At 46.7% G+C, this 71,279-nt stretch overlaps 2 protein-coding genes across 2 annotated transcripts; one reads left to right on the top strand and one right to left on the bottom strand.

The window, feature by feature from the left end:
• Positions 1-16,883: 16,883 nt before the first annotated feature.
• Positions 16,884-45,974, top strand: LTF (lactotransferrin). Its single transcript, XM_017855657.1, has 17 exons — positions 16,884-17,220; positions 22,165-22,328; positions 25,555-25,663; positions 25,975-26,157; positions 26,493-26,640; positions 27,576-27,631; positions 31,339-31,517; positions 31,985-32,159; positions 32,998-33,152; positions 34,618-34,708; positions 35,530-35,583; positions 36,587-36,742; positions 38,463-38,604; positions 40,480-40,547; positions 42,471-42,655; positions 43,822-44,011; positions 45,749-45,974. The coding sequence occupies exons 1-17, from the start codon at positions 17,178-17,180 to the stop codon at positions 45,781-45,783; spliced, it is 2,133 nt and encodes a 710-aa protein (XP_017711146.1). The 5' UTR covers positions 16,884-17,177; the 3' UTR covers positions 45,784-45,974.
• Positions 45,975-65,589: 19,615 nt separating this feature from the next.
• CCRL2 (C-C motif chemokine receptor like 2) lies at positions 65,590-67,565 on the bottom strand. Its single transcript, XM_017855658.1, is given in 3 exon segments — positions 65,590-66,637; positions 66,639-67,048; positions 67,335-67,565. Coding segments are annotated over 2 exon segments (1,032 nt in total). The 5' UTR covers positions 67,037-67,048; positions 67,335-67,565; the 3' UTR covers positions 65,590-66,003.
• Positions 67,566-71,279: the final 3,714 nt, after the last annotated feature.

Here is a 71,279-nt window from a genome sequence, read left to right on the forward strand (position 1 = left end):
CTACAGGTGTGAGTCACTGTGTCCAGCCTGAGGAAATGTTAATAATGCAGACTAAACTTACGTGTGTGTCATCTCTATAGCTGTGACATTGTGGGTAGCATAACAATTGAAAAAATATTTCTCCAGTATAAAAAAACTATTATGTGATTCATGAAAAAATTGCTTATGTCATTGATGAATGGGTGACGTTCTGAGACATGTGCAGTTTTTTTCTCTTTCTTCTTACTCTTTAACACAAACACCTCAATATTTTCTATTTTTTCAATAATTCAATGTTTTTCCAATATTCTTGTTGGAACTCTATTTTCAGAGATGGTTATTAAGCACTTGCCAGCCCACATTAGTCATTAGGCATATCCTGCTTTAACTGATGCTGCCAAATATTTTTCCAAAGTGATCACAGTAATTTCTACGTCTGTTGGTTTGTTTGGTTTTTTTTTTTAATTTGACAGAGTCTTGCTCTGTCTCCTAGGCTGGAGTGCAATGGCGCAATCTCGGCTCACTGCAACCTCCGCCTTCCAAATTCAAGGGATCCTCCTGCCTCAGCCTCCTGAGTAGCTGGGATTACAGGCGCCTGCCACCATGCCCAGCTAATTTTTGTATCTTTAGTAGAGACGGGGTTTCACCATGGTGGCCAGGCTGGTCCCAAACTCCTGACCTCAGATGATCCACCTCCCAAAGTGCTGGGATTACAGGCATAAGCCACCATGCCTGGCCCTGTTGGTGGATTTTTAAGTAAAGTTCATTTGTACTTTATCCTCCTGTCTTGGGACAAGCAGTTTCCTGAACACTAAAGCTATGGCTAAGGGAACAAGCTGGCAGAACCTAGTTGATAATTATCCTAGGAAAGGATTCCATAAGCAATTGCTAAATTCTACAGGACCACTTGCTCAGGGGTGATCCAGGCAGGGCAGTGAGTTGCAGGAAGGAAGAGGTCACAAGGGTGCAGGTACTGAGCTTCCTGGAGGGGGGCTGCACTCAAATGGCCCTGAGAGTTGGAGTGGCCAAGGAGAGACATCAGGCACCAGGGCAGGGACAGCCTGTGAGTGCTGTGGGCAAGGAGTGTGGCTGGGCCATGATGCCCATCAGCAGTGGAGGAGTATGGAGGCTGGGGCACTTCCATTGACAGGTGCATCCCTGCTGTCAAGGGCTCCTGGCTTTTATGTGTCAGCCCCCATGGCCCACCTGGAGGGGAAACTGCATGGCTGTCCCTGGGGCAGATGCTTAGTTTGAGGAAGCTGTGCTTCCTTCTCGAGACTTCTCTCCTAGGTTTAATTCTCACGTCTTGTATTTAACTGCTCAGATCTAGTCTCAATACATTCTTTTGTGCACTGACAATGGTGGGGAATGCAGAGTGACCCGTAAAATAACAAATCAACATTGTCCAAAGCTGCACGCAAACCTTTTTGAAGCCCGTGAATGTGCCATTGTCTTTTTTGTAGCTGGGACACACATTTCCTGCTCTTACTCTCATGGAAAGGCCGTGATGCGGTCAACAATCGACCACAAACAGATTTTAATTTGAAATTCCCAGAGCCAGGCCCAGCACCAGACAGGGACCATGCAGAGAAAAATTCAGCCCCTCTCTGGGTCCACGAGCAAGGAAGGAACCAATGTGCATGAAATAAGGCAGGAGAGCAGCAGGTCCCCGCAGTCAAGGGTATGACAATCCATCGCCACAGGCACAATGGGCATGGTGCGGAAAGGTCAGAGTGGGGCTTCAAGGGTGGTTAGGAAGGTCGAGGAGTCCAAACTCTGGAAATGTGAGAACAATCCAGGGACATGATACAGAGCATTCTACAAACCCTAGGAGCCGGACACAGCAATTTGTGTGAATAGGCATCTGCATTGTCCTTGGGAGAAAATGTGCCCAGGGTCCAAAAATTAGTTTTAAATAAAGTTCAAGGCCTCTACCTTTGGCTTCTATAGCAGCAATGCCATTCTGAGTGGCAACGAGTCAGGGAGCTGGCTTCTCCACGATTCACCTGGATGTCCGGGGTCTGCCAGTCTCACCATGATTAGAATGGAGCTTCTGATCCACCTCCTCCTCAATCTGCTTTATTCCCAGTCTTCCCCATCTCAGTTAATGCAACTCCATCCTTTTAGTTTCTCAGGCCAAACACCTTGGTGCCATCATCCACCTCTTTCCTTCATATCCCACATCCCCTTGTAATGTAAGCAAATCCCATAACCTCCTCTTTTAAAATATGTCAAGAATCCAACCATCTCACTGTTTCTCCACTGCCACATCCTAATCAAAACCACTTCTGGCTGGGTGTGGTGGCTCACGCCTGTAATCCCGGCACTTTGGGAGGCCAAAGTGGGTGGATCACTTAAGGTCAGGAGTTCGAGACCAGCCTAGAAACCAGCCATAGGGGAAACCCCGTCTCTACTAAAAATACAAAACTTAGCCAGCGGTGGTGGCATGTGCCTGTGGTCCCAGCTACTCAGGAGGCTGAGGCAGGAGAATCACTTGAAACCAGGAGGCAGAGGTTGCAGTGAGTCGAGATCGTGCCACTGCACTCCAAACTGGACGACAGAGCGAGACTCTGTCTCAAACAACCAAACAGACAAACAAACAGAAAAGCCACTTCATCTCTCTCCCAGGTCACTGATGGAGCCTTCCCAATCATCTTTCTGCTCCCCACTTGTTTCCCCTCTCAGTCCATTCTCAGCCTTCTGCCTTGGCTCCTACATCCTCAGAGTAAAAGCAGATGGTCTTCTAGGTACCCATAGGACCCCACAATTCCTGGGCCCTGTAATCTCTCCCTCAATCACTTGGTTCCTGCCAAACCCACTTTGTGGAGGTTGCTGGAAGATGCCAGGGTGGGAGACAGGGGGCTACGGGGTTTCCCTGCGTGTCACAGGGTCAGGCTCCCCCTCCTCCAGAGCTGCCACAGGTGGGAGGCAGATTCCCCACCACAGGGCCTTGGGGACATCCTTCTTCTGTTACTGTGGTCCATGGACATTGTCATCTCCTACGGTGGTAACTGCCTATTCCCTTGTCTGTTGCCCTTGGGGGCAGAACTAACTCAGTTTGGTGACCCAGTACCTAACAAGGACCTGGTCCAGGGTAAATGCTCTGTGAGGATGGTTTTAGTTGAGGGGAACCCCTCTAAGTGCAAGGAGTCAGGAAACTGGTTTCTACCTGGTCACACCATGTCAGGTCTGAGCAGGCCACATGCCCCCTCTGGGCTTAGAGACCTCATTTGTAAAATGGCATAAAAAATGTTATTTTCTGAAAAGTGTCTGATTTTCTTGGTCAAATTGTTTCATGGTAGTAACCTCAATTTCCAAATATCCTGGAAATTGCTTACTTTTGTGACTCTTTCCTCCATTTCCAAATAGCCATCAGGTTCTGCTTCATCTACCAGGTCCCCAGGCCCACCCACTAGTTCCTCATTCTGCCAGTCATCTTCTGCTCTCTGTCCTCCCCTTGGCCCTCTAGCATCCACGTTGCATCCTGCGGCTGCTTCCTCATCCAGCTGCACTGTCCAGGAAGATGGGGAGTGATGATTAAGAGCAGGGTGGACCTGGCCTCACCCCTTGGTCCCTGGCACTCTCTAGGGCCCCTACCCATGCCTGCTGATAGCACTGTGGAGAGCAAAGTGTGTCACCTGCCCTTTGTCAACAACATAGCAACACTCAACTTCTGGGGAAGTGACCAAGTGGCCATATGGGTTCTGGGAAAGCTTCCCTTGTAGACCAGGGACCCTTGGAGGGGAAGAGATAAGATGTGTGGAGTAAAGCCAGGACTGAGAATTGGGATGCAGCTGGGTGACTGGTGAGTGGAAATTCAAGGAGGCCGCCCAGGCTGCTGAGAGGGACCATTAGGAAAAGTCTCAGGGCAGTGGGGCGGGAAGAGGGCATGATGGTGAGAGAGACGGAGAACTGGAGAGAGAGGATGAGACCTGGAGACTGAGAAAGAGGGGGACGTCATAAAAGAGAGAGGAGTGAAAGAGCTACAAAGAGTTACAGATAACAGGACAGAATGCGAGCATAAGGAGTGTGGGTGTGGAGAGGAGCCCAAGGAATCACAAAGACAGATGTCTGGAAAAGGGCTGGGGCGCGCTGCTGGGTTCAGCTTCAGGAGGGAGGCTGGGGAAAGTGGCTCCCCATTGGCCCTCTGTCCTCCCTATAGGGTGGACTTGCCTTTGCCAACACCTTCTGTTGGATTGTGATTCATCTGGAGCCTGTGGAAAGGGACCTCCTTGCAGATCCCCAGGATTCTGCATAGGGTCTGGCTCACAGCGGGGCCCAGAAATGCCTGGAAATAATAACAATAATAGTTAATGTTGACTGAGTTTTCACGGTATGGTTTGGCCTTGTACTGAAATCTTACATCCATTCACTTATTAATTCACACACCCATTCCTTCATTCAAAAAATATCGATTGAGCAGCCCCCATGTGCTGGCATTGTTCTAAGCATCTTTATAAGTTACTGCATTAAGTTCTCACAGTTTTATGAGGCAGATGCTTTTAGTATTCCTATTTTCACATGGGGACGCTGAAGCTGAGACAGGCTGAATGATGTGGCTAGATCTGGGGACTGGAGAAGAGGTAGAGCTGGTTTCAAACTCCCCTGCCTGTGATGTTTAACTACTCTCATCACTGACCCTGCCTTTCAGGCACCAGACTACCCAGTGAATCAAAGAAGGGACAAGGAAGTCAGCTAGAATGCAGATGCTGCCTTGGGATGTGCCCAGAAGGGCCAGGCCTCATGTGGGCTTAGAAGAGCTGAGGGAGGAGGAGCACTGGGCTCCCTCAAGGAGGCAAGTGGAGGGAAATGGTGACTCTGAAGAATATTGAAAGAACTATCAGCCAATAAGAAAAAGCCTTACCAAACAATCAAAAAATGGACAAAAGACATTCCCAAACAGAGTGGCTGAAATGAAAAAGACAGACAATGCCAAGTGTTGCCAAAGATGTCAAGCAGCTGGAACTCTCATATACATTGGTGGGAATATGAATTGTTATGATTAACTTTGGAAAACTGGCAGAATTTTCTAAAGCAGAACATAGGCATATGCTGTAAAACTCCATTCCTAAGTACATGACCAACAGAAAAGAATACAGATGTTCACTTCAGCACCACTGTAATAACCCCAAGTTAGAAACGATCAAAATATCTATCACCAATAGAATACGCATGTTAACTGTGGTACACTCATATATATAAAGACTATAGAAGTGAGCATGTAAGAGCTATTTCTTTATGGAACAACATTGGAGAATCTAATAAACACATTTTTAAACAAAAAGCCTCAGGCACCTTCTGTACAATTCCATTTATAAAAACTTCATACACAGTCATAATGAATACATTGTGTTAGGTGTCAGGGGAGTGATTACCTCTGGGATAGTGATTGGAAAGAGGCATGTACAGAGTTTTTGTGGGCTGGTGATCTTCTCTTTATTTGAGAGCTGTTTTATAGCTCTCAAACAGAGTTCAAATTTTAAAAATTCATCCAACTCTACATTTATGATTTGTGCATCTGCTGTTATATATGCATATGTATGCTACACTTTAATAAAAGTATATTTTAAAAGACAAATATTACCATTTACAGACTGCATGAGAAATTTAAGTTTGGCTTGGTATTTGAAAATAAGTTGGTAAGATTCATCACCAAAGAGAAAAATCAAATGATTATCTCAGTTGATGTTGAAATTCAGCATCCATTTATGTTTATAGCTAACTATCTAAAGGGACTTCCTTAACCTACAAAGGTTGCTATACAATCTACTTATCTATAAAAAAACCAACAACAAATGGATAACATATTTAATGGGGAGAATGTTGAAAGCTTGCATCTGAGATCAGGAACAAGACCCGGATGCTGTTATCTCCATATCTATTCAACATTGTACGGAAAGTCCTATCCAGTGCAAAATCGTTGGAAAGAAAATATAAAGCTCTCATTATTATGTTAGCAGAAAATCCCAAGTAATTAGATTTTATAAGTGAATTTAACAAGCTTGCCAGACAGAAGGATAAATACAAAAATAGATTGTATTTCTAATACTAGCAATTATTACCAAATTAAATAAAAATTAGAAACTGAATTGAAGGATGATCTCACAAGCAGAATGTTGAATGAAGGAAATCAGATACAAAAGAACACATATTATATGTTTCTATGTATATAAAATTCAGAAGTAGGCAGATCTAAGGTGTAGTGTAGAAATTAGAATAGTAGCTAGATTTAGGGGTTGGGAGAGGGTGTGGGGTTGAGTGGAGGCATAAGGGAGTTTTGAATGTTGGCAGTTTTCTTTGACCTGGGTGGTGGTTACATGAGTGTTCTTTGGGGTAATTTGCTCAATTGTACATTTATGTTTTTATATTTCTCTTATCAGAGTTTTTTTTTAAGTTAAAAAAGATTACTTGGCCAACTTGAGTTGGGTGGTCTCTAATGGTCAATTGGCTGCAGCCAGGTCAAAGGAGCCACGTGGTTACATGGTAATACCTTGCAGGGTCATAGAGTTGGAGAGTAGATGAAGACGGTGTGTGTGTTTGTGTGTGTGTTTGTGTGTATGTGTGTGTAGGGGGAGAGCAAATAAAAGTCATTGACATCTCATAGGGAGTTTCCCCCAAGAATAACAGAGATGACCCTCTCCTTTTTCTCTCTTGGTAACAAATGGGCCTCATGGAATGTATTGGGGAGTATTTCCTCTTCTTGGTTTTGGAAGAGGTTGTGTGGAATCGGTGGTAATTATTTAAACGTTTAGTAGAATTTGACAGTGAAACCATTTGAGTCTGAAGATGTCTTTTTTGAGAGTTTTAAAATCATGAACTCTGTTTCTTAATTCAGATGATCTGTTTCATATTGTGAGTTGCGATAGTTTTTTTTTGGAGAAATTGGTCAATTTCATATCACTTGTCAAATGTATATGTGTAGAGACCTTATAGTAGTCCTTGAGTTATCCTTCCATTGTCTTTAGGATCTGTCGTGATAGCTTCTGCTTTATTTCTTTTGCTTGCTTTAGGTTTATTTTTCTCTCCCTTTTCTGGTTCCTTCAGGTGGCAGTTTAGATTACTGATGTGAGGCTTTTCCTCCTCTAATGTTATCATTTGGTGCTACAAGTTTCCCTCTGAGTACTGCTTTAGCAGCATCCCACACATTTTGATATGTTGTATTTTCAGTCTCATTAGGTTCAGTGTATTTAAAAAAATGTTTACTTGAGGTTTTCTCTTTGACCCACTGATGATTTAGAAGTGTGATATTTAGTTTCTAACTGTTTGAAGATTTCTCTGCTATCTTTTTGCTAGTGATTTCTAGTTTGATTTCATTGTGACCAAAGAATAAATTTTTATGATTTCAATTTTTAAAAAGTTGTTGAGGTTTGTTTTATATCCCAGCAAATGGTCTATCTTGGTAAGTATTCTGTGGGGACTTGGAAAGAATGCGTATTCTGCCGTTGTTGGGTAAAGGGCTCTATAAATGTTAGTTCAGTGCTGCTGGTTGATGGTGGTGTTGAATTCTTCTACACCCTTGTTGATTTGCTCACTGTTTGTTCTATCAGTTGTTGGCAGAGGAGTTTAAAGTCTTCAACTAGAATTGTGGAATCTATTTCTCTTTCTAGTTGTATCATATTTTTCTTCACGTATTTTGCAGCTCTGCTTTTTGGTGGGTACATTTAGGATTGTTATGACTTCTAGGTGTATTGACTCTTTTATTATTACATGTTTCTTTCTGCCCCTAATAATTTTCTTTGCCCTGAATTCAACTTTATCTAATATTAATGTAGCTCTTCCTGCTTTCTTTTTGCATGGTTTATGTTTTTCTATCATTTTACTTTCACTCTACCTACATTGTTATTGTTTTTAATGAGTTTCTTGTGGGCAGTTTAGAGCTGGGTTATGTTTTTAATTCACTCTTCCAATCCATTCTTTTAATTGGAGTATTTAGACTATTATGTAATTATTGATATGTTAGTGTTAAGCCTGCCATTTCATTTTATTTTTTCTCTCTGTTTTTAGATTTTACTGTTTTCTTTTTCTTACTGTCCTGTGGGTTACTTAAACATTTTTTAGAATTCCATTTTGATGTACCTATAGTAACTTTGAGTATATATCTTTGTATAGATTACTTAGTGGTTACTGTAGGTATTACTTAGTACACACATGATTTATTACAGTCTACTGGAGTGGTATGCTGAATAATGGACCCCAAAGATGTCCATGTCCTAGTTCCTGGAACCTGTAAATATGTTAGCTTAAATGGCAAAAGGTACTTTGCGGATGTTATTAAGATCTTGAGATGGGGACATTGTATGGCCACAATGTAATTGAATGGCCACAATGTAATCATGACAGTTCTTACAGGCGGGAGGCAGGTAGGTCAGAGTGTGAGTTGGAGATGTGATAAGAGCCACAGAGGTGAGAATGATGTACAGCCCAGATCCAAGGAATGGGGTCAACCTCTAGAAGCTGAAAAACAATAAGGAAATGGATTCCGCCCGGAGCCTCCAGAGGGAAAACAGTCCTGCATTCTTTACTTCACTGCTGATTTTGAAACTCTGATCTTTAGCATTGTAAGATAATACATTTGTGTTGTTTTAAGCCACTACATCTATAATCTTTAGCATTTTAATCTGTACTTAGAGGGAGGAATAGAGAGCGATGTGCCTACTCCATCTTGATCCAGAACTGGAAGTTGGACATGCTGTTTTGAGGTGCTGGTGGGACTTCTAGGCTGAGCTGTTCTGTTCACAGTTGAGTACACATCGCCAGAGTAGAGTAAAATAAAGTAGTTTTTAGCGCAGATAAGGTATTAATCTAAAGGAGGAAGGAGAATGAGGTTCTTCAGGAGCAGATTATGGGAGAAGAGAGGAAGGGCAAGAAAAGATTCCTTGGAACCATGGTTAGCTCTGTGGTTCTGAAAGCTTCCCTCGGGGATGGGTGCATTTGGAGAGATGAGGGTCAGGAGAGCAGTCAGAAGCTGAGGCAGGAATCCAGGGTCATCTCCGGACCATGGAATGGAAAGGAATAGGCAGGCACAAGAGGCAGGATGGAGGAAGAATTGAGTGCACCTGGGCACAGATGACATGTAGTAACTGAAAGAGAAAGGAGAATCAGTAAGGACACACAAGTATTGACCTAGAGACATGGAGAGTCTGACTTCTGCCTTGCCAGATGGAGTGAGGAGAAGGCCACCTGGAGGGGTTCCAGAGAGGGACGAAGAAGACAAGAGGAAGAAACAGAAAGGATTGGTTCAAGCAGAGAGAAGTTCTTTGATTGCTGAGTTTCCTTTACAAATGGGGCAACATTTGGCAACAACATTTTTGGTTCAGAGGCATTGCTGTCCTGGACCTTAGCCCCATACCCACAGCTTCCCCCTAATTCCTCCAACAACACACGTTCTGGAGAGGTCAGCTTTTACTCAAGAGAGCTGACTAGGTGGCTGAACCTCAAGAGGATCACTTGAGCCTGGGAGTTCGAGGCTGCAGTGAGCTATTCTGCTACACTGTGCCATTGCACTCTAGCCTGGGCAACAGAGCAAGACCCTGTCTCTCTGTCTCTCACGCGCACACACACATGCACACACACACACACACACACACACACACACACACACGAGTCTTTTCCAAAATCGATTTTCTGGAAATTAATACCCTCTGGAGGAAGACTGCTCAGGATGAAGTTTTGCTAGGTTGATCACAAAAAAGGGGCGTCTTGCCCCTTGTCTCTGCTCCTTCTCTGTCCTTCAACAGGACCCCACAGGAGGCTAAGGATGAATGGACAGGATGCCCCGGAGAGGACCCTGGATGAGAACTCTCTGTAGCTTGCCTGCCACATGTCCTTGGGAGGGTGTAATTTCAGTAAAAACACACACTATAAATGCCACAGCTCATGGTAGGCACCTCCTAAAGTCATATGAGTTTGTGCTAGCTTTACTTGTGGTTTTAGCTGAATAAGAGTAGAGGGAGGAATGGGGAGGGTAGAATCTAGAGCTGGGAGGGAGAGGGGAGGGAAGAGTGAGAAGGGAGGGGTGTCACTGGAAAAGACTCATGCCCAGAAAGAGCGACAGAGGGAGGCCCTGGGCTGCTAAGGACCCTCTGGAGGCTCCAACAAGCCTCCGACTACAAACACAATTGGTTAAGATGACAGTATCTATGGCCTTGAAAGGGATGTGTGTTAAAAATTTGGGAAACTGTCCCCATGGCCCACAGCCCCTATATTTCTTTTTGCTCTTTTTGTCATCATTGGCACTGCCTTGATTCTCTACCAGTGCCCTTGCTTCTTATCCTTGGAAGCTGATGGGGCTGTAGAAGAGGAAGCCTTTCAGTAGGAGAAGTAGGTCCCAGCTTCCCTGCAGGCAGGTGCTGGGTGCTGGGGATGATGGAGATATATCTTTAGCCTCTGCATCCTCAAGACATACACAGGTAGGTACTGCACAGGGCGAGGAAGGGGCACTGGGTGGCCCGCTCCCTGCTCCTTTCTCCATGTGCCTTAATGCAGGGCTTCTCCTCCGCTGCTCCACACAGTCACCTGGTCAACAGCCCTGAGGGAGACTCTCTGCTGGGCCAAGTCTGGAGGTGGGCCCTGGGGATACAGAACTGGTCAACCATAGTCCCTTCCCTCCTGGAGCTCAGAGTGAGGGCATGGGTGCAGGGACAGGTGTCAGTAGTTACAAGTACTATGTTAGAGGAAGCTCAGCCAGGGTCAGATCCCCTCCCTATGGCAGGCATCCATAACACCTATAAACGTAGGTGTTTAAGAGAGAGAGGGAAATAGAGACAGGGAGATAGAGAGGGAGAAGGTAAGCCAAGGGGAGAGAGAGAAACAGACAGAGAAACAGAGGAGGCAGGGATTAGGAGAGAGACACAGATGGAGAGTAGGCCGGCCAGATTGTGAACACTCTAGAAAAGGCAGGCAGCTGGGGGCAGTGTGTGCTCTCCTAGGAGGGCCATGCTGGAGAACGGACTCTGCCACTCTCTCTTCCACTCTCAAAGCTCCCTGCAGCCTCTGTTAACATTCTCTGCAAGTAGGATGGTGACTCTCTGGGTTCATGCAGCCCCTCTTGCTGACCAGGCGTCGCGGGAGGCTGGGCTCCTTCCTGCTCAACCCTGAACCTCTGTGCCCAGCTGAGGTTTTCGCACACAGTGGGGGCTCATGAGTGTCTGCAAATATCAATGACAACTTGCCTGTACCAAGCACTGCACAAGCATCTCAACATCAGGTTTTAATTCTACCCACCTCATATGGTGGATATTATTTGTATCTCTTTTTTACATATGGAGAAACTGAGGCTTAGATAGGTTAAAAGACTGACCTAGGTCCAGGGAGCTGTTTAGGGTGGAACTGGTTCAAACCTAGCCAGCCAATCCCATCTCTGAGCTTCTAACCACACCTCTCCCCATGCCGTCCCGTCTGCCCAGCTGTCAGGTGAATAAAGGAATGGTGGGATGAGGAAGTCCGCTACCAGAGCGGTAGTGAGGCTTGAGGACTGGTCAGAGAGCTGGGCATCTCTAGCCTGGAAGAGCTGGGGATAAGCAGCCTCACCCAGAGAAATGGAGGAAAATCAAGCCTCTTCACTCCTCCACTCACCCATCTCAGGCTCCTACTGAGTGAAGGATCCAGCTAATCTTGTCCTTGCAGGACACAGACAGCAGACACAGAGGCCTCCAGCACAGTGAAGCCTGTGGAGCAGCCCCCTCCAGAATGCAGCCTTGTAGGAGGAAGCACCATGGGTCAGCAACTTAGGTGCTTCATGCCTGGGCTTTCCCTGGGCCAGGGCCTCATTCCTTCTGGGAAGAAATTTGCATGACTCGCCTTGGGCCACCCACATGCTCCCTCTGGGCCAGCACCTTCCCAGAAGGCTCTCCCGCGGGGCCTGACCTGCTGTACATTCTCAATGGATGTGGTGATTAGGTGCTCAGTTCAGATGTCTACCAGGAACTTGGGGTGCTATCCTGGCCAGGAGAATTGAAAGCTCAGAAGTAGGGTGGGACTGGAAGCTTGAGCTGTTTCCACTGCTCCTTGGCCACTGGGGAGCATGCTCAGCAGGTCTTTGGAGCAGCCAATCCCAGGAGGGCTGTCCCTGTGAGGAGAGGGCCCAGAGGGCAGAGGGTTCTGCAGAGGAGAAGGGTCAGGTGAGGGGAGGGAAGAGGAAGAGGAAGAAGAGAGCTCATCCAAGCAGACAGAAGCTCCTTGTCTCTGTGGGACCTTTGTAAATTGGGCAATATTTGGCAATCATACATGTTGGTTAATGAAGCCACTGTTTTCCTGCCTGGTGCCCTTCAGCAGCTCTTCCCTCCTGAAGGAAGCTTCCAGGAGCCCACAAGCGTTCCCAGACTCTCAGGGCCTTTGGCTGTCTTCAAAGGGGCCAATGTGGGGCCAAATGTGAGGGCCTTTCTCTCGAGATCATTGTGTTGGGATTTTGTGGGGACTTGGGTGGGTAGAGACACAGGCAGCTCTCCATCCCTCTCTTTCTCCTTCTTGCCCATTCTCTGCCCCTCTCTTCAGGGTGACCAGCAAATAAATGATCATTACTAAGGCACCAAGGCCCTAAGGAGTCACCGGATGGGGTCCTGGGTGGATTTCTGGCTCTACTCTCCACTGCCTGTGAGACCATGAACAAAGTGCCTTGCCCAAGTCCACTCAACTGGAAACAGGTGTAACAAGCACCTTATGATATTTCCAGAGCATCAGAAGACAGCTGATGTGTGGAAGGGGCCAGGCAGGGCCTGCTTCATGGAAGGGTTCAATTCTTTCCAGGTTCCCTTTCTGCTGAGATCCCTGGGCCTCAGTCCCTGCATCCTGAGCTCTCAGAGGGTTCTTGGCCTGTAAAGGAGAAAGCCCCTGGCCGTGGGCCTAATGGGAGACTCAGGGATAGCAGTTGTATCTTATTCAGTGTGTGACCTCAGGCAACACTCAGAGTACCTGTTTTTAGAATGGAAACAGTGACTGTCTTAACTCACAGAGCTGTTGTTAAAGCCACACGAGACAAAGTCACTGACAGCACTATTTGGATTTTAAAATGCCGTCCAAATATTAAAGATTATTATCCTATTTCTCTGCTAGGGATGGCACAGCCACCCACACACAAACACACCCGCACGAACGTGGACATTGCATGACACCAAACAGTGATGAACGTAGGCAGCTGTGTGCTGGTCACCGGTCCTCCAGGGGCATGGAGGGAGGAAGCCCTGATTTAGAGCATTTGCTAATTCCGTGGCATAAATACATACCTGGAATCTACTATGCCTGACATCAAGCTGCCATCAGTTAACCCACCCCAAATCCCTAAATATTTAATTAAGTGGCTCTCAAGTCAGCAATCTCACACCACTGGCAGGGAAAAGAAATGGCCGGAGTTCTCCCGTCTGCCAGGCTATTGTCCAAGTGTGAATAGATGTCTCAGGAAGGCCTTTTCTGCTTTATTCCACGTGGAGCCAGTTCTACCCAGATCTCACACTTCCTTCCCAACACTCTTCTTGGGGTTTGAAGCTAGAGGCTCATAGAGGGCAGGGTGTGAGGTTTACTGGCTTGCAGGGAGCACTTAGGTTGGCCAGAGACTATTGCCTGCTGGTGGGGCTTGGGCCTGCAATTCTGTAAAGGCTCCCTGGGGGAGTTTTGAGGGTGGGAGTAGAGCAGAGTTGGGGGAAGGGAGTCAGCCTCCCACATCTGCCTGTTGAACACTAACTCTTGCCACTGCATGGTGGTTCCCACAGCAGCTACCTTCTTTGTGCTCCTTAAACTCATGCTACCGTCTCAGCATTTGGAAACCTGCATTCTGCTTCCCTGCAGGCTTTTCGAGATCTGACCCAACTCCTGGCACATTGGAGATGTCCCATAGACCAGTGTTGAATGAATGGATAGATTAATGAGTCCATGTACACAGGCTTTGGCGTGGCCTGGCTTAGCCAGCCCTGACCCTCACTGTCCTTCAGACCCAACACATTACATACAGGATCCTTTGTCCCTTTCTTAGCCTGTTCCTCCTCTTCATTTATTCATTCCTTCAACCGATATTGATCTTCAAGTGCCTATAACATGCACAGAGCTAGCTGGCCAAAGGATTTGAGGGTGCCTCTGTGGCTCTTTGGTGGGTTTGGTGGAAAGTGGTAAGAAATATAAAAGAAGGTGCAGGGTTGGAGGGACTACGTGAGTTGCATTTTTGATATTAAATTTAGGTGCCTTCAGGACCTGCAAGAGTAGCTATCCAGAGGCAGGTAAACACATGATGTGGAACTCAGGATAGAGGAGGAGGATTTTGTTAATCCTTCTTCCAACAAGAGTTCCAAGCCATGGCTGGCTGCAGTGGCTTATGCCTGTAATCCCAGCACTTTGGGAGGCAGAGGTGGGAGGATCGCTTGAGCCCAGGAGGTCAAGGCTGCAGTGAGCTGTGATTGTACCACCACTGCATACCAGCCTAGGTGACAGAGGGAGACCCTGTCTGTAAAAAAAAAAAAGAGAAGAATTCCTGGCCAGAAAGCCAGAGTGAACTTTTGTTGTCCCTGGTGCTCAGGTAATTGGTCACTGGGTTCATGGCTCCCACGCCTTTACTTGTTTGGTTGTTTACTTTACAGAATGCTCTACCTGTAGAAATCCCACTTCCCTTCAGGTACCCAGGCCAAATCTTCCTTGAGTTCCTCTGGAGCCCTCATGATGGGTGCTGGTCATTCCTCCTCTGGGCCCTCACACTCTCTTGGTTTATGCTGCTTGGCCTCTTCTTAGGGAGCTTCTGTGACAGAAGTGCATTCCTGTGCCCATCCCTCTCTCATGGTCCTGTGAGCTCTTGAGGGCAAGGACAGACCCCTCTTCTCTGTCTCTCATGGCATCTACCAGTTCTGGCATGAATGAATGAATGAATGCTGTTAATAGATCAGTTAAACTTCATTGTTTTGGGGGCAGACTCATCCCCTACATCAACCCGCTCTGCAAATGGCCTTGGGGGCTGCTCTGCCTGTGTCCAGATGCGCACATCCCTGCCCTGGGGCTAGGCTGTTCCAACAGGCGCAGCAGGAAAACAATCTGCCCTGCTGCCTACCCATCCTGCCTTCAGGACCCTCCTTAAGCTGAGCCTCTTGGTGGTGCCCCCAGGTTCTCTGTGTTCTTGCCAACACTGTAACATACTTAAGAGGGTCCAGGGCCCTCTGACCTCCCAGTCATCCTTTTTTAAATTTGCACTCAGAAAAAGAGACATGGGTTATGATGTTTCTTAATTCTTTTATAATGACGCAAAGGCAAAGTGTAGTTGCCAATTTAGGTACAAAGATGCTTCAGCATTCCTGGGAATTAGTCAATTTTGTATTTCTTCAGTATTTTTGAAAGAACTTACTGCAATTATTGATGAAGGCAACTTTTAATGGTGCAATATCATGTTTCCAAACAATGAGAGACCTTGGATCTGTCACCACAAAACCCAGCTGGTGATTCTAGCACCAAATCGCAGACCCCAGTCTCATGGCAGGCAAGCAGGATCCCTGATTAGCCTCCACCCTGTGCCTTGGCAGGATCATGCCCAGAGATAGAGGGGCTCCCCAGCCTCCTTAATGGCCTCTCCACCTTGGGCTGCGCCTGCTTCTCCATGGCTGGATGCCCACTGCATGCTCACTCTTGGCAGAGCTGGCTCCCTGGGGCATTGCCCATCCGCTCCAGGAAATGCTTTTTAGTACCAAGTAGTCTACGCAGAGTCAAGACCAGCTTTTCAGAATAAGCAGATTTCAGAGTCACATATTGGCCAGACTCACCTGCCAAGAAAGGTGTTCAGGTGACTTACTATTTCCCTCACTGTTGGTACCTTTTTTCTTCACTTAGTTACCTCTTTTTTTTTTTTTTGGTGGGGGTTACAGAATCTTACTCTGTTGCCCAGGCTGGAGTGCAGTGACACGATCATGGCTCACTGCCACCTCCATCTCCCAGGCTCAAATGGTCCTCCCACTTTAGCCTCCCAAGTAGCTGGGACCACAGGTACACACCACCATGCCGGTCTAATTGTTGTATTTTTTTGTAGAGATGGGGGTTTCCCTGTGTTGCCCAGGCTAGTCTTGAACTCCTGGGCTCAAGCAATCCTCCCATCTTGGCCTCCTAAAATGCTGGGATTACAGGCATGAGCCGCTGTGCCCTGCCTAGTTACTCTTGGGCTAAGTTCACATCCATACATACAGGATGTTCTTTCTGAGGCCCCCAATGTGTCCCACAGGCACCATGCTGTGTGTGACACTGCCCTAGAGATGGATGTTTAGTTTGCTTCCAACTGATTAATAGCATGCAGTGGTGTCTTGGAGACATTTGTACCTGGGCTGTTGTGTGTCATGGGACTGTGTTTATGAGATGTATTCTTAAAAGCAGTATTCTAGCTTTTGAATTTTAAAATCTGACATTTATGGCAATTGTTAAAATGAGGTTACCGTTTCCTACTGAATACTATCAACACCAAAAAAGAAGGAGGAGGAGGTGGAGAAAAAAAAAAAAAAAAAAAAAGAAGAAACAAATGGTAGGGCATCCTAGCCATAGGGCATCTTTCTTGTTGGCAAATAAGAACTTGGAGCCAGCCTTGGGTGGTGGCCATTTGCCTCTGAGGTCCCTGTCTGTTTTCTGGGAGCTGTACTGTGGGTCTCAGCAGGGCAGGGAGACACCCCCTGGGCAGCTTGCCTGGGACTCTGGGCAGCCTCTATTTTCTCTGTCAGCTGTCCCTAGGCTGCTGCTGGGGGCGGTTGGGTCATCTTTTCAACTCACCGCTCACTGCTGAGCCAAGGTGAAAGCAAACCCACCTGCCCTAACTGGCTCCTAGGCACCTTCAAGGTCATCTGCTGAAGAAGACAGCAGTCTCACAGGTCAAGGCGATCTTCCAGTAAAGACCCTCTGCTCTGTGTCCTGCCCTCTAGAAGGCACTGAGACCAGAGCCGGGGGAAGGCTCAGGGGGCTGCGACTCCTAGGGACTTGCAGACTAGTGAGAAAGAACATCGCAGTAGCCAGGCAGAACCAGGACAGGTTAGGTGCAGGCTGGCTTTCCTCTCCCGCGCGGTGTGGAGTCCTGCCCCGCCCCAGGGCTTTTCGGAGGAGCCTGGATCCTCAAGGAACAAGTAGACCTGGCCGCGGGGAGTGGGGAGGGAAGGGGTGTCTATTGGGCAACAGGGCGGGGCAAAGCCCTGAATAAAGGGGCGCAGGGCAGGCGCAGGTGGCAGAGCCTTCGTTTGCCAAGTCGCCTCCGGACTTCAAACATGAAGCTTGTCTTCCTCGCCCTGCTGTTCCTCGGGACCCTCGGTGAGTGCAGGTGCCTGTGTGCGCGTGCCGCCTGATGGGCGTCTCCTGCACCCTGTCTGCTAAGCGCTTTGGTCCCTGTGTCGGGTTGGCTGGGCGCGGGGTCTCTGAGCCCCGCGGTCCCTGCGTCTGCAGCCGGGAGACGGCCCAGAGGCGGGGCCAGTCTCTTTCCCACCTGGGGAGGAACAGGATCTGGGCTCCTCTAAACCGGGTCGGGACGCGCCTAGCTCTGCACAGAGCTTCTCAAAAGGCCTCTCAGGCAACTGTCCCTTTGTGTCCCCCCTATGGATTTGGTCCCTATTGTATTGTGATACGCGTTTTACCTGGGAGGAAAATTAGGCTCAGAGAGGGTGAATGACTAGCTCAAGGACCCTAGGTCAGATCCTAGCTCCTGCTGTGAGACCCCAGCCAGACAGAGCCTTTTATGAGACTTAGTTGCTTCGCTTAAAGAAACGGCCTAACCATGGGTCCACAGGGTTGTGAGCAGGAGATGGGGCATTCACGCACCTTCCGTGGCAGAGGGGTGGGGAGGGGTGCGGAGGGTTCTCCTGATGGAACCCTGTGTCAGAGAGTTTGAGAGGGAAATGTGAGCCGAACCGAAGGGAAGAGTAGAAGGAAGGAAACAATTGTTAGTTCCATAACCAAAGTAATTTCTTGGGTGCCCAGAGGGCACTCTCCAGCGCTGCACATTAGTGAGTGCGGAGCTCCCTGCGGTGCCAGGAGGGGAAGGTCCCAGGCCTCAGCAGAAAGGGCTGTGATGGGCATCAGGACCTAGGCAGTGGGAGGGGGCATCGTGAAAGCCCAGGTGTCACACCTCCCCAGCCCAGTGCAGCCTCCACCTGTCTTATGGCATCTACCTAAGGCAGGGAGCTTCCTGGATGGAAGTGGTGGCGGTGGATAGAGAGCAGCAGTGGGAGCCCGAACCCATCCTTGTGTCTGCCCTTCTGGTCTCCTGCTCCAAATTCCTGCCCATGGGTGTTGGTCATCCTTCTCATCTCTAAGACAGATTGGGACTGGCCAGGACCCGACTGTTCTCTTCCCCTCAAGCTCCCTGGCAAGTGGCCTGTTGCACAGGGTTAGGGCCACCTGGGAGGGGCAGGAGAGGAAGGAAGCCTTGCCTTCCTGGAAGTGGTCATGGGCTGTGGTCCAGGATTCTGGCTCAGAGTTGCACCACTGGGTTTCATATTCACTTGGATCTTTGGTTGTTTGGGTGCCTACTAAGGTCTGCAGTTTGAATCCTGTAGTCAGTTGGGATGGTGGCTTGCACCCCAAAGTGCCATTGAAACCCTTGTCCTTCCTGAGGAAAGGGTGGCAGTTGCCCTATGGGATTCCTGCCCTGCTCCCCATGGGTGTCCAGGCTGACAGAAGTTGGGTGGTTGGGACCAGCTGGATCTAAGCCATGTGAGCAGTGGGTGGAGGAGTCTGTCTGCTTAGCCCCCGGAGCCATGGGCTGGGAGGCACTCGTGAGGTTTCCCATCAGTCTGAGCAGTCTGCCTGGGCCCTATCATGAGCTGTGTGGGTAGGTGGGGAGAGTAACTCCTGTCCTGGCCCCTGCCTTCAAGGCCAGGGCACTGCATATCTGCCCAGAATGTAAGCTTTAGTCAGAGTCCAGCCAGGTCCGGTGGGCAGCATTTGAGTGCCTGACACTGAATACAAGTGCTGGGTTGAGGATTTTGGAGGGGCCAGACCCAGACCTGCTTCAGGGAGTCACACAGCTCCAGAGCTGGGAGGTAAGAGCGTGGAGACTTCACCTGGTGTTTGCGGGGCTAGGGACTGGGAATTCTGGTAGGGCGCTCAGTGGTCCTTTAGTCACCCTGGTTCAGCTCCTCTTAGGAGAAGAAATGAACTCTGCCCACAGGTTCCCATCATTGCTCAGCCCCCACCTCCAGCTTGAGGCATGGTCTTCAATTTTACTCTCTTGCTTCATCCCCAGAACCCACCCATTACCAAGGTGATTTCTGATACCACCTCCCTATCCCTGCCCCCTTCTCTGTTCTCAGTGCTGTCCCCCCTCTCCACTCAGACCAGCCCTTTCCTGGTGCCTTCCTTGGCCACAGCTTCTCTGCCTGTTCTCAGGTCCCAGGTCTCAGTTCACTCTACCCCTGCCCTAGGGAGAGCTCCAGTCTCCAGCCTTTCCCATGAGTCACAGCTTCACTGCGTCCTGAATAAGACCTCCCTGGATCAGCATTGGAGACTTTCCATGATCTGACCCAGACCCTTTTCTAACCCCATCTCCAACCTGTCTCTAACTTTGCCAACCTAAATAGGTAGGCTAGCCCAGTGGTAAGAGTAGAGGAGTTTAGTGCCTGACTGCTTAGGTTCAAGTCCTAGATCCAACACTTACTTATTAGCTATGGGAACTTCCACAAGCCACATAACTAGTTAAAGCCAGAGTTCCCTCCCCTGGAGAACGGAGATGTTGGCAGAACTCACAATACAGACACGTATGTCTCCATTAGTTGGTATTTGTTCTCTTTTAACACATTCACCATTCTTAGCTTCCTTCTTTTGGATTTTTGCCTCTCCAGTGAGAAGTGAAATCTGGTCCTGTCTGCTTACACATTCCTTGTGTGACACACAGTGCTGTGTATACAGCAGGTATCCAGTTAAAGCTTACTGGGTCACAAATGGCTGCATCTGATTGGGTTAATTCTCAGTGTAGGATAGTTCCATAAGGGCTTCCAAGGCAAGATTATATCCCCTGGGATTTCCCTGGGATGAGGCTGGGTGAAGGGGAGCAGCTGGGTGTCCCCAAACCCCTGCAGACTCAGCTTGGGAGTTACAGGCCTCTTGCCCACCCAAGGGCCATGGGTGGCTCTCACCATAAGGGGATGGCTCAGAAATAGGAGGCAGCAGAGGCTGAACATTCTACCCCATAGCACATCCAAAGAGCAGAGGGCTTTTACAACTGTGTGTTTGGTTTTTTTTTTTGTTTGTTTGTTTTTGTTTTTGGTAACAGCTTTACTGAGGTATATTTTATATATCATAAAAAAAATCACCTATTTGTGTACAATTCAATGAGTTTTAGTAACCTTACCAAGTGGTGCAACCATCACCACAAATCTGTTTTAGAACACTTTTATCCCCTACAGTAAAGGTCCCTCATGTCTGTTTATAGTTAATCCTCATTTCTACCCCAGCATCAGACAACCACTAATCTATTTTCTTGTCTCTATAAATTTGCCTTTTCTGGACATTTCATACAAATGGAATCACAGAGTATGTGGTCTCTTGTGTCTGGCTTCTTTCACTGAGCATAAGTGAGGCTCGTTCATGTTGTGGGGCATGTTAGTAATTCTTTTCACTGCTGAGTAGTATTCCGTTGAATGGATGTACATTCACCAGTTATTGGACATTTAGGTTGTTTCCAGTGTTCTACTGTTCTGAATAACACTACTATGAATATTCATGCAGAAGCCTTTATGTACGATAGGTTTTTATAATATTTCTTTTGGCTATATGCCTAGAAGTGCAATTGCTGGGTCCCGTTGGAACTCTGTGCTTCACATTTTGAGAAGCTGCCAACCTGTTTTACAAAGTGGCTGCACCATTTTACATTCTCAGCAATGTATGAGGGTTTCCACTCCTCCACGTTCTCACTGATACGTGTCATTGTCTGTTTTAGCTATTATAACCTGTTTAGTGGGTGTGAAATGATATTTCCTTGCATTTTCAATTTGCAGTTTTTGACTAATGATACTGAGCACCTTTTCATGTGCTTATTGTCTGTTCATATATCTTCTTTGGTAAAATATCTGTTCTTATCATTTACCCATCAAGTATTAAATCCTTTTTGATGTTATACTATCTAGCATTATGTTCTTAATTTCATTTTAGATTGTTCTATGCTATATGCAAAATATGATCAATTTTTGTATATTGATCTTATATCCTGTAGCCTGACTGTACTTGTTTGTTAATTCTAATAGTACTTTGTGGATTCTTCAGTATTTTCTACATAGAAGATCATGTTATCTGAAAATAAAGTCAGTTTTACTTCTTTCTTTCCAATATGGGTGTCTTTCATTTCTTTTCTTGCCTTATTGCTGTGACTAGAATCTCTAGCACTGTTAAATAGAAGAGGTGAGAGTGGACACTCTCTCATCACTCCTGATCTTAGGTGGAAAGCAGTCAGTCTTTCATTATTTTAGTATAATGTTCATTGCAGGTTTTTTGTAGATGCCTTTTATCAGGCAACCAGGGGAGTAAATTCAATGCATCTTCCTCCCTAATAGCATGGATTTGAGCAACAAAAGCAGGCTCAACAGAAGAACCAGTATTTGAGCAACAAAAGCAGGCTCAACAGGAGAACCAGTCTTTCTGCACAGAGTGAATGGTGGTAGCTCAGGCACACCAACCAACCGATTTGTCCCCATTGACATTGACTTACCATTTACCTCAGCTACTAACCAAGTCAGGTATATTTTCCCTTGTTCTGTTGGCGTTCCCTGGGAAGACATTTACGGACAAAACAGTCTAGAGAGACCTGGTTTCTCAGCTGGGCTTTGCACTGCTGAGTGGCGAGTCACTCAGCCTTCTTAGGAGCCAATTTCCACATCAGTAAAACAGGAGCAATGACTCCTTTCCTGCTTGCCTTCCAGGTTCAAAGTTGCCAAAGCTGGTAGAAGAATTCCATAACTGATTTGAGGGATCACCATCATTTTTTAAGTGGTAGGAAACATGTCAAAGTCATAGGAATAAAAATAATCTAGAGGGGCTTTCTCCTTTAATTTATTGAGAACCACAGACCTCTAGCCAATGCAGAGATCCTGTTAGTCCATCAAGATGCCTCCACTTGTGGAGAATGGCTGGACGTAGCCATGAAATGGAGAGGGAAGGAGGGCAGCTGAGAGAGAGGGAGGAGTCTGGAAAACTCGCATCAGAGGGTGCAGTGGTCACTACCTCAGTCAGTGGTTGAATCCTTACTTCTTGGCCCCTCTCTCCCAGGACTGTGTCTGGCTGCCCGTAGGAGGAGTGTTCGATGGTGCACTGTATCCCAACCCGAGGCCACAAAATGCTCCCAATGGCAAAGGAATCTGAGAAGAGTGCGTGGCCCTCCTGTCAGCTGCATAAAGAGAGCCTCCCCCACCAAGTGTATCCAGGCCATTGCGGTGAGTCAGTGCCGGGTGTTGGTTGGGACCAAGCTGAATGGAAGGGAGAGAGAAATGGAAAAACATAGAACATGGGATCTCCTTACTTCTTCTGCTTCACCTTTTGGGCAACTAAATTGGGAGCTGTCCTCTCTCACAGGGAACCGTGCTATTTTCAGAGCAGAAAGAAAGGAATTTAAGAGACCACGTGTGAGGAACCTGGGGCCTCCACATAAACTGTTAATAACAACTGTTCCAAAATGAAATGTAAGCACTTGTATTTGATGAATACATAGGATCGGCAAAAAGCAAGGTCACCCAGAGAGGGAAATCCTCCAAAAGAGTCATGACCTCTAAACCCTGTGAGAAAGAAGCTTGTCCTGGTCACATTGCCATATCACATGGCTGGGGCAGGGCCTGCCAGGGTGCTGGGCATTAGAAAGACTCTTGTCCAAGACACTTTCAGAGAGAGAGAAAAGGGTATCATGACTTGTATATGATTTATGATTCCTTTTATTTTTTGAGATGTAAGATCTACTGAAATAATTTTTACTCATTCATTCAACAAATATATTCTGTGTACCTGCCATGTGCTATAATCATGTGTACTCAACTCCAGCAGAGTGGATAATTTACGTAAAAGTTCCCAAGGCAACTTCATAGGATTATCTTATAAATACAATGGAGTTATTAGAATAGTACTTAGGGAAAAATCTAGTTTAATCAATGTTTTAGGCTATTATTTTACAACTATTACCTGCATACAAACAGTACCAGCGGCTGGGTGCAGTGGCTCATGCCTGTAATTTCAGCACTTTGGGAGGCCGAGGTGGGAGGATAAACTGAGGTCAGTAGTTCAAAACCAGCCTGGCCAACATAGCAAAACCCCATCTCTACTAAAAATACAACAATTAGCTGGGTGTGGTGGCACATGCCTGTAATCCCAGCCACTTACAAGGCTGAGGCAGGTGAATCACTTGAATCCGGGAGCGGGAGGTGGCAGTGAGCCAAGATCATGCCATTGCAGTCTAGCCTGGGCGACAAGAGCGAGACTCCATCTCAAAAAACAAAAACAAAACCAAAAAACCAGCACCACATCTCTTGCTTGTTTAAAATGCAGATTCCTAGGCTCTATTCTAACCTACTCAATCTGAATATATGTGAAAGAAGCCACAAAATCTGCCTTTTAAGATAAGATCCTGTCTACGGCCATACCACCCTGAATGCATCCGATCTCGTCTGATCTCGGAAAATAAGATCCCTATTTGAAAGCGGTGCTACATACCATTCATGCAAATAAAATTGAGATAGATTAAACGGTTAAAAATAAAACTTGTATTATTGAAAAACTAGGGGGCAGGTTAACTAGCAGAACTGTAGAGGAAATAGAAATCTCTTAAATGATGAACTAAATCATGAAACAAACAGACATTCTAAAATACGGAAAATGTAATTCATAGCCCATAGAAAATATTTAAATAAAAAATTCAGAAAGCACCGGAATGAATGAATATGCACCAGCTCTGACACATAATTACTATTTATACTCTATAAAAGAATAACTCAAGGCCCGGCGCGGTGGCTCACGCCTGTAATCCCAGCACTTTGGGAGGCCAAGGCAGGTGGATCACGAGGTCAGGAGATCAAGACCATCCTGGCTAAGATGGTGAAACCCTGTCTGTACTGAAAATACAAAATAAATAAATAAATAAATAAATTAGCTGGGCGTGGTGGCACACTCCTATAGTCCCAGCTACTCGGGAGGCTGAGGCAAGAGAATCGCTTTAACTTGGGAGGTGGAGGTTGCGGTGAGCTGAGATGGCACCACTGCACTCCAGCCTGGGTGACTCCGTCTTGAAAAAAATAAATAAAAGAATAACTCAAATTGGAAAAAATGTAAAATCATAGAAGGCAAATGATATGAACAGAGTTACTAGTAAGAGGGAATTCATGATTAATAAAAAATAGTTGTGAGATGTTCCCCTTACTAATCAGACCTGAGCAATTTGTTAGTACTCAAATTTTCTATAGTAATAACAGCTAACGAATGATAGTCTGCCCTGCTGGTGATCGAGAGTGAAGCTGGTCCTCACGGGCAGTGCCATTCTGAGTTGGTATTATAAGTTCTGGAAGCAGAAAGGCAACAGCAGCCAGAGTCATGGAGAGAAACGTGCTCCTCATCTGGGGGATTCCACCCTCACGTGCCTACCCAAGGACACAAGTGGTCACAAGGAAAATACTGAGGACAAAAATATTCATGAAAATACAATCTTCACAGGCAGCAGTTAGAAATAAACCCAAGTGCTAAACATTGGGGGAAATTATTCAATACACGATAGAACACCCACATTATGAGAAAACATTATGCTGTCAACAAAATCAATAAAGCCTCTGCAGAAGTTAGAAAATGTATCCAGTTTTAGATGAATAAGCAGTCCACAAAATATGATGTGTCCCGGGGGTCCCCACCACCTAGCTGCGGACTTGTACTGGTTGATGGCCTGTTAGGAACTAGGCCTCAGAGCAGGTAAGCGGCCAGCTAGTGAGCCTGACTGCCTGAGCTCCACCTCCTGTCAGATCAGCGGCGGCATTAGATTCTCATAGGAGTGTGAACCCTATTGAGAACTGAGCATGCAAGGGATCTGGGTTGCACTGCCTGTGAGAATCCAATGCCTGATGATCTGAGGTGGAACAGTTTCATCCCACAACCATTCCCCATCTGTCTGTGGAAAAATTACGTTCCCTGAAACTGGTCCTTGATGGCAAAAAAGTTGGGGACCGCTGATCTATCCCACATTGCAAACCAAAGAAATACGTAATCATGTGGGAAGCAATGTGCAGAAATGGAGGAACATGGTTTCTTATGATAATTTTAGGATCTCTTAATAACCATATTTTCTATCCAATAAAACAGAACTTAAATGAATATAGGGCAAAAATAGAAAGCATCTAGAACAAAAAACTTCAAATGTAGATGACTGTGAAGGGTGTGATCAGGAGAGTGACACAGGCAGGCAGAGGAGAAAGAGGGCAGGCGCTGGACTCAGGAGTTAGAGAGCTGGTGCTCACTGTCCCGAAACAGGAGTCCTTGGCTCTCACCATCTCTCATAGGAAGTGAGTGGATGTGATGGAAAGCGGACCCCTTTGACGACCCTTCCAGCCATGGAGACTTTCTGAGTCCTGAAGTCCCACTTGCCGGGTTTGGGTGAGTTTTCTGCTGAAGCCGGTCTGGCCTCTTTGCTTTCAGACAAACGAGGCCGATGCTGTGACCCTTGATGGTGGTTTGATGTACGAAGCAGGCCTGGACCCCTACAAACTGCGACCTGTAGCAGCGGAAGTCTACGGGACTGAAGGAGGTGAGTTCTGCCTGGGGTCCCAGATGCCATAGTGGGCCCAGCCTGTGCCCTGAGCTCTGTGGATTGGGAGTTGGGGAACATGTGCAAGTGGAGTCTCGGTCACATCACACATGCAGGGAATGGAGTCGCTGGGCTCTGGGCCAGATGAAGGCTGTTTCTCCTGATGCTGACCCATGACAGGAGGACACACGTGAGCTGCGAGGAAACTGCAGCATAGCGTTGCCCCTTCCCACCGGAGACTTTTCAGGGTGGGTTGTTTTTGTCCCTCTTGTCCAGGCTAAGAGCTTTCAATTCCATCTGCCCCTTTGCAGAGCCACGAACCCACTATTATGCCGTGGCCGTGGTGAAGAAGGGCGGCCGCTTTCAGCTGAACGAACTACAGGGTCTGAAGTCCTGCCACACAGGCCTTCGCAGGACCGCTGGGTGGAATGTCCCTATAGGGATGCTTCGTCCATTCTTGAACTGGATGGGTCCACCTGAGCCCATTGAGGCAGGTAAGATGGTTGAGGGATAGTGAGTGACCTCAGGCAGGGGGCTCTACTCCAATTGTAAGCACAGACCACGCAGATCATGCAGGTGAAAGTGTGGGATGAATCAAGGTGGGGGTGAGACTGGTCGGCAGGATCTGTTACTCCAGCAGCCCTTGGGAGGCACAGCTGAGTCTGCTGTCGGCAGAGGTGCATGTCTCGAGCTCCCAGCCCCAGGACAGAGGCTCTCCTGCAGGGGTGGAGGAAGGAGCCCTGCCCACGGGGACCTCAGGATGAGAGGTGTAACCCTCTGTGGCCAGGACTGGCTCACACTCTGTGGTCCACTTCTCTGTGTTTAACAGCTGTGGCCAGGTTCTTCTCAGCCAGCTGTGTTCCCGGTGCAGATAAAGAACAGTTCCCCAACCTGTGTCGCCTGTGTGCGGGGACAGGGGAAAACAAATGTGCCTTCTCCTCCCAGGAACCGTACTTCGGCTACTCTGGTGCCTTCAAGTGAGTGACCCTGTCCCCTTCTCTTTAGTGGCCAAGTGTCCTGTGGCTTCAGGCCGGGAGGCTTTTTCTCTGGCCCCACACAAAGCCCAGCCTGCTCTCGGGGACCAGAGAGGAGATCTGGTTCTCCTACTGCTGTGTGTCCAAAAAGAGTGCAGGCCTGCCCAGTGTGTGTTCCCCTCCAGCCTTCCGGGCCCACCCTTGCCCCCCACCTCTCACCAGCCCCACGGGCAGTCACTGTGGCTGTGGGCCCTCCTGTCACCTCAGAGAGCCCTGAATCCAACTTGGCTCCCGTGTTGTCCTGGGTTCCTCATACTAATTTCTGCCCCCTCCCTAACCACAGCAGGACTGAAGGCATCTTGTCATGAGATATGCAGTCCTGGCTCCTGGTTGGGCAGGACGGCTGCAGTGTCCAGGCTGATGTCCTTCTACCCACCTGGGCCTCTCTCCACAGCTGAAGGACAGTGAGCAATGCCTGATTTGCCCCATCCTCTCTGCCCCACGCAGAGGCTGAGCTCCCCCTTTTACCATTCTGTCTGCTGGTGCTAGGTGTTTTTGCAGAGGGAGGCCTCCGCGCTTCCCCACTGGCCAGGGCACACCTGCACACTCAGTCCTGAGGGAAAGAGTCAGACGAACAGGGATACTAAGCCTTTACCCTCTTGGGTAGAGGCTTCAAAACTCTCTTGTATATAGAAAAAAGTTTTGTCCTCTTAGCCCTCAAAGCAGAAGATGGGGGCCTCTGGACAGCACCTGAGCCCTTCTTCAGAATCCACCGGGAGGGAGCCCCTACCTTCCCAGCTGGGATGCCCCAAAGCCTCAGAGCCCTGCCCCACAGGGAGTGGAAACCCACAGGTGCTGAGTGCCAGGGTTGCTGTTCCACAAGGAGGGGCCGCGGAGGGGCTGCCCGTGCTTACCCCTGATGCTTTCTCTTTTCACAGGTGTCTGAGGGAGGGGGCTGGAGACGTGGCTTTTATCAGAGAGAGCACAGTGTTTGGTAAGAGCAGGGTAATGAGCTGTGGGTACCGCCCCCTTTTATCTTACCTGATCATGACTCTGACCTTTGAGCTAATTAGATTCCGAAGTTCATGGCAGACCATTTTCAAGATTCCTACAGGGCACAGCTCTGATTTTATGAGCTTTCATATTTTAAACGGTCACGTTTCTTTAAACCCCCTGTGCCCACTGCCTTTCTCTTCCCCTCATAGACACCCACGCCAAGGTGCTTGGCAATGCGTCCTCCAAGACGTATGTGCTTGTGCAGAACATATCGTGCTGGTTTGTGTTTCTGGTTTCTGAGTTCACAGAGGTTTTAGCGAGCATTAGAAACCCTGCTGCTCGGGTTTTCTGCTCAGCATTTTGTTTTAGAGGTTTATCGGTATTGTTGTATACGTGTCTAGCTCAGGGGTCCTAACAGTTGAGGAATGTTCCATGGAATAAGTCCACATTTTACTTCTCTGTCACCATAGTGATGGACAGAGGTTGTGCTCTCTTTTCCTCTACCACATGTAGCCACATGACTGATACCTTCACCTGTGTTCCTTACTGTCCTGCTGGACAGTGTCCCTCCTGGACCTATACTAAAGCACAATTGATGAGTATGTAGAGGCTGAACACACTGCACCCAGGACCAGTGGACATAAGCCCACTACATTCCATGCAAGACCAACAGAGACAGAGGCAGAGCTACCGTATTCCACCAAGGACCACCAGAGAAAGCAACAGATATCCACATTCACTCAGGACCATCAGAGACACACCCCACATCCACCCAGGACCACCAGAGAAAGAGACAACACTCACATTCACCCAGGACCATCAGAGACAGACCCTGCATTCATCAGAGGCCACCGGAACCAGGCCTCCACATGCACCCAGGGCCACCAGAGACACACCCCACATGCACCCAGTATTGCTAGGCTGCTGTCTAGAAGGACAGTCTGCAAGTATTCTAATTTCCTCACAACTTCACTTAGAAGTATTTTTTGACTTTCATAGTTTTGTCCGAATGATGGTTGTAATGCAATAGATAGTTTGTTGTTGATTTTAATTTTCATTTCTCTGACATCTGGTGAGTTTGATCATCTCAACCTATTTGCTAGCAGTTTGGGCTTCCCTTTCTTATTTTGTGACATTTGACTACTTTTTAAATTGAATTTCACATCTTGTTTCTGCATGATTTTGATTCAAGGACAGAAGTTCCTTCTATCTAGGTATCAAACCATTGCTGATTTTAAACTTTAGTAAAATCTTTTCTCAGTCAAAAATCTGACAACGGTAGTCTTTGTTGATCAAAAATCCTTGATATTGATAAGGTCAAATCCATAAGCCTCACCCTGTTGGTTTGTAGCTTTGAGGTCTTTCAAAGATGTCCTTCTTCACACCCAAATCATAATTATTTCCTACAACAAGATTTGAAGATCCCCTTCCTCATCTATGTATATGTGCTTTACCTAGAAAATCAGATATGGATTTGGCTTTTGCATTTTATCCCCTTTACAGTGAGGCAATTTTCCTTACAATAAAAACTATACAAAATTATCTTTTTTCTACTGATATGTGAAGCCAGTTCTACACCAAGTTTGTATATATCTGAGTGGACCAGTTTCTGAGCTATTTTGTTTCATTGGTGTATTTGCATTTTTTCTGCTTTTGATATTGTCACTTACAATGGGTCTTACTATCTGGTGGAGAGAAGAGAGAGAGAGAGAGAGAGAGAGAGAGAGAGAGAGAAAGACAGAGAGAGAGCCAGTGAGAGGAAGAGAGAGAGAATGAGAGAGACCTCCTTCTCCCCTCTCACTTTATTATTCCTTTTCAAATATACTGAGCGAAAACTTCAGAATTATTTTGTTGAATTTCTGGAAATTTTGATTGGAATTGTATTGAATTTAAATTGTTCCATGAAAATCAGCATATTTATAACATTAAGTTGTCCAGTCCATGGTGATGCTAAATTTCCCCATTTGATCACACCTCTTTTTAGCTTCTTTGATAGAACTAAACTTTTTCCTTTATGGGTCTGATGTGTCTTTGCGGGAGGCTAATTATAAGCTACTTAATGGTTTTAGTTGCTATTGTAACATCTTACAGTCCATATTGGTTTCTATTTGGTTATTGTTAATGAGGATAACATCAGATTTTTGTAGGTTGCTCTTATAACTTATTACTCCTCTGAACTCCCTTTTTAGTTGTAGTAGTTTCTATTAGTTTTGTTGTTTTTTTTGTAGATAATTATATCATCTTTTTAAATAAGAGTTTGTCTTTTTCCTTCCAGTGTTTATATCTCCCATTTCTTTTGTAAATTGTGTGATCCAGTTATCTAGATTGTGTTGGCATTGTAATAGTAGTGGACATCCTTGCCTTATTCCTGATTTTGCGGTGAATGTCTAAATTTTCTTCTTTTAGTAAGATTTTTGCTGTAGATATTTTGATTAATGGCATTTATCAAGTCAATAACTTATGGCCCGGTGTGGTGTCTCATCCTTGTAATCCTAGCACTTTGGGAGACTGAGGTGAGTGGATCACATGGGGTCAGGAGTTCGAGACCAGCCTGGCCAACAGGATGAAACCTCATCTTTACTAAAAATACAAAAATTAGCTAGGCATGGTGGCATGGGCTTGTAATCCCAGCTACTCGGGAGGCTGAGGCAGGAGAATCTCTTGACTCCAGGAGATGGAGGCTGCAGTGAGCTGAGATTGCACCACTGCATTCCAGGCTGGGCAACAGAGTGATACTCAGTCTTCAAACAAACAATTAAACAAACTAACAAAAAGGTTACCAGTTCTATCTATTACTATTTTTCTGAGACTGAAAAAAAAATACATACACACACACAAATAGATGTTGAACACATAAACAGTCCTTCTGCATCTATTGAGATGAAGATGATCTCATGGTTTTCTTCCATTAAATGCAGATTACTTTAGTTTTTTTTTTTTTTGATGTTCAGCCATTCTTTTGTTAATAGAATAAACTGATAAGCCTTCATCCCAATCTGTTAGTTTTTTAAATACTCTGTGAGACTGAGTTAGCTAATTCATTATTTATAATTTTTGCATTTATGTTCGTAAGTAAAATAAACCTTTAATTCTTCCCTCCTGTACTTTCTCTAATTTTGACATCAAGGTTGTACTAATCTCATAAAATGACTCGGACAAGTTTTTTTATCACTTTACACATTCTGAAGCAATTTATGTATGATATTCCACATTTGCCTGAATTCACTCACAAAACCATTCTTTCCCTTCTTTTGATATACTCAGTGTTGGAAAGTGACTCACCTTCCTGCCTTATTTCCTGCCTTATCAACATTTTGTCATTTTTATTCTTCCCTGAGATGTGGGTAAGGGAGTAACCCTTGGTGGCCCCCTGGGCTTGTCTCTACAAAGTGACTTTTCCAGGCAGAGATGCTGCAGAAACAGACGGATCTGGTTCGTTCTTTCTGACCTACAGGGGAACCCCAGGGCTCCCTAAGTGATTTAGGATGAGGATCACACTTCGGCTGCCCCCTGAGGCTTTTGGGGCACTACCTTTACCTTCTGAGTGTTCTGGAGCAAATCCCTGCCTTTCTGACCCTCAGTTTTGTCAGTTATGCAAGATGTCTCCCCAAACTCAAAATTCTGTGGGGAGAAGGAGAACTACAGTTCGTGGTTACTGCTGGAGTTGGCTCATCTAGGCTCCCTCCCACCTCCCCTTCCCTGCAGAGGACCTGTCAGACCCGGCTGAAAGGGATGAGTATGAGCTGCTCTGCCCAGACAATACTCGGAAGCCAGTGGACAAGTTCAAGGAGTGCCACCTGGCGCGGGTCCCTTCTCATGCCGTTGTGGCACGAAGTGTGAATGGCAAGGAGGATGCCATCTGGGAGCTTCTCCGCCAGGCACAGGTATCTTCACCCACAGTCCTCCTCACTTGCTTGGATTTGGGGGGCGGGGGGCAAGGGCAAGGTTCCTTACTTCCCTGACTTCTGCCACTCTAGAAGTCCTGTAGCCTTGCTGCAGGATAGCACACTAATGCATTGGGCTGCTTGCCCAGGCTGTACTCTGGACAGCAGAAGCAATGAAACTCCTCTGCCACACTGACTGACAGCATCTTATCATGGGAGCAGAAGCAGGGGGTGGTCGATGCAATCTTCTCAGGGCCCTAAGGTGCTTGAAGCTCAGCAGCTCTTCAAAGAATGAGCCATAGCTGCTGGGTCTCCGGGATGGCACGAGTCCCTCTGCAGGAGGGTCGCAACTGAGGCTCCTGCTCTCAGTTAGAATGATTCCAAAGCTCCAGATACTCTTTTTTAACATCTTTTTTGTTTCCTCCATATTTACCATTGACACCATAATTCTATTTTTTCTTAATTAGGAGAAGTTTGGAAAGGACAAGTCACCAGTGTTCCAGCTCTTTGGATCCCCGAGAGGGCAGAAGGATCTGCTGTTCAAGGACTCTGCCATCGGGTTTTCAAGGGTCCCCCCAAGGATAGATTCTGGGCTGTACCTTGGCTCCGGCTACTTGACTGCCATCCAGAACTTGAGGGAAAGTGAGTGAGCCCAGGAGAGTCCTGAGGGCCGCCTGGTGCGGTCTTCTACTTCCCAGCAGGTAGCCCTACTTTGTGGCAGTCACTGCTTTTCCCAGCCACTGTGGGGTCATCGTGGAGGTCTGATGCAGGTGTAGGTGTCTTCTGTGAATTAGGTCAGGTGTCTCTAAGAGAATAGTCTGGCCACCCGATCAGTGCACACCAGGCTCCCCAGGCTTGGCAGAAAAATCAATTTGCCTCCTATTAAGTGAGAAACATGAACATGAACCAAGAGAGCCAGGACCCCTTCTGGATGAATCCGGAGGTCTGATGGAACACCCCCACTTCCCAGGCCCAGGCCTTGAACTTAGTTGGGGACACCATGGTGGGGGAACTCAGCTATGGCTCCTCCTCTGATGGGGGGCTGGGAGTGGGAGTCTGGGGGAACCCAGAGGCTACACTGTAGTTACTGGTGGTGATTGCAGGTATTAGGGGAAGTCAGGGCTGGGCTCAAGGTCCCCTAGGCCATCTCTTGGGGCTGTCACTGGTCTCTGGGTCATGGAGCTTTTATCCTTAGAGACAGACACAATAGGCACCTCCTGACACTAAAGATTAATGAATAGATTAGAATCCAGGGAACTTCTCCAAAGGAACAGAAACGGGAAACACAGGGAGCTCTGTGGGCCTGAAGAAGGGGCTTGGAGCTGAGAAGTGGAGGAGGAGAGGGCATGGGTCCACACGTCCACACATCTACTGTAGCTCCTGTCCCGGGGGGGTCTGGGCAGGACCCTGACTCTGGGGAGGTTGGACAACCTGGCAAGGTTCAGGTTGCCTGGCCAACCTGCGGTCTTCCCTCTGGCAGGTGAGGAGGAGGTGACTGCCCGGCGTGCGCGGGTCATGTGGTGTGCAGTGGGTGAGGAGGAGCTGCACAAGTGTAACCAGTGGAGTGCCCTGAGCAAAGGCAATGTGAACTGCTCCTCGGCCTCCACTACGGATGACTGCATCGCCCTGGTGCTGGTAGGGGGCTCCGTCCCAGGGGTGGGCGGCTGGCCCTGTGGAAGACCCAGGGCCTGAGCATCTGCTTAAAGTGAAGTCAGCAGTCAAAGAGGTCACAGGGGCCCAGATGAGGCAGGGACACCTGGAGAGGTGTGCTCAGGGGCATGCACCGTTTTGGGTTCAAAAAGCAGTTTACTGTGGGTTTCCCACTCCTCTGATTACAAGAACAACTCAGGATTATTGTAAAGAATTTGGAAAATATGGAAAGGTATGATATTAAAACAAAACAACAACAAACCCCCCAAACCACCTGTGATCTCACACAGAGGGACAGACATGGTTAAAATCTGGCTAATTCTCCATTCCAGTATTTCTCTGTGTCTCTACAGATATGCATACAACAATAATGAAGTGTTTCAGTTATGTCGTTTTTAAGCCCTTTTCACTAAACAGCATATAATGGACATTCTTCCACATGAACGTTTACTCTTAGAAAATATTAATTTTTTTTTTTTTTTTTAAAGAGACAGATTCTTGATCTGTCACCCAGGCTGGAGTGCAGTGGTACTACCACAGTTCACTGCAGACTGGAACTCTTGGGCTCAAGTGATGCTCCCATCTTAGCCTCCCAAGTAGCTGGGGCTACAGGCACACGCCACCATGCCTGCATTATTATTATTATTATTATTGCAGCTATAGAGTCTCGCTTTGTTGCCCAGGCTCGTCTCGAACTCCTGGGCTCAAGCAATCTTCCTGCTTCAGCCTCCCAACGTGCTCGGATTACAGGTGTGAACCATAGCACTCAGACAAAAACAGTTTTTAAACATGCTTCCAGGGTATCTTTTATGTGAATATGGCTCAGTTTAGTCATGCCCCTATTCCTCTTTGTCCCTTACTTTGCTATTATCAATAACCCTGTGGTGAGCATTCTTGAGTAGAGATCTTTGTCCACATCTCTATTTTTAATATAGTTGTAAAAAGTATTACTGGGCCAAAGAGGGCATTTCGTACTCCTGATGAGTCCATGACTCTGTGTTGTAGTCTGGACTTGTTCGTTCTGGTGGTGGGCCAATATGACGGCTTCAGCTTCTGTGTTGCACAACTTCTGTGTAGCGCTTGGAGTGCAATGAGTTCAGATTAGATGAAGCCAGCTCTTCCCATCTGTGTCCTCAGTGAGCGAGACTGCTCCAGGGGGGTGTCCCCAAAGTGTCAGGGGCACAAAAAAGGTTTTGCTCACAGAACAGATGATTAGTGCAAGCTGTGCCTGGTCTTTCCAGTTGAATTGACAGCCCAGAAAGCAGGCAGGGCTGCGAGAGAATTAGAGGTGCACATGGTGTTCCCTCTGGGTGCTTGGTTCGAACAATCCATCTCTTTCTGCTGTTTCACTGGTCACCTGACAGAAAACCATTCTCTCAGAGAGCTGTATAGACAGGCAGGATGAGATGCAGCCTCCCTGTGGTGCTGGAGATCTGCTCTGTCTTTGCAGAAAGGAGAAGCTGATGCCATGAGTTTGGACGGAGGATATGTGTACACTGCAGGCAAATGTGGTTTGGTGCCTGTCCTGGCAGAGAACTACAGTAAGTGGAGTTAGCATTCTCTGGTGTATTCCCTCTGGGTCATGGGAGTGGGGCAATGAGTAATCCCATTCGGTGAATGCAGGTGAAACGTTATGATGGACAGATACATTCAAAAGGGAGAATCAGGGAAAGAAGAAGGGAAAGGGGCCCTGTTATCCACAAAGGCCTATTGTGTTGAGAACTAACAAGGGACAGATTGGTTTTATCTTCTTAATTTTTCAGAAGATCTTTGTGAATTATACAAACAGAAAAGTGCACATAAATGTACAACTCATTACACTTCACACACTATACAGTCCATGCACACTCGGGCCTGGATCAAACACTGTGCAAGCTTCAGAAGCCCCCTGTGTCCTCCTGTCCCCCGCCCCCTTACTCCTACAAGGGAAGCCTCTCTCCTGATTTCTGAGGGCGCAGGTCTAAATTTGTCTATGTTTTAAACTTCATGTTAAAGGAGTTGCACAGCATGTGTGTGTGTGTTTTTTTGTCTGGTTTCTCTTGCTCATCTTTATGCATTTCATCCACCTAAGCGTGTAGTTGCAGACTGTTCAGTCTCGTCACTGTGTGAGTCTACTGTGATTATTCAGTCATTTGAGTGTGAATGGGCATTTGAGTAGTTTCCAGTTGGTGGCTGTTGTGAATAGTGCTGCTGTGAATCTCTGTGCCATGTCTTTTGGTGAACACATAGATGCATTTCTCCTGCATGGAACTGCTGGGACGGTCTGTTTGGATTTGACTCTGCATCACTGAGATTTAAAAGTTTGTGGTTTCTCACTACATCTGAATGGATAATGATGCCTTGCTTGTCTTTATTCTTCCAGACCCCCAACAAAGCAGTGACCCTGATCCTAACTGTGTGGATAGACCTGTGGAAGGTGAGTTGGCATTAGCCACTTTCAGGGTCAAGGATAAGTTCTTGTTGCTGGAAGAGGAAGTGGCAAGAACTGTAAAAAATAGAAAGAATTGTAGCCCTCGAAGCTATAGGGCTTCTACGAGCCATAATTTTAATGGTGCAAATAATTCACAGAGGAATAGTTCCAGTGAATGTTTATATTGACCTTCACACTTGGCAAAGAACATCCATATAGTCCCTCATTGTGTCCTGGTCATGGAGTAGGGAGTGCTACTTCCCCCGCTTCATGGGGATGAGGAAACAGTGGCACTGACAGACCCCAAGTGCCCAGGATCTCACTCACAAGCCACAGGTAATACTGTGGTAGATCCTGGTCTTGACCCAGGGTCCCTCGTGTCAAATCCAGTGCTCTGTGCACCACTCCCCCTGCCCATCAGAGCTGGTGCTTGCTCAGTTTCAGAAGAGACTTGCCCTTGGTGGGTGTCTGTCAGATGCATTCTTTCAGGAGGACAATGGCAACCATGTTGGGTTCAACCAGTACAGGGCTGGTTCAGACTCACCGCAGGGCGGTCCCTGGAGAAATGCGCCCCTGCACCCACACAGCAGTTACTCGGCTGGATGTTGGTGCTCTTGCCTGATGCACACTGTGGTTGGTGATTTATGTACTGTTGGGGTCACTCTTGTTGTTTATAGTGTTTGTTGCTTTAGAAGCTTACACTGAGAGACGCGTTGCTGGTTTGTAACTCAGGGACATTGTGTGGCTGGTTGAAGACAGTCCCCTGTAATAACTAAAAGAATCAGCTTTTCTTACTGTTTTATTTCATAGCTCAGATCAATCTTGCCTTAACATAAGGCAGCAGCTTATGCTTTCTCGGTCTACCTGAAAAGGCCAGTTCTTTGTGGGAATCATTGCCTGGTGATGCTTCGTGGCCTGTTTTGGCCTGGGCTGCAGACAGCTCCACTGGAATCCATATGCCGGGCCTCCTGGAGGTTAAGACTTGTTTTTCTGTCATCTGTTATGCCAGGATATCTTGCTGTGGCGGTGGTTAGGAGTTCAGACACTGGCCTTACGTGGAACTCTCTGAAAGGCAAGAAGTCCTGCCACACAGCCGTGGACAGGACTGCAGGCTGGAACATCCCCATAGGCCTGCTCTTCAACCAGACGGGCTCCTGCAAATTTGGTAAGGAGTCCCAAAGGTGCGGTGGGTGGGCCACCCTGGGGGGTAGGCACATTGTGCTGTGGAACCTTAGCAAAGGGAAGGAAGGGATTTGCAGGCTGATAGTGGCCTGCAGGCCTCTTCTGGCATAAGGAAATTCCCCCTGTGGTTGCCCCCTGGAGGCGTGGGTGCACTGGGGGTTTCCCTGCACAGCACTTCCCATGCCTACTCACCCTACCCCAAGATTAAAGATCGGAATATCTGCCTATTTCGCTGCACCCTAAGAATAAATGCAGGCTCCAAGGTGTAGAAATGGTTTTTAGCTCATGGAGCTCCAGACCTAAATTCCTCTTAAACTCTGGCTTCTTAGCTTGGGGAAATGTGTCTGCCTGCCTCATGAAAGGTGACTCCTGTTACTAAGCAAAACTGACTGCTTACTCTACACAGCAAAGGAGCCTGAATAAGACCTCAAGAGTCTGGCTCCACCTGCTTCTGGAGTTTTCTCTCCCCACCACACCCCGCACTCATCTTAGTCAGCATAAGCCATGCCCTGCCTGCTGCGGGCCCTGTAGCGTGGTGTGTAGCACATCCTTAATGAGACTCCCCTCTTGTATGGGCGTCTCCTAGAGCAGGGGCTCCACTGCATGGGTTTTGATCCTGACTGGGGCACGCTTTCACGTGGCTCTGCTCCTCACCAGCTCCATGGTAGCCTCTGAGCTGTAGGGAAACTGCCAGGATGGGGTGGGAACCCCCAACTTTTCCGGAGGTTGACACATAGTGTGGTTCTTCCAGCAGCAGGGGTTGTGGGAGTCTGATAATGGGTGACATTTGCTCAGTGGGGCAGAGCTTTCTTGTCACCTTTGTTTATTCTTTCTTGGGTTAAATCATACAATGAGTGAATTCAGATCAGGTTCAGCTGCAAGGAACAGAAAACTCCTGAAATAGGAGAGGCTTAAACAAGACAGAAGTTAATTTCTGTGTCATGTAGTCCAGAGGTGGTTTGCCTAGGGGCTGGTATGAAGTGAAGTCCAGTGGTGGTTTGCCTAGGGCCGGTATTAAGACAATGTGGTGTCTGGAACCTGGGCTTTAATCATCTGGCTACTCTGCCATTTGTATGGCTTCTGTGCTCAAGGTTACCTCATGGACTACATTGCATCTGTAAATCCAGTCCCTGCTTCTGCATTCCATGTGCAGGATGAAAAAAGAGAAGAGAGGGCAAAAGACATGTACCAATTGTCTTTCAAGGATGTTTCTAAGAAGCTGGCACCCAACTCTCCTGCTGACATTTCACTGGCCGGTAGCTACCCATATATCCATAAGAGCCCCAGGGAGTTTGATAAGTCTAGTCTTTATACCAAAGGGCCAGGCACCCAGATACAAAGCAGGGTTTCCATTACTGATGAAAACAAAATCAGATCCTGGACTAGGCAACTCGCAGACTCTGATGCACACGGCCATCACGGTCATGAGCTGAGTCCCCAGCAAGAGACTGTGATGATGGGACCCTCCAGGCAGCCACAGCTGTCGTCTCCAGATTTAGTTGGGAGTCCGTCAGTGCCTACAGTCTGAATGAAGCTTTTCTGCTGGGTCCTATGTTGGTGACAACATGTCGCTTTGTGATGGTGAGTGTGTTCTATCCAGACTGCTGTTTTGGGAAGTCTAATGAATGGAAAAGAACCTGCATCAGCTGTTAAGTAAAGGCCGTTTGTTGGAAGAGCTGACTCCCTGTGTTCTTTCTCTCCAGATGAATACTTCAGTCAAAGCTGTGCCCCTGGGGCTGACCCGAGATCTAATCTCTGTGCTCTGTGTATTGGCAATGAGCAGGGTGAGAATAAGTGCGTGCCCAACAGCAATGAGAGATACTACGGCTACAATGGGGCTTTCCGGTGAGTCTGTGACTGAGCTCCATCAGAATGGGGCCTCACCTCATCCCTCAGCATGTTGGCATTGCAGTTCTAAGGGGCCATATGTGACCTGTCACAGCAGAGTGGGGGCTCATGGGTGGCCCCAGTGAGGGCTGTCCCCACCACACCCACCGCCCCGGAGAGTGGAGGCTGGCATCAGGGCTGTCTCACCTCAGCTCCACAGTGCTTCTCCCTGTGGCTTTGAGACAAGATCAACAGCAGTAGGCCTCAGTAGCCTCATCCTGAAAATCCAATGGGTAGAGTGTGGTGTCCTAAGTGCTTTCTACAGTTCCATTTATGGGGCAGAATTCTCTTTCTCATCGCCGCCCCCTCTCTTCTCACCTAGGTCACCATTATGTTGTAGGTTTCCCCTTTTCTCTGACTTTGGCCTTGGAAATGGCAAAGAGATAGCAGAATTGCAGTGTTATTCTCCAGTAACCAAGTGAAAAATAAGCCAAAAAATAAGTTTTCAGAATTCACAAAGTATAACCACTTCATGATTTGTAACCACACCCCACGTTCATCCTGACGTTGCTTCTCAGGGGCACGATTTACCAGTGTGAAGGGTGCAGAGAGGATCTTCCCGGGTTCCTTTTCCTCCATTTGCCGAGAGTACATTTCACCACCAGATGGCGTCACATGTCTGAGGGTGTCTTTGAACTTTTTAATATAAATTCAACCGCCTTGTTCCAGTGATGAAATGACATAAAAGTGGCTTTTGCTGTACTCTGAGTGGCTCATAAAAAACCCAAAACAAAAAAAAAAAGTTTTGTGAATGTATAAAAATATCTTTAAGGGACTAAGGATTTGCAAACGGAAATGTGATTCTACTCAGAAATGCTGAACACATGTTTCATAAGAGCCCGAAAGAATCGTGTGCTCCTCTTTTTTTTCAGACCTGCGACAAGGTATTAGTTCACTGGAAATACCCATATTTTAATATTCCTATTTATACTGGAAGAAAATTCCTTGTCTTTTGTTTAAATTCTATCTAGAATCTAGACTGGGGAAATTTATAGCAAAATAATTAAACGCTGAAACCAGTGTCTTACCCCTTTATTTCTATGATCCTTATAATGCTGGTTCTTAATTTTTAACTTTCTGCTGACTCTGTACTATAGAAGAAGATCTAGCCTCTCACACTGCCCCCAGCACCTCTTCCACCCCACAACCACAAACCTCAACTCTTCAGCACCCAACATGCTAATGTCATATTCAGTACCTATGACTGTGTAAGCGTTATTCTCATATTATATTTCCCTTATTGTACAAACTTTTTGTTTACTCTGGAGTTCATAGGTGTCTTTTCTTATTTGCTTAATTTTCTGCACTTGAAAAAAAAAAACAACACTACTTCATCCCAAAACTCTCTGCCAGTAATGTAAATCTCCTAACAACACACACACACACACACACACACACACACACACACACACACACACACTGGGTGCTATCGCAGTTTCATCATTTACTTGGAAGTGCTGCTCCGGAATGTGTCCATCTTCTTGCTGCAGTTTGGATTGGTTGCTTTGCAGGCCACCTGCACATCTGTGGTCCTGGGGGTCCTGTTGACCATTATTCTGGTGCTTCCCTTTGTCTTCATGTTAGATTGCCTGTTTCCTGGATTGTATATCTTTAGCTTTCTTGCTTTTGTAATGTCTTTTATGTAGGGTTTTAAAAGGAGGACAGGTAAACCTGTGCTCAATCTGCCACTGTAAACAGTAAATTCCTAGAAATAGTTGTCTTTTAGATGTGTACTTCTGTATTTCAGTTTTTGGAATGCATATTACAAATATTTATGAAAGCCCTACTAGTTTCTCTTCTGTAATTATGTGTATATTTTCTGGAACATTTTAGGTGCCTGGCCGAGAATGCTGGAGACGTTGCATTTGTGAAAGATGTCACTGTCTTGCAGAACACTGAGGGTAGGTGAAAGTGTTTCCTTTTCAGAGCAGAGTCTTTGGCATCACAACACATCTTAGTGTTCAGGTTTGCCTTTGGGAAGGTTTTATAACATTTTCAAGATTTTTGATTAAAAGAACTCCAAAATTCTTTATCTCAATAGACAACATGATAACATCTGCAGGTGTCATATGGATTTTGAAACCAAATTCATACACACACTCTCTGTCTCACACACACACACACACACATACACTCACACACACACAGATACTAGCCATGCTCAGTAGCAAATGTCTCCCTGGCTTCGTCAACCACAGAAACATACTGTCTGCCCTCATGCATGAGATCATGCATGCCTGTTGGAAACTGTGGATGATGCTGCAAAACTGGGTGAACACATGCAAATGAAGGCTCCCTTTATGAAAAAGGAAGTAGAGGCCTTCATTCATCCCCATGTGAGCCTTGGTCTGGAGACTCCTGGGGAGTTAGTGGGAACAAAATTACAGGTGGTTGCAGATGACGGGAGATAATCTTCCAGTCAATGTTTGAACAATCACTCTCTCTTCTGGTCCTCAGCCATTTGCTACCTTCCAATCTGTATCTGTCTCCTTAGCCCCACTTCAGCATTCCCACCCCCTAGTCTCAGCAGGTGACTTGCTATTTTGTTCCCTGAGAAAGAACTGCCTCCACTTTCGGCCTCCCTCCTTCAGCAATCACTGCAGTCACAGTCACTTCTCCCTTCTGCTTTTGCCCTTTCTAGTGTCTCTTGGGATGGAGATTAAAACCAGACATGGAAATTTGAAAGAATTTCAGTATCAAATACAGGAATCCAAGAGAATGAATAAAGTGCTTTCTTAAAGGGAGAGGGCAGAGAGACAAGCAGGAGCCTGAACAATGAGCCTGTATCTGCACAAACATAGACATGCGTACAATTACATTTAGAATTTACAAGCCATTCACTAAAGTAATCTCCAGGGATCAGATTGATGTCAAATTTAATTTTAACTTTCTCTGGTACTTTACAACTGTATTTTGTTAGAATTGACTGTATATATTTGATAAACCTACAAAAGTTCCTTTCCTTTCTCTGGTCACACTAATAGCATTTGAATATGAAAGGGAAGAGAAACCAATTTCTCCTTGAATGTAAACCATCTATTCTTTTTCTGGAACTCACTGAAAAATATGGCATAGGTGGAGGGTTTTCTTCTTTAAAAAAATAAGAACTCGTAACAGCTTTATTGAGGTAGAATTCATATACTAAAAAAATCCACCCATGCAAAGTGTACAATACAGTCATCTCCAGCACATTCACAGAGTTGTGCAGCCATCATCACAGTCCAACTCTAGAACGCTTGCATCATCCCATAAAGAAACCCCTGCGCATATTATCAGTCATTGCCCCATCCCTCTTCAGCACTGGGGACCATCAATCCACTTTCTGTCTCCATAGGCTGGCCTATTCTGGACATTTCATATACATGGAGTAATATAATATATGGTGGGGTTTTTTTGAGATGAGGTCTTGCTGTGTTGCCCAGGCTGGTCATGAACTCCTAGCTTCAAGTGATTCTCTCAGCTTGGCCTCCAAAGGGCTGGGATTACAGGCATGAGCCACTGTGCCCAGCCTATTACGTGGTCTTTTGTGACTGGCTTCTTTCACTTAGCATCGTCTTCAAGGTTCATGAGTGTTGCAGCATGTACCAGAACTTCACTCCCTTTTATTGCTGAATAACATTCCACTGCATGGACACAGCACTCATATTTGGTATATTTGAAGTTTGTACAGCTTGTGTAGGACAAAGCTCATTGTCTCTTCCTAACATCACCACAACCCCAGTGTGTGCATTTGAGAGGTCAATGGGATGGCCACACCCATCCAGAAGAGACTTGGTGGCTGAGCAGGGGAGCCGTGGATGATGCCACCTTCTTTTTCTCCCCAGGAAAGAACACTGAAGCATGGGCTAAGGATTTGAAGCTGCAGGACTTTGCGCTGCTGTGCCTTGATGGCACGCGGAAGCCTGTGACTGAGGCTAGGAGCTGCCATCTCGCCATGGCCCCGAATCATGCCGTGGTGTCTCGGACGGATAAGGTGGAACGCCTGAAACAGGTGCTGTTCGACCAACAGGTATGGACCACAGGGCTTCTAGTGCTTTCTTAACTGTGTGGGCTCTTGTTAGGTGGGGAGATCACAGAGCTAGGTGCACCAGCCCACTCGAGCCTCTCTAGTCCCTCTGCTTGAAGCTCATGGTGACTGTATTGGCTTCATGCTGTGGGGTTGCCCGGAGTGTCAACAAGAGCAACAGAGGCTTTTGACACTGGGCTTTCTGGGACTCACTCCATTTCGGCTAAGTCTGTGCCCTGGCCTTGTTGCCCTCACTGCCTGGCTCAGAGACTGTCTTTTGCCCTTCTGTTGTTCTTCTGGCAAATGAGGGAACCACTGAGCCTTCCTCCCACACTCCTTGGTATAGTGCTTTACTCAGGTGGTGTTCCTGAACCTGGGCCGACTGAACAATGCTCTAGGCCAGACCTCTAAAACAGCAAACCCAAAACGTGCCCTATAGATTTAGGGCTACCTAAATGTGATTTGAAGAAAATCCCCAAATTTTCTTAAAATCTGGGATTTTATTAGAACTTCTATTTTTATCATATAACATCATGTCTCTCTCTGTGTACTTTTAAAGAAAACAACCCAGGAATAATAAGACTGGCCACCATAATCGGCCTTTATGGAGCCCTTACTGTGCATACACACTGGTGCTGGTAAGAGAGCTGCCATGACTGAGGAGTTTGGGTCTCAGTCTTCCCACATGGGAGCCTGGGACAGAGCAGGAACTGTGTGAGGGAGGCAGGGTGACCGGCCTGCACACTGAGCTGGTTAGTGGCCGAGCCTGGGTTTTCCTAGCAGCCTGCCTCTCTAGAAGAGCTGCATATTAGAATGTCCTAAGCAATTGACTTGTGAGAGCAGATCTCAGAACGCTTCTGCTGTCACCTTGTCACCCATAAGAGGTCGAATGGGAAAAGGTCGCAGGTTAAGAAGGAAGGAAAGATGGCAGATAGTAGGAGGTAGGACCAGAAGTGGTGTGAGGCCAGGATGCTGCCCAGGGCGGGCCTGCCAGCAGGAGTATGGGGTGGGGGACTCCACTAAGGAGGTGACATGACTCTAGAACTCAGCTCCTTCTGCCCCATGGTTTTCTCAGGGCTGTTCTTGGGTGGGAGAAATACCCCTTTGCCTCCTTTAACCCGTGAATTCCTCTTTTCCTTAACTACTCACTGTCTGCCCTTTTGTCGCAGGCTAAATTTGGGAGAAATGGATCTGACTGCCCGGGCACGTTTTGCTTATTTCAGTCTAAAACCAAAAACCTTCTGTTCAGTGACAACACTGAGTGTCTGGCCAGACTCCATGGCAAAACAACGTATGAAAAATATTTGGGACCACAGTATGTCACAGCCATTGCTAATCTGAAAAAGTGCTCAACCTCCCGTAAGTAGACCCTAGCTAGCGTCCCTGAGAAACCACCACTGGTGAAGGTCAAGGTCTGAGGGCCAGACAGCGTTCTAGGAGCTAACACAGGTGTAAAAATGTTAAGGAAAGATAGTATCTCTTTACAATCCAGGAAATTATAATCTCATTGGTAAATGAATTAGAGAATAAAATAGAGCAGTATGTAATAAATTTTTATAAATTTTATAGTACTGATAGTGACTGCTCTGTCATGACACCTTTGGAAACTGATAATCCATTTTATTCAGTAAAGTGAAAAGTGTATATATACATATGCATTGAGAAGTGACAAAACCAGCCAGCTGTGATGGCTCACACCCGTCATCCCAGCGCCTTGGGAAGCAGAGGTGGGACAGAGGTGGGAGGATGGTTTGAGCCCAGGAGTTTGAGACCAGCCTGGCCAACACAGGGAAACTTTGTCTCTACAAAAATAATTTTAAAAATTAGCCTGGTGTGGTGTCAAGCACCTGTAGTCCCAGCTACTTGAGAGGCTGAAATAGGAGGATTGCTTAAACCCAGAAGGTGGAAGCTGCAATGAGCTATAATTGTACCACTGCACTACAGCCTAGGTGACACCGAGAGACCCTGCCTCAAAAAAAAAAAAAAAAATCTGATTCTAGACAGTTACCACAGATGCCAACTATTGAGAAAACAAAATCTCAAAAAAATTCAAGTGTAGGAAAACATATCTTAACCAGGGAAATATATTGATACTAATTTAATCCCTTAAAAATATTTAGAAGACATCGCAGAGTATTGTAAGGCTCCAGGTTATAATTGTGGGATTTCAGTGTGCACAGCTGCCTGTGCACTGCAATCATCCAGATTCCTATTCCTGGTCCCTCACCCAGAGTCAGAGGCATTGGGGATGCTGTTGGTCCAGGCATGGGAGCAGGGCCAGGAATGTCTTTATCGGTGGTTTTCAATGAGAGACAATTTTTCCCCTGAGGGAACATTGGGCAATGCTGAGAAGCATTTTTGATTCTTACAACGTAGAGGGTGCTGCTGGTACCAAATATGTTATAGAGGCCAGGGATGCTACTAAACAAAGCACAGCCAGCCCCCTGCAACAGAGAGTTATTATCAGGCCCCAAATGTCAATAGTGCCATGGTTGAGAAACCCGTTTCTGTATTGACCAACAACTCAGGTCACTGTGATGCAGGTCATGACCACCCTCTGAGAAATATGGCTACAGGGCTCTTCTTGTGAGCAGCCAGTTCAGGACTGCATAGACCACGTGCTTCTTGAGGGCAGGCCTGTCTATCCACGCTGAGTCCCTAGCACTTAGCACAGCAACTCACACAAATCAGGTGCTCAGTAAGGATCTGTGAATGAATGAGTGAATCTGCAGATGAGCATGATTGCAAACAGGTTCACATTCCAGGAGAAGCTAGAGGACCACCAATGTCTTGTGAACTTGAGGATGTGACAGTCGATTCAATTAGAGACAAGTGCAGAGCGGTTGTGTCTCTCAGGCCAGAGCAGGGAAACACCCTGGCTGGTGAGGGCTAGACTCTGGCTCCCTTGAACACCGTAGTCGCTAGGAGTAGGGGAACAGGAATATGAGTGTGGCAAGCACTGACTCACAGTGATGGGAGAAGGGCAGAGAAAACTCTTAGTATCCTCTTTGATTTATTGGTTTAAATAACTAGTTTATTGATTTTAAAAAAAGAAGAAATCGGTTTCTGAATCTCTTGCTCTGTTGTGTCCCACAGCCCTCCTGGAAGCCTGTGCATTCCTCAGGAAGTAAAACCCAAGAAGATGGCCCAGCCTCCCCAAGGAAGCCTCAGCCATTCACTGCCCCCAGCCCTTCTCCCCGGGTGTGCTGGGGCCTTGGCCTCCCTGGCCGAGGGTGGGGATTGCCCATCCATCTGCTCACAATTCCCTGCTGTCGTCTTAGCAAGAAATAAAATGAGAAATATTGTTGATATTCTCTCCTTATGAAGTGTCACTCATCTTTTCTAGAATTTTATACTGAAATCACATGCCTGACAAAATATCTGTACAGTTGGACCTTCCCTTCCAAGTTTTTCAGGTCCAGCCCCTCCTCTTTCTCGCAGTCTTGAGTATGATGCCCAAGGGTCTGGAATTTAAGGCCAGGCCAAGCACCGGTTTTCCCAAGGGGATCTGGTTGGTTATTCACATAGCTGTCTCAGTGCACGTGCATGTGTGTGCCTGAGAGTGTGTGTGTGTGTCCCCAAGGCAGGGCAGGAAGAGCAGGCATAGGAATTATAACTGAAATGTAGGTTCAGTTGCTCATCACTTGCAGAGTCTAATTAACAAGAGCTAGGTTTGGATAAAGAAGGTGACTTTTATTCCAAAGCTACCTTAGGGGAAGAAGTACAGGCTTCTTGCCTTAAGGGTACTGCTTCACCTTTGGAGCAGAAAGCAGAGGCTTTTAAATGGGGGGTGTGGCATACAGGGCAGGAAGTGAGCAAGTAGGGGGTCTGGGTACTAGCCTTGGTGCCTTATCTACCAGGCAGTTGAGCTGGTTACTGCTGGTGCCTGTGTGGGCACAACTAGGTTGTAAAAGCAGCCAAAAAATTTCCAGGTGGAAGAGTTTCATAGAGGGCATATTGTGGCTTGTAAATGGACTGTTATGTCTCAAGGTAGTCTCTTGGTGGGAGAGGGTTCTGCTCTGGAGTTTCTAACTAAGAGCACATAGTTAGATGAACTTGCCCTGTTGGGAGTGTCTGGTGAAGGGGAGACAAAAGATTATAATTGCATTTCTCAAGGGCTAAGTAGGAAGCAGAGAAAAGGAGGAGAGACAAGTGAAGACAGAGTAACTTTAAATAATGAAGACAGAAATGAAGAAGGAATAATTTTCCTGCTTTTCCATTGGTTCTTTGGACATAACAGGCAAAAGTGTCAATCAGGGTGAGACTGTCCCTTCAAGAGCAGAGATCAGACAAGTGTCCTGAAACTCTGTCTCCATTCTGGGGGCAACCTTTTGGCCATGTTCCCCACTGTCAGTGAGATGAAAAGCTCTACTGCTGTGTGCAAAAGCCTCTAAAACCTGTCAGGAAAGGACATTAATTAAGGTCCCATAATACTAGGATGAAGCTCTTTTCCCATGTGCTACTTTGAATTATGGTCAGATGTGTTGTCCATCCTCACTAACATGAGAAGATTAGTCAGTGAGCAACATCTGATGGGGTAGCCACAGCAGTGATAATGCCAGCACTGTAAAACATGACATTTGAACAGTATGAACTTTCTTGTCTAAATGAGATACTAAAGTGAAAGTAAGGCCTACCTGTGAAATTCTCCTGTTCCAGGTTGAAAAGAAATGGAACACCATTGCGTCTCTCTGTTCATGCTCGGTTATATTGCTGTAGCGAATGGTCTCCAAGTCAGAATCTTAGTGGCTAACACGACAAAAATGTGTTCTGTCTTGTGTCCCTCTCCTTCATGGGTCAACAATGGCTCTGTGACTAATGTCTTTATTCTGAGACTCAGGCTGAACCAGCAGCCCCAGTTTTGGCCATGTTGGGCTTGAGAGAGGGGAAAATAAAAGAGATAGAGGCAGCTGCTCTGCCTATGGAGTGCCATTCTTTCATTCCTTTATTTTCTTAATAAACTGCTTTAACTTAAGAAAAGAGAGAGTCGAAAGCATCATACAGTAATACTTACAGTGTCTGCGTGGCAGAGGCCATGTCATCTTCATCATTTCACTGGCCAGAGAATTCACATGGCCACAACATCAATGAGGTCGCCCAGGAGGAAGAGGCAGTGATGGGGGACTGGGGTTAGTGCAACAGTGCAAAGAAAAATCTTCAGAGCATTTCACAGTGCCCAGCCAGAAAGCCATCACAGGAATGTCCCATCAGCCCACAAAGGCTTCTGTGCAGTCCTAGAGAGGTGTCCTTTGCCCGGGTCCCGCCCCCTTCCCAGAGCATGACCTAGTGGGTATGGCTGGATCTCAGTCCCTGCGTGCTACTCACCAGGTTGGTCGAGGCTCTGCCTGCACAGCTGTACAGGCCACCCTGGAAACAGAAGATTGACTAGATGCAAGGTGCTTCCTGTGATATTTCACAATTTATCCTGCATTGATGATACTTCCCCATACAGAGAACCATGCAGTAGCTCCCAAGGTTGGGTTTCCTGAGGAGGAATCATTCATGTTTGATTTCAGAAACCCTCCCTTCAGGCCATTGCTAACATTTGCTGTGACACCAGTCACTCTCTGAGGCTCAGTAACAGCTTCATCTGCCTCACCCTGTGCCACAACTTTAAGATTGGTTTGGGCACATCCTCTTATCATTTTTGTGTATGTCTCCTGGGGTCTCTAAGTCCCAAATCTTTCTTTAAAATGTTATTTCTGTAGAGCACCAGATTCTGTCGCTGTTCAGGGCACCACTATGTAACCTGCACGAACCTAGGGAAACTGAACAAAGGGGGCAAACGTGGGAATAAAAGATAAGAGACAAAAGAGTATATTTGGAAGAAGGGGTTAGGGGCACTTTGCCTCTAGTGGACAAGGGCCCTGAGCTTTACACAACTCTCCATATTTATTAGGCAAAAGAGATAGCGAGAAGGGGGACGTGGAAGAAGGGGTCAGCTGCTCCGTCCAGAATAGGCTTGCAAGACTACATTCTCTAGATGTCCCAGTAGATAATCTCAAGGAGCTCCACGCCAGGAAGCGATTTCCCTCAGCAAACCTTCTGGCAGTGGGAGCAGTGTTGAGTTTGCCCACATCCTGCATTCACGATAAACAGTTTGCTGTTTGATCATATAGCCTCCAGTGGAATGCTGAGTTGGTCACGTCCCACAAGCCTTTGGCTCCTTACAGACCCCTTCCAGGTTATTAGCTATGACTTTACCTCTTCGTTTCTCTTTTCTATACTTTCCTTGCATTCTACAAAATAAAGTATCCCTGGGCTTTAGAGTAATCTAATGCCTACTGAATCCAAAATAATCTGATTTAATCCTTGAATTTTCAAACAATTTCAATGAATTTTGTTTTTTACCAGGGTTTGGACCTCCCCCATAATAAAATCCTTTATTTCTTCTTGTCACTTCAGTTCTAAAATCCAACCTACCATTTTCCATTGAAAGCTGAGTCTTTCTTTCTTATTTACATAAAAATTGTTGGATGTATCTATGGACAAACCAGGGGAAATTGAGTGTGAGGTGAGGAAGTGTTAAGAGGGCCTCAGAGTGGCTGCAGATCAGATCCATGCATCCCTAGGTGAGTCCCCATCCATTCTCTCCCTCATTCTTAATGTGTTTCCAAACAGGTGAGGAACAATGAAAACCAAGTCAGACATTCTAGTGCTAATTATATAGAGATAATTTATATAAAATGTGATAAATGCAAAATATTCCATCAGAAGGAGTATTAATGTTAAATAACTTCAACTCACTAGTAATTAGGCAATCATTTTTCATTGATTAGCACAATTTAAAATTCAAGTTGCTAATGATACTCAGTATTGTGAGGATGTAATGAAGCAGATAGTCTTATGCAATATCGGCAGGACCATATTATTACACACAGCCTTAGGAGGACAGTTTAGCAACATCTCTCAACATTTTAGGTGAGAAATTTATCTACGGCTGGTGCCTCGGTGCTGATGTTGGGGGGTACTGGCGAGCATGGTGCACCATTGGATGGGGGGCTCCAGGCTTCAGGTTCCATGCTCCAGACTGCAGGACCTGGAACTTCTTCCTGCGTCACGGCAGGGCTGCTACAGTGTGCTCTGGTGCAGAACTGTCAGGGGTGCCTGCAGGCCTCTTCTCCAGCATGTGTGTTCACTTTTTTTTTTTTTTTTTTGAGACAGGATCTCACTCTGTTGCCTAGGCTGGAGTGCGCTGGAGCAATCACAGCTCACTGCAGCCTCAACTTCCCCAGTTCAGGTGATCCTTCCACTTCAGCCTCCTGAGTAGCTGGGACTATAGGTGCAGGCCATGCAGGGGCTCATGCTTGTAATCCTAGCACCCTGGGAGGCTGAGGCGGGTGGATTACTTGAGTCCAGGAGTTTGAGACCAGCCTGCGCAACATGGCAAAACTCCATGTCTACAAAAAAATACATAATAGTTAGCCATGCATTCACTTCTGAGGGAAAAGTCATGGACTCTGTGGTGCTGTGAACCTCGTCACTCACACCAGAAAGAACATTGTGTGCTCTTGAGTCCTGGGAAAGCTGACTGACCACCTGAGGTGACGCATACTTATTTAGTTATTTATTTTTATTTTACGATTATTGGTTTTTGAGACAAAGTCTCGCTCTGTCATCCAGGCTGCAGTGCAGTGGTGCAATCTCGGCTCACTGCAACCTCCACCTCCCGGGTTCAAGCAATTCTCCTGCATCAGCCTCCCCAGTAGCTGTGATTACAGATGCCTGCCACCACGCCCAGCTTAATATTAGTAGAGACGGGGTTTCACGTTGATGGCCAGGCTGGTCTTAAACTCCTGACCTCAAGTGATCTGCCTGTCTCCTCCTCCCCAAGTGCTGGAATTACAGGCTTGAGCCACTGTGCCCAGCACATGCATATGTTTTTTCCTCAGGAGATTCGCTTTTACTAGTAAACGGCATTCAGAATCAGTTAGCTGACCATTGTTTTCTGAAGTAATCACAGGCCAGTCCCTAATGGGAGAAAGAAGTGGCCTCTGTAGCAGGACATCTGGAGTTCAGCCCCAGCTCTGCTGTGTGACTGTGTGACCTTGGGTAAGTGCCTTAATGTCTCTGGGCTCAGCTTTCTTTGTAGGTAAAATCAGGGACTTGAGCTTGTTCTCTCTACAGCTCTCCTACAGACTGAGTCTGTCTGCAATCACAAGGAGCAGGAAAGGAAGAGACTTAAAATGTGTTCTTGTGGTCAGCAGTTATGGGTTGAATGTTTATGTACCCCCAGCCATTCTACTGTTTAGCTTAGAGCTGTTCTCCACATGGGACCTTTTCAGTGGGTCCATGAGGTCAAACTATTTTAATGATGATACTCAGAAGTTATTTATCTTTCTCCTTATTTTATGAGTAGAATTTTCCAAAGGTTATTTGGCATTTGACAGTCTAACAGATTGAATGGAGAACAAGACAGAGAATCCAGCTTCTGGCCAGACATGGTGGCTCACACCTGTAATCCCAGCACTTTGGGAAACCAAGGCAGGAGGATCACTTGAGCTCAGGAGCTCAAGACCACCCTGGCCAGCATGGCCATCTCTACCAAAAAATACAGAAATTAGCTGGGCATGGTGGTATGCGCCTGTGGTCCCAGCTACTTGGGAGGCTGAGGTGGGACGATTCCAAGGATCACTGTTGTTGCTAATTTTTTTTTCTTTTAAAAAATACAGATATTTTAAATAAAAGTATGTTATTTATGTTAATCTGTAATGGGCTTATTATTTCAAAATCAATTAATAATGTAAATATTTAAAACTGTGTTAAAATTTCTAATAGTATAAATAGCAATAGATTTAGCCCACGGTAAGGGAGATGGTTGTGCTTTAGTCAGGAGTAGGCCGAGGTGGCCTTCTGGTGCAGCATGACTCAGTGGGTTTGGAGCGCAGGCACACAACTCAGTGGGTCTGGAGCGCAGGCACACAACTCCGCACATTATGTAACCATGCCATGTGAGGTGCATTAGGTGACCAATCACATGATCACGTGCTTGGCTCAGAGCCACTATTGTCTGTAAAAGGTATAATTACCTTGCTGACACCGTACATATGGCTCGTGCCCAGAGAGAGAATAAAGCCATGTTGAAAACGCCTACTCGAGTGTTTTTCCAGTTACTTGCCACCCACCTACCAACTCCCCGTGGACTTCAGTTTGGACTAGAACCTGACAATTGGCATCATGAACAGGATCCTAAGGTAAGTGAGCCTTCGGTCCCTGCTGATTCCAGGTTGGCCATGTGACCACAAAATGGATTGTGGTACCTGGTGGCAGCCGTGCTGCGAGTGTGGGCCTGAGTGGAAACCTGGATGGCAGTGGATGGGTCTCCCACGAGCACCGAGAAGGCACTGAAGCAGCTGGAAGCACAGAGCACCAAGAAAGAGAGAGCCTTTGCTGGCAGAGTTGGATGGGCATTTTTAACTGTGCTAAGAAAAGTACACACCCAGTCCCTGAGGGATGCAGACTGGAGGCCTGGCTACACCGATCTTGAAAATAATTAGAGGCTTCCATGAATGGGGACCTCCAGGTGCAGGCAGGGCACCTAGAGGTGTGGCTTCAGAGCTTGGAAAAGGAATCAGAGGCTACCATGAATGCAGGCCTGGGTCCATCATCTTGTCTGGAGATTCCCACTCAGTTTCATACCAAGGAGAAAGAATGCCCGTTGCGGGCTCACCCAGTGGTCTGACAGAAGGTAGATCATGAACAGCCACTGGGGCCCCAAGGGTGGACTCAGGAACTCCCCACCATAATGCAACACATTTCATACATTGCCTATACTCCAACTGAGTTGCAGGAATTAGGCAAGCAGTGCCGCCAGGGGAACTGCTGCCTGCCTGGATGCTTCGTCTGTGGAATGAGGCAGCAGATAGTATCTCCCATTCCATCTCTGAGATGGAAAAGCTGGCCTCCATCATGACTCACCCCTCTCTCTGTCAGCGGCTGCAAGTGAGCAGGTAGTTAGTGGCAGGGCAAGGTGACTACACCCTGATTGAGTGGCTGCAGGCAGCCATGTGAACTGTGTGGAATAACGCTGGTGAAATGTGAGTAAATGGCAGTCGTATGCCAGTTTGGTGTAAGATGGGTATGCGGCAGGCTATGTTTGACCCGAATACCTGGGGGCCAGATGATGAATGTTTCCCCTCCCACATGAGGGATCTCGTGTTGGGTTCTGTGCTCCTGAGCCCCTTTGACTCCCTAGCTGCTGTCCTTACCCCGTACATAGGGTGCTGTATACATGAAGTAACCACTGCCATGGCGGCTGTTGGGGATGCAGAAGGTCGTCGGGGGGATTGAAGGGTCCACACCATAAAGAAGGGGAAGGTACCCCACCCACAGGGGGCTCTCCAATGAAAAAAAGGGGCCCCAACAAGTGACACGCTCACAGATGTGGATAGATTTGATTTTGGCTGGGGTTGACTGAGAGAAAAGTCGATAAGCAGCCCAATGAAATACTCCTAACTTTGTGGAGATCGTTGTATCCAGGGCAGCAATTCCAGAAAATGCCCAAAGGGGAGAAAGGCATTGCTGGGTGACCTGGTCCCGCCCAGGCACTCCAGCTCAGAGACTACTTGCTGCAGCCAGGTGGAAATGTAGAGCCTCTTCTGTTCAACTAGGGAACTGGCCAAAGGTACCTGGCTTGGGGGGGACACCAGATGACTGGAGGCCACATGTGGAACTGGCAATCCACTGGTCCCCCACCAACGTACAGTGGTTGCTGGCATAGGTTGTAGCCTTGTTTATGGGAACCCAGTTAAGTTTTCGGGCAAAACTGCATACATTGATGGTTATGGAGGCCAGTAAGTGAAAGTGAAACCTGTATCTCTATACCTTGGCATTGGCCACTTGGCTCCTCACTTACACACTGTGTATGTCTCTCCCATACCTGAATACATTCTGGAGGTGGATATTTTACATGGCTTGGAAGCTGTGCCATCTATCATGGATTTGGTGAACCACTCGACAATGGAATTGGGACAGTACCACTATGTGGTGAACTTGGCCAAAGCATTCTTCTCAAATGACATTGCTCTAGAAAGACGTGAACAGTTCGCCTTGGCAACAATGGACTTTCACAGTATTGCCGCAGGGCTATGTGCATAGCCCCACCATATGTCATGTCTTGTTGCCATGGATTTAACAGCCTGAAAATGTCCAAAGGGAGCCCACTTGTTCCATTATGTTGATGATATTATGTTAATCTCTGATTCTCCTGCAGATTTAGAAGTGACAGCACCCCTCTTGTGGCAACATTTGGCAGCATGTGGTTGGGCCATCAACAAATCCAAGGTCCGAGGGGCTGTATTACCTGCTAAATTCTTGGGAGTTATCTGGTCGGGTAAGGTGAAGGCCATACAAGAGGCATCACTGACAAAATATAGGCATATCCCTGGCCCACCATGGTGAGGCAGCTGCAAACTTTTGTGGGCCTCCTGAGATATTGGTGGGCATTTGCGCCCCATTTAGCTCAAATGATAAAACCATTGCATCAGTTAACAAAGAAGGGAGCAATCCGGGATTGGGCTGATGTGGCTGAGACTGCCTTCCTGGCAGCTAAGTGGGCTATTCAGCAGGCATGAGCCTATGGATGGTTGACCAGGGGTGCCTATTTGAACTGGATATGCATGTGACCACAGGTGGTTTTAGCTGGGGCCTATGGCAGCACACAGAGTGCCTGAGAATGCCAGGAGGTTTTTGGTACCAACTATGGAAAGGAGCTGAGCTCTGGTATTCCTTGATAGAGAAATAGCTAGCAGCTGTATATGCTGCCCTTCAGGCTTGTGAGAAGTGATAGGATGGGCTACAGTCATAGTATGGATGATCTACCTGACAGCGGGATGGGTGCCTTCATGTGTAATGACCCCCTGGACTGGGATGACGCAAACATCCACTTTGGCAAAGTGAGGCACTTACTTGGAGCAGCAGAGTACACTGAGTACAAGCTCATTAGCAGCAGAGTTGCAAGAGGTCTTGGTACTTGCAGTGCTAATGCAAGAGAAGGCCATGGGGCCTGAGGCACCCCTTGATCCCCAGCCACTGCCATTTAAGGAAGGGAATCCCTCTATTTCTGATGGGGCATGGCACACAGATGGGTGTAGCCGAGGTGCTACTCCTGCCTGGACCAGTGTTGCAGTCCAACTTGGTACCAACACCATATGGTTTGAAACCAGGTGTGGACAAAGTAGTCAATGGGTTGAACTTAGAGCAGTATGGATGGTGATCACCAAGGAGGAGACACCTGTACCAGTAATCTGTACTATTAGCTGGGCAGTCTATGGAGGCCTAACCTTGTGGTTAACTACTTGGATAATACAGAATTGGCTAGTTGGCCACCAACGCATTTGGGACCAAGCCATGTGGCAAGACCTCTGGGAAATGGGTTATCAGAAAGATGTAACTATTTATCATTTGTCAGGTCATATGCCTCTGGTCACACCCAGCAATGATGAGGTAAAAGCCTTGGCCAAAGTCCAATGGTTAGAGTTGGCATCTACGTGAGATGTGGCCTTGTAGCTACACTGGAAATTGGGACATGCAGGGGGTAAGCTGATGCAACAGGTCAATAAACGTTGGGGTCTGTTCCTGCCCCTGAAAGACATTTGGGAGACTTGTCAGAAATGCCCAGCGTGTGCTCAGGCATACCCTAAATGGAGGCAGCTGCCCAGTGCTACACAAGTGACAACAGGGCAAGTGCCCTTGACCAGGTGGCAAGTAGATTACATTGGGCCGCTGCAGAAGTCGCAAGGGTATACGCATGTGCTAACAGCTGTGGACACAGCCACAGGCCTGTTGTTTGCCTATTCTTGCAGGGTGGCCAACCAGCAGTACACCATCCGGGCCCTGCAACACATATGTGCTCTATGTGGTTGCCCTCTGGTCATTGAGAGTGATGGGGGACACATTTTACTGGATAACCGGCACAACAATGGATCTAAAGTGGGGATTCCATGTACCACACAACTTGCAAGCTGTGGGTATGATTGAGCGATATAACGAGCTCTTGAAGAATGGGTTATACTTGCATGTCACACCTCTGTCTTTGCAGGGCTGGAGTTCCAGGCTGGACCTGATGTTCCAAACCTTGAATGAATGGCCATGGAAAAGCAACCCAGCCCAGTTGGAGGCTCTGTTACACGGGGCCGCCGCCCCCATTCAGTTGTAGATACACACCAAGGATAACCTCCTCTGACCAGGTGTGGGGACGAACGGTAACCTGTTGTTGCCTGCCCCAACACACCTGAAGGCAGGGGAACAGAAAACCTGGCTGTGGCCATGGCCCCTCCAAAAAGCCCCCGACTGCTGGTGGTTGGCCATCGTAGCTCCCTGTGGGGAGGGCCTACAGTATGACATGTATGTCACTCTTTGAGTGTTCAGTGCATGGCCACCGAAGTTAACTGTTTGTAGGAAAATGGCCAGGGAAGAAACTTTCTTCCAGGGGTCATACGTACTGTCTGTGTGGCCTATTACGAGCTCCCCTGTGACTTTGGCATGAATACAGGACCCAAAGGAACCATGGGGAGCTGAGAAGGTGTGGTATTATTGCCCAGGGCAGAAGCCTTTGGGGGCTGCATTGTTATCCAGTGATGAAAGGTTAGCCTGTATTTTGCCTGAGGGACGTGATTTTCCTCTGTTAGTACCTGTGCCTGCTCTGTCATTCCAACCTTAGGTTAACATGCTCCAATTGCATTGTGGACTGGGCCTACACCTACGCTGAAGTGACCAATGTTTCCAACTGTTGGATCTGCACCGCCCTTCTAGCAGCTGCAGATGGCTTGCCTTGGCACATACATTCAGTATCTGCAGAGAACTGGACATGGCTGGAGACTTGGGTCCCATGGTCGATGCCTGGAATGCAACATGGCAAGTTTTGGACAAAGGATGCCACAAGACCCACAGAACACCCATTCCCTGGCTGGCCCATAGCGTTTATGATGGGTGGGGCTGGCTAGTGGGGTAATGTGCAGTACCCCCGGCCCAGGCGCCACGGTGCATAGAGCAACATTGGGGCAACAGCACTGTAGGTACCCGTCACAGCCTGTGTAAACATAATACTTGTCACCACACCGAAGGTATGGTGGAAGAAGTGGCCCCACCAAGGTCGGGGCCCAATGGATTTTGTGCCCCTCTGGGAGTTTATGGGTCTGTGGGGACACAGGATGGCCTTACCTATAAGCAAACTGGACTGACCTCATACCTGGGGGTGGCCTTATGTACCTGCCACCGTTCTCCTCACATTGCCCAGATGCCCACATAACTGGGAGGTGCTACACTCTCGGATTTTGTGAGTGTGATGAGCACCCTGGTGGTTCTACCCCTTGACAGTGACTATTCCTGGAGTGGGTGTCATAACTGTAGAAGCACAAGTTACTGCTCTAGCAGAGCACGCTGCTCAGGCTCTGAAGTACACCTGAGTGTCTCTCCTCTCGTTAATGGATGAGGTTGATCAGATCAAAACGGTGGTGTTGCAAAACCGAATGGTCTTAGACATAGTAACTATTGCCCAAGGAGGCACCTGTGCCCTTTTAGGAAGACAATGTTATACCTTTATCTCTGACAATTGGTAGAACATAACAGCAGCCCTGCAAGGGGTCTCACAGGAGATTAAGGTAGTCAAGAGCCTTACTGATGAACCCCTGCAGAGATGGTGCGCATCCCTGGGCTCTGGCCTATGCTGGGCCCTAATAGTCTCAAGTAGCATAGCTGGGATTCTAGTAGTGTTGCTCTCTGCATTGTTGCTGTGAGTTATGGATTCAGGGCTCTAACCTATGGGCACATGTCCCTACCCAGAAGACGCCCTTGGCCTAGGAGTGGAGTGTAAGGCAGATGGATGCACTTTAGTGAGGAGCAGTCTGAGGCCACTTTTTGGTGCAGCATGACTCATTGGGTTTGGAGGGCAGGCACATGACTCTGCACATTATGAACCATGCCACTTGAGGTGCATTAGGTGACCACTCACATGAGCTCGCGATTGCTTCAGAGCCACTAATGTCTATAAAACGTATAATTACCCTGCTGACGCTGGACATATGGCTCTTGCCCAGAGAGAGATAAAGCCATGTTGAAACTCCCTATGAATCCTCGAGTGTTTTTTCAGCTACCCGTCACCCACCCACCAACTCCCTTCAGACTTCAGTTTGGGCTAGAACCTGACACCCACATAAACTAAAGCTGTATGGGGTCCTCAATTTTCAAGTACATAAAAGTATTCTGTATCCAAAAAGTTTGTGAACCACTGCCCTAGAGAAACTTTCCATGGTGTGCAAGATGTATGTGAGAATGCGCAGTAGAGACATAAGAAAAAAACAGAAAAAGTGGAAATCTCGATGCCTGTCATCAAGAGAGATAAATGCAGCATGGTCTATTTCTGTTCTTCTCACATTGCCCAGATGCCTGCGTAACTGGGAGGCGTTATGCTCTCAGTTTTTGCAAGTGTCATAAAGGAGAGAATGGAACATTACTTGTCATTATAGACACTGCAAAATGAGCTAGTAGCAGGATTTTTACCACAGGTACCCATAAGCAACACATGGTGTTGTTCACCATGCTTTTACATTGTTATGTAAATAACTTAAAATTATGTAAATAATGTAAAAGCATGGTGAACAACGCCACGTGTTGCTTATGGGTACCTGTGGTAAAAAGCAAAAATCATGATCCTGAAGGAGTGAGCAGGCCTACAGGTGCTGCTGGGCAGGCACTGTCTTGCAAAGAGCACAAAATGTGCAGGTCCCTCTGGGAGTGTTACAGTGGGTAGCTAGTCAGGAAGAGCAGGGCAGGAGAGGGCTCCCCATCCCACACACACACACACACACGAGTGTCAGGTGACCATCAGGTGGCGGTTGTTGACTGTCTCTCAAAAGTAATAATTGGTCACACCCGGCAACAGGGAACGGCCGGCTCCTAATAGATAGAAAACACCTGAAACTGGTGAGCAGCAGTTTCCCTACAAGTTCTCAGGAGTTGAGCCAGTGGGCTCAAGCATGCACATGGGACAGCCCACCCCAAGGGAAGAAACAGGGGAGACATAATACAAGACCCCGGAAGCATGCTGACATATAAAACCCCAAGTCAAAAGGTCAAACCATGCACTTGCCTTTCAAGTCATCCACTTGGCCCTATTCCAAGTATACTTTCTTTCCTTTTGTTCCTATTCTAAATATTTTAATAACTTTTTAAAATTTTAAATAAACTTTTAAATAATAAACTTTTAAATAAATAAATAAACCTATTTTAAATAAACTTTTACTCCTGTGCTAAAACTTGCCTCAGTCTCTCCTTCTGTCTTATGTCTCTCAATTGAATTCTTTCTTCTGAGGAGGCAAGAATTGAGGTTGTTACTGACCTGCCTGGATTTGCTGCCAGTAACAGGAGCAGAGGACTAGGCCTTGGATGGAGATGGTGAGGGGGCCACTCCCTCCCTATCCCCAGGCGTCGGTAAGATCTGAGACAGACTGCTCTCCCCTTGGAGTGTATTGCTGACCTTGTCAACTGAAAATAAATGACTTCTAATAGTCTTTACTAACAGATAATAGAAAAGAAAAATTGCCATCTGCACACCAGGTGCCAGAAGGGTTGATTAGCTGCAAAAATGAAACAGTACCTAATCCTGCAGCTGCAGCTGGAGCCCCGCCTGATTAGGTTTACACTGGTCCACTGTCATTTTCCAACACCTAACTGTCTTCTGCACAAACCAAATAGGTGAGCTGAATGGAGAGAGGTGGACATCACCATCCTTCATCTTTCATGTTCTTGCTGCAATTCCTCCAGATATGCAGTGCTGTTTTGTTTAGTATCTTGGCAGGTAGAGGCAGTTCCAAAGGCTTCCACTTGGCCCCCACTCTGTGGATCAGAGGATTAATGTGGGGATTCTTCCCAGATGCTGAGTATCTCTATTCCAATTATGCTTTCTGTTAAGAAGATTGTTTCTTTCTGTTTCTCCAATTGATGGAGGCATTGGGCTTATAGTTCTCTGTGGGAGGAATTCTAACTACAGATTCAATTTCTTTATTAGATGTGAGATTATTCAGATTTTATATTATTTTTCCATGTCAGTTTTCTTTATTTTTCTTTGTTTTTTTAAAAGATGGGGTCTCACTATATTTTCCAGGCTGGTCTCAAACTGCTTGGCTCAAGTGATCCTCTCACCTTGGTCTCCTAGAGTGTTGGGACTACAAGCATGAGCCACTGCTCTCAGCTCAATTCTGCATTCTGGAACTGGGGGGATAACTATAGGATAAGTTCAGGGATCCTCTGGACCCACTGGGAAACAGACCTGAGCTAAAACTCTAGTGATCACCTGACCTCCATGAAGCCTTACTTTGGCAGGTAGACCACGGAGATGTTTTAGGTCTCTTAGAAGTAGTGTCAGTGTAGAGCCAATGTCCAGGAATCTCCAAAAAGCCTAATTATTTCCTTTTCCTTCATGACTTTCCCTGGTAAATGGCCCTAGGTTGTTTTGGGGAAGGCTGGGAAAAAGATTATCAGAATAAAATGCTAGAAATGTAACAGGGTCCTTCCTCAAGGGGAGCCAGCTTACCTTTCATTCAAGGGGTTCTAGGTCTATAAACTATGTCAAATCTGGCAATTGATTGAATTGAGTCACAGTTCTGGTGACTAAAGTTAGACTTCTGTTCCCTAGAGATAGAACTCTTCTGCTTATACAGATCAGGTAAAAATTTAGCAGACTGTCCTTCTATTTCAGTTCCAGGGATACCATGATCAACCAGCCAAAGCCAAAGATCTCTGGGGGTCAGACTATTCTGAGGACTGCTTTGGCTCCACCATCCACAGTGGCAACCATGCCCACTTGGTGTTTTGTGTTACCACGTGGCCCCTCCTTCCTCAGGATCCCACCATCCCCCCTGTATTTACAAACCCCAATTTGGTAGCATTTCTCACTATAGCTCCTGATCTACAGAGAAGAGCCACCACTTAGATTTTTTTTAAGGATGCTGGAGCTCATTTACACTTCCCAGTGTGGTAAGGGTGTGTCCTCTAGATCTGCGATGGATAGGTGAGTGAGTCTTAATGATCCAGTAGATCCACTAGTGCTGCCGTCTCCCTAAGCACTTAGATATTTTCTTCTATGTGACACCATGCAAGTTCTGGCATTCCTACTTCAATGAGTGTAGGCCACCTTTATGTTGATTTTTATTCAACCAACAAGCAAAGTGTTAGAGCCATCCGCAGCTCCTTGGGCTAAAGCACTGTCTCCTTCCAAACTCTGGAGGGGTTGCTCATATGGAAACTGGGATTCCCGAGTGTGGCAGTCCTGCTGTGGCAGTTTAGGGAAGAGGAAAGACCTGGCCGGGGCTGCCACCCACTACACCATCACACTTCCTAACTGCCTGCTAAACGGAGTCCTGGGGTCATTTATCTTTGCTCTAGTTCTGACTGCCAAAAAAAGATTGAGTTTTTAAAACTGAATAAATACCTCAAAATTAAGGTTGTCAGATTTCAGGAAAAAAAAGAAAACAAAGGAAAAACAAAACAAAACAAAACAAAAAACAGGATACTAGGATGCCCAGGTAAGTTTGAATTTCAGATAAATAACAAATACTGCAATTGTCGTATATGGGATGTAGTTATACTAAGTCATTATTAGTTGCTTAACTGAAATTTAAATTTAACTGGGCATCCTATTTTGCTTTTTTAACTTCAAATTGTATTGCTTTTCCATTCAGTATATCAACTGTTTCCTGTTTTAAAACTAGTTCTGGGCCAGGTGCAGTGGCTCACACCTGTAATCCCAGCACTTTGGGAGGCCAAGGTGGGCATATCACCTGAGGTCAGGAGTTTGAGACCAGCCTGACCAACATGGTGAAACCCCATATCTATTAAAAAAAAAAAAAAGAAAAAAAAAATTAGGCATGGTGGCAGGCACCTGTAATCTCAGCTACTCAGGAGGCTGAGGCAGGAGAATTGTTTGAACCCAGGAGGCAGAGGTTGCAGTGAGCTGGGATCGCACCATTGCACTCCAGCCTGGGCAACAGCACAAGACTCCGTCTCAAAAAACAAACAAACAAACAAACAAACACTAGTTCCATTTGTACCCACGAGTACACAGAATTGAGATGAAAAGGAGACAGCTCATGAGATCTCAATCTTTCTCTCATATGTCTCTAGTTAGAATTAACAGGAATTGTTATCAATGTAATCAATGTAACAGGAATTATTTTTTGTACTGGAAAGTAATTTACAGGCAAAATAGAAACACCATCAGCTTTTCTTGAATAGACTAGCCATATTTTGCTTTTCATCGTTTGTTAGTTTTCTATTGCAGTGGTTTATGGAAAAGTGGAAAAGCTTGTGCTATTTTTATCTTTAGGAAACTGTGTTCTTGGTCTGACATGGGAGGAAGGCCTTGTTAGCTGTCAATGTTCCAAACATACTACACTACTTAAGTGTTCGGGCCATTGTGGCCGGGTCATTTAGCACACACTTTTGCTTTTCATTAGCCATTTCAGTCTCAGCCACCATAAGAGTTTGCAGATCTTTATTCTCTATACATTCCATGTTTTCATTTGGAAAATCCTGATAAGATTGTTCTTTGAGTTCATTGCTGTGTCTGTAAACATGGGAAGATGATGCCATTTCCTCTGAGATTCCTGTCCTACGCATTGGAGGAGAAGTGGCTGGAGAGTCCAGACCTACTTCTGCAAATGTGTGAAGAGAATTTCTGTCCCTTCTCCGCCTTGTCTTCAACTTTTCTCATCCTTTTTTAGTATAGGATGGAGTACTCTCTTCCCTGGTCTCTCCCTTGACTTGCCCTGGTGATTTTATTTGCCATGGAAGGTAATTCCCGATAAGACTGTGCTCCCTGTGGGGGCACCCCCTGCTCCCTGGTCGGTGATGGGGGTGAGAGGTTGTGCCCATGGGTATCCCGTATTTTAGCTGCCAATTCTACTTGGGAGAAGCGACAAAGGCCCAGGCACTCGAACTCCTCCGGCAAATGCTCAGAGTATATTTCCAAGACGAGTAACACCAACGTAACAGAGTGCCTGGAGGCTGAGAGGCTTTTAAAAAATAGCCTTTTGAGGTATAGTCAACACACAACAGATCACATTTAAGGTATACAACTTGTTACGTTTTTGACATAGGTATAAACCAATGAAACCATCACCACAGTAAAAATAGCAGACATACCCACTGTCCATCCAAATTTCCTTGTTCCCTTTTGCAATCTATTCCTCTCCTCTCCCCTCCAACATCTCCAGCAACCACTGATTTGCTGTCGCTATGGATTTGTTTGCATTTTCTAGAATTTTATATAAATAGAATGATAAAATAAGTACTCTTTAAAAATATCTGGCTTCTGGCTGGGCACGGTGACTTATGATCCCAGCACTTTGAGAGGCCGAGGCAGGCGGATCGCCTGAGGTCAGGAGTTTGAGAGCAGCCTGGTCAACATGGCAAAGCCCTGTCTCTACTAAAATTACAAAAATTAGCCAGTTGCTCTTGTGCATGACTGTAGTCACAACTACTTGCGAGGCTGACGCATGAGAATTGCTTGAACTCAGGAGGCAGAGGTTGCAGTCAGCCAAGATCACGTCGTTGCATTCCAGGCTGAGTGACACAGCGAGACTCTCTCTCAAAAATAAATAAATAAATAAATAAATAAATAAATAAATAAAATAAAATAAAATCCGGCCTCCTTCATTCAGCCTTTTGAGATTTCATGCATGCTCCTGTGTGTATCAATAACTCATTTCTTTTTGTGGATGAGCAGTATTCCATTAGGCACACAGGCCACTGTTTGTTTATCCGTTCACCTGCTGATAGACACACTTTTTCTAGTTTGAGGCTATATAAATAAAGCTGTCATGAACATTTGGGTCCAAATCTTTGTGTGGACATACAGGCTCATTTCTCTTGGGTAAATACTGAGGAGTGGAATGGATAGTAGGTGTGGGCTTTGCTTTTGGTGACACTGCCAAGTTTTCCAAAGTGATTATACCATCTTACATTCCCACCAGCAGGGTATGAAAGTTCCAGTTGCTCCATATTCTTTTAGAAGCTAGAAAAATTGCCATTTAAAATGCCACCATCAGTTTCTTTCTTTCTTTTCTTTTATGATAGTGACCAGCATTCGCCTTTGGAATGGAGGGATCCTTTGTTCTGGGAAGGACCCTTGAGAGACTTCTTGAAGTTTTATCTTTTATCTGTGCCCACTCCAGCTCACCTTGAGGTCAGACCCACAGCCATATTATGACTCTGAAAGAGTAGACCCAGCTACAAGGCCTCAGTGAGTGACACAAGGTGCCAGAGAAGAGGCTGTGATCATGGGCTCAGCAAAACTGAAATCCCTGACATATATCATTTTATTCCTCTTCCTAATTTCTCTCCAACTGACGGCTGCTTCGTATTTCCTCTCTGCCTCCCTCCACTGCACCGCCCACCCTCACATCCCCAAACCTCTCTACTTTCCTGAATAATTCACCCCAACTCTAAATTCCACATTGTCCTCAGGACAAAACCAAACCCTTACTTAACTGATTTCCTTCTCACTGGAACAGTGGTTCTCAGAAGGAGGGCCCAGGTTAGCAGTATCTGCATCCCCTGGGAATCTGTTAGAAATGCATATTCGGAGGTCCCACTCCAGACCTCCTGAACCAGAAACTCAGGGGTGGGGCCCCGAACTCTGTGTTTCAGCATAGGGCTTGTGATGTGTGCTGGTGTTTGAGAGCCACTGCCATAGAGTATGGTTTGGAGCCAGTTATTGTTATATAAGCATGTCCCTTGGGGGTGTCATCCACTATCCTAATAGGCTTTTTGAATGTTTCGTCTAACACAAATAGGGGGTCTTTGGTTATGGGGTGGCATATGGAAAATTCTCATGTTTGGAAAATCAGATATTCTCCACCTCATTTCATCAATATAGAGCAAATTTCCTTCCACCACTATCGAGTAAGACATTAAGGACCCCCTTTTAATTGGCCAGAGACTTGGGTTTTAATGAGTCAGACATCTCTATGTGTCCCTATGTGAGATGCTGTGCCCGTGGGTATCATCATTTTTGGCTAGGAAGGAACGTGCCTCCTGTGAAGGAGAGACAGGGTTCTACTGCTTTCCTGTAAGATTCAATGCTGTGAACATGTGCCTGATGCCAGGAGGGGAGGAGTGTGGGCTGGTGCCCTGGAGTGCAGCAGTAGTGGGTGGCCTGGGTAGGTTTTCAGCAAGTATCAGTGCCAATCCTCCAGTTCTCTTTAGTGCAAGCAAGATGCTGGGCCAGCAGGAGGAGGCAGCCAGCCCAGTCCCTGTGTCTGCAGGACTCAGCCGTGAGCAATGATTGTCGCCTGGCAGCAAGGTGCTGGTAGCTTTGAGGCCTCAAAGGGCCAGAAGCAAGATTATAAAGAGACCAGTGAGTGTGGAGTCTGGTTTTGAACACCAGGAACAGGAAAAATGTTTTTAGGATCAAGGATGCATCATCCTTACAGATCTGGGGGGTCGCTGGGGAGGTAACTCACATGTTGAGGTGACCTTCTGCTGATGTGGCAGGTGGGAGCCTGTGTGCTAGTGACTCAGCCATAGAAAGGAAGTGGGACAACATTTTGTAGTTACGTGCTGGTGAGGCCTGAGGTATGTGTTATACTTAAAAGGACAAAACATTCATTTTGTTAGACATTCTAAACAGAATCTCTCATTTGCTTTTGTTAAATCTCCTAGATTCCATAGTTTTGATAAAGTACGAGAAAATATCAGAAACCTTGGGTTAGGGGAAGCTGGGGGCCTAGGGGTGTGGTGAGTGACCACGAGAATTTACAGAACTTCCTCAGAACAAGTTATCTTACCTCTTTTTTTCCACAGCTTCCAGCTAGCTGGTTCTTCTCATCAACTGCGAGAAAATGCACCTGAAAAATTACTCCCATATAAATGGGCTGCTTATAATTCGGAAGGTAGTTAAATTGGTTTTAAAAGCAACTTATGAATTATTTTAAAATACATTAAATAGATGTTTTAAAATACATTTATTTCATGCAATTTGTCCCCAGGGTTTGGAGTTTGACGTTCTGGACCAAGCGTAGGCTCTGAGCAAACGCTACCAGGGCTGGAGAATCAGTTCTGCCACTTCCTACTTGTGTGATCTTAGACAAATTTCCAAGCCTCAGTTTTCTTCTCAGAGAAATGAGACTAGTCCCATCCACACTATGGAAAAGTCGTAGGAGGCGAAGGAGCTCATGTTTGTAAAGGGCCTTGCACGGTGCCTGAGACAAATTCAATGCTTAGCAAATGTTAGCTCACCTCTCCCTTTTCTTCCTGTATCCGATTTTGTATACAAGTGTGTAAAAAATTTACGTGAAATAATGCAAAAAGATGAAAATCCATGTTTAGTCGTCTTGCCTTTGGTGGATGCTAGCTTACACTTCGGTGGAATGGTCAGGTTCTTCCCTCGATGTGCCTTGTGCAAACTGCCGCCTGGGTTGAAGTCGGGTGTTACTACGCCGATGGAAAAAGCGGCAGAGGTATTTCCTAAATGTCCCATCAAGAAAGACATACAGGAGAGGGTTGACGCAGCAGTGGGTGGTGGCGATGAGTTTAGTGATGAGAACACTTTTGTCCAGGTTGTAGTTGCTCTCGCAGTCACTCAGGGAGAAATGTTCTTTGAAAGTGGACAGGAAAAGTGCGATATTGTAGGGCGCCCACATCAGAAGGAAGACTACCATTATGGCAAAAACAAGCTTGAAAAGGCTATACCTCTGCTCCCCGAACCTTAGTGTTTTTCTCATTTGCACATAGAGAAATGTAAAAATAAATAGGGGAAAGACAAGAACTGAAACATTCATTTTTAAAGTCAGAAAATGCTTCCAGAATGTCTCATCAGCTGGCAGGAAGGGAGTTCTGCTAAATGCACACTTGTATTTTGGGTCTTCCATCTGAGGTTTATAAACTGCAAATTCGGGCACAGTGGCCAGAATGGCTGTTACCCACGCCAGGGCACTTGTAACGATGCCACAGGGCACCCTCCTCCTGACTGAGAAAAGTTTCCCTTGTGCAAAACACTAGGTACCTTTGCACGGTCAGAAGGCAATTGAAAAATGTCTCACTGTACAGGCCCACAAAGTACAGTCCAATGAGAATTTTACACATGGAATCGCCACCAGCATGAGCCCAGAAGGGCAGGGTAAGCAAGAAACACAAGTTAGAAACTGCCAAGTTTAGAAGATAGATATTTTCCACGCGTTTGAGTCCTTTATATTTTACCAGGATAAGCACAACCAGGAGATTGTCCAGGACACCGACCACGAACACAGCAGAGCAGAGCGACGGCACCAGCTGGGCTGAGAGCGCCCAGGCTTCATCCTTGTCACATTGCTCTGCCTCATCACTCTCCAGTTCACCTTCTATGAGGACATCGTATTCATCCTCTGGTGCCAGCGTGTAATTGGCCATATTCAGGCTGCCCTGCGGAGAAATGGGAGATGATTTTCCCCTCCAACAGCTGTCTTATCCTGGAGGAAACAACAAACTGGACTCCGATTCAAATAGCCCTGCTTTCCCTTTCTGAAGCTACATTTTAGCCAGAGGAGTTCCCTATTTCAGAAGACTGAGATAAACATTTCTTTAACGTGTGCCCACTTCCCCAGAGCAGCACCATCCTCAATCTACTTGTCAAGCATGTAAGTGCTTAGCAGTGTTCCAGGTGCCATGCGAAATAAAGCTGGCATGACATCGTCTTTGTAGAACTTACCTTCTTTCAGCAGAAACAGGACTTGCCTACATGAACACAATATGGAAGAAAATATATAATTAAAGAGAACCAAGTACCGTGGCTTGCTTTTCAGAAACAGGTGTAGATCCTAATTTCTGCATGTTTAAGAAGTTTGCTCACCCCCCAAAGCAGCTTCCTGTAACAGCTGAGATGTTTTTTTCTTGAAGGGTATAAACAAATGTTTGCAAAAGTGAAACCATGCTCAGCATCAACATGGCCATGAGGGGTTAAATACACAGATGACACACAGATGACTTACCACTGGGCCGAGCTCCTGGGGGGTAAGGGCGCAGCCTCCAGACCCAGCATCCGGGAGCTGTGGGAATGGCCCCAGACAGTGGATGGCCTCCTTTTGATCAGACTGCTCCTGACCCTGAGGGGCACGAGAAACCACTGTGGATTCCCCTGGTGGCTCTACCCCGCCACTCACAGAACTCAGGGACCTACTGAAATAAATAACTCAAAAGCTCCCCAGGCCTCCAGAGGATCTCTGAAGCGTCTGAGAGCAACCGGGAAGTTGTTTCCTCCTCCCTCTGGCCCTGTACCCCGCCTTTGATTTCCCTGTGACCTTTGACAGTCGTCTTCTGGGCGCCTGAGATAAGGGAACTGTGTCACTGCTGCTCTGAGTGATAGCAAGGAAATGATGTCAAGGTGCTGAGACCTGCCAAGACCCTCTGGCTTGTGGCATGTGACACTCCGAGTAGGTGACAGGTACCAGCTACCGTCAGCAGAGAGGAATGTTCATGGTGACCACAAGTCCAGACCTGAGGGTCCTGATCCTCTAATGTGGCCTCTCACCAGTGTTTACAGAAACCCACCCGCTGATTCGATATGGGGACCAAGAAGCTGCCGTGAGAGTCACAGTGTGTTTGGGTTTTTATTGTCATTTTTGAGGGACACTGTGTGCTTTGTCTAAAGACTGAGGCCTCAAAAGAGAATTTCAGGAAAATGGAAGCTACAGGGTGATGTCAGTTGGGAAAAGGCCGGGAGAGAGGTGGGGCCTCAGCAGCAGTGAGCATAGGGCTGCCCTGGGTGTCAACACTGAGGAAAGCAAGGGGATTTGCAAGCAGCCAGAAGTGATTGGTGCTGGGACTCATGGGGGAGCTGACGCCGCTCTGCAAAGGAGAACCCAGAGGAGGAAAGCCCTGTGGTGACGACACAGAGGTGACATCAAGTCGTGTGGGAGAGAACGTGAGGGGGACAAGTTTAACCCCAAACTGAGGCTGGGGTGTAGGGTAGGTTTGAGGCCAGAGAAAAGGAAATTGAGAGAACAGCCCAGATTTGGAATGGTGGGAGGAGGCTGTGGGGAGGGGAGGCTGTGGGAAGAGGGTGGGAGGGGGAGGGCACGGTTTGGAAGAAGGATGAACTGAGAAGAGGAACTTGAAAATACTGAAAAAATCTAGATGAGCTTCTCTTGGGTCAACGACTCAGCAGCTGCGACTAACCTAATTTGGGGACCAGACCTATTTGCTTAGAATTTATATATTGATTAAATGACATCCTTTTCACACCACAGATGTGTCTGAGGTAGGATTGAATACACACCACAGATGTGTTTGAGGTAGGCCTGTCAAAATAGAAAATTAAGAAACTAGCCTGGCACTGCGGCACATTCCTATAGTCTCAACTGCTCAGAAGCCTGAGGTGGGAGGGTCAGTTGAGCCCAGGAGTTCGTGGCCAGCCTGGGCAACATAGTGAGACCCCATATCTATAAACAATATAAAAATTAGCCAGATGCAGTGGCAAGTGCCTGTAATCCCAGACATTCGAGAGGCTGAGGTGGGATGATCACTTGAGCCCGGGAGTTTAAGCCTGTAGTAAGCCACGATCATGCCACTCTGCACTCCGGCCTGGGTGGCAGAACGAGACACTGTCCCTGGAAAAAAAAAAAAAAAAAAGAAGAAGGAGGAGGAGAAGGAGGAGGAGGAGAGGCGGGGAGAGGAGGGGCAGAGAGAGAACTATTAAGAGAAAAATAAACATAGAAAGAGCCCAGACAAATACGTGACTGAGCATTAAATTTAACTCCATGTATGCCGAAAGTCAAGGCAGAAAGAGAAACACGGTGATGTTCGATGGCAGAGGGGTTGGTGCTGGCGGGAACCTAAGCTGTAAGTGCCCTCTTCTCTCTCGTGTGGGTCTCCTGTGACTGAGTGAGTGGGGGTCACCATGCCCTAGGATACTCTTCCCACCCCCTGCAGCCTGGGATCAGCAGTGGCCCCTCCTCCTGGGTCTCTCCAACTCCTGCAGCTGGGCAGGACACTCAGGACCTTGAATGAATAGGTGCGGGCAGCTTTACTCTCCATGCTTGTGGATCAGTTCCAGAAAAAGGAACGAAAGTCAAGTCAGACTTTGAAACTTGCAAAACCCCAGGAGTACACACACTCTTCCTCATTAGTGGAGGACAAAAACAGCAGTTGGGCACCTCGTGTATCACATGTCACAGAATCATGTGAGATGTGAAATTTCCCAAGGAAAAACACAGAATAATGTGAGGTGTAAAGTTTCCCAAAGAAAAATGTTTTGTAAACTCAGGATCACCCTGACTTCCTAATATTAGCCTGGCCTTCACTTTCAGTATTATTTTATTTTTTGCCTGATTCCCAGCATTCTGCCTGTCCACATTCAGGCCATGAGGTCCTTGAAACTTCATCTACGTAGGAAGGAAGGAAGAGTTTAGAAGGCTGTAGTTGAGGGGAAAGGAAAGTTCTCTTTATCATTCTAATATCTGAAGCCATAATAGGGCCTCCTCCTTGTGAAACGACACCACATTCTGCAGCCTTGGCAAGTGGCCCACAAACCTTACCTTTGAAGGTCTGAGTTCCTCTTTATCACTATAATTCGACCCCAGTTTTAGTCGAAGGAACTATCACTGTATACTCTCATTCCCCACTTCGTGTAGATCACTCATTTACTCAACTGAATTATTCAGCTAGTATTTCTAGAGTGCCTAGCTTGTGCCCAGCTCAGTTCCAGGTGCTGGGGATGCATCAATGGACAAAACAGGCAAAAATCCTGACCTTCATGGAGCTCACATTCTACAGACAGAAACTAAGCAAGTAAATTGTAGGTTAGTAGGAGAGAAGTGCTATGGAGAAAGTGAAGCAGGGTAGGAGAGCAAGAGAGGCCAAGGTGACTCAGGGATCACATTTTAAATAGTGTAGTTTGAGAAAGCCTTGCTGAGAGCTGGGCATGGTGGCTCACGCCTGTAATCCCAGCACTTTGGGAGGCTGAGGTGGGTGGATCACTTGAGGTCAGGAGTTTGAGACCAGGCTGGCTGACATGGCAAAACTCCATCTCTACTAAAAATACCAAAATTAGCCAGGAGGGGTGGCAGCAGGTGCCTGTAATCCCGGCTACTCAGGAGGCTGAGGCAGGAGAATCACTCGAAACCAGGAGGCGGAGGTTGCAGTGAGCCAAGATCCTGCCACTGCACTTCAGCCTGGGTGACAGAGTGAGACACCTTCTAAAAAGAGAGAGAGAGAGAGAGAGAGAGAGAGAGAGAGAGAGAGAAAGCCTTGCTGAGAAGATGGGCACCAAAGCCACAAATGGTTAGGTCCAATAGTTCATGATCATTATCTCATTCTTTCTTGTCACTAAGTTCTTATATCAGGGAGGTGGAAAACACACACTGGGTGATAACCTTAGCAATAATTTTACCGAAGACGCAGACATTCTTCTTAATATATTGACCCTCAATAAAAAAGGCAAAGGATGTGAGGCTCCAGTTATCGATTTATTGCCTTTCGGCTCTTCATCCACTCTTCTGTGTTCTGCCTTGTGAGTCTAGAGCTGGACNGAGACACCTTCTAAAAGAGAGAGAGAGAGAGAGAGAGAGAGAGAGAGAGAGAGAGAAAGCCTTGCTGAGAAGATGGGCACCAAAGCCACAAATGGTTAGGTCCAATAGTTCATGATCATTATCTCATT

The sequence above is a fragment of the Rhinopithecus bieti genome, unplaced genomic scaffold, assembly GCF_001698545.2.
Source record: "Rhinopithecus bieti isolate Rb0 unplaced genomic scaffold, ASM169854v2 scaffold_39746, whole genome shotgun sequence".
Lineage (NCBI taxonomy): Eukaryota > Metazoa > Chordata > Mammalia > Primates > Cercopithecidae > Rhinopithecus > Rhinopithecus bieti.

What these genes read in the sequence shown, in the direction of transcription:
- LTF (XM_017855657.1), top strand. Translation starts at nt 17,178, where the DNA reads ATGAAGCTTGTCTTCCTCGCCCTGCTGTTCCTCGGGACCCTCG. An exon ending in ACCTGAGCCCATTGAGGCAG is followed by an intron (nt 26,158 to 26,492) that starts GTAAGATGGTTG and finishes TGTGTTTAACAG; the next exon opens with CTGTGGCCAGGTTCTTCTCA. An exon ending in GAAAAAGTGCTCAACCTCCC is followed by an intron (nt 44,012 to 45,748) that starts GTAAGTAGACCC and finishes TGTGTCCCACAG; the next exon opens with CCCTCCTGGAAGCCTGTGCA.